The sequence below is a fragment of the Arvicanthis niloticus genome, chromosome X, assembly GCF_011762505.2.
Source record: "Arvicanthis niloticus isolate mArvNil1 chromosome X, mArvNil1.pat.X, whole genome shotgun sequence".
NCBI classification, from domain to species: Eukaryota; Metazoa; Chordata; class Mammalia; order Rodentia; family Muridae; genus Arvicanthis; species Arvicanthis niloticus.
This window is the reverse complement of record NC_047679.1, coordinates 108504029-108568561: the sequence shown is the minus strand read 5'-3', so window position 1 is coordinate 108568561 and position 64533 is coordinate 108504029. Positions and strand designations below refer to the sequence as shown.

The 64533-nt window shown below is 39.6% G+C and overlaps 2 protein-coding genes across 7 annotated transcripts; one reads left to right on the top strand and one right to left on the bottom strand.

The window, feature by feature from the left end:
* Positions 1 to 21240: 21240 nt before the first annotated feature.
* Gpr119 (G protein-coupled receptor 119) lies at positions 21241 to 22336 on the top strand. The gene has a single exon (XM_034486286.2). It carries the CDS (start codon positions 21329 to 21331, stop codon positions 22334 to 22336), a length of 1008 nt encoding a protein of 335 aa, XP_034342177.1. The 5' UTR covers positions 21241 to 21328.
* A 10375-nt stretch (positions 22337 to 32711) lies between these two features.
* Positions 32712 to 63826, bottom strand: Slc25a14 (solute carrier family 25 member 14). Of its 6 annotated transcripts, XM_076918834.1 has the most exons (12): positions 63680 to 63747; positions 62054 to 62098; positions 59530 to 59577; positions 58352 to 58445; positions 56647 to 56794; positions 53660 to 53754; positions 51361 to 51446; positions 48016 to 48111; positions 41177 to 41301; positions 39927 to 40062; positions 34292 to 34372; positions 32712 to 33138 (listed from the first exon to the last, which is right to left on the bottom strand). In XM_076918834.1, the coding sequence occupies exons 4-12, from the start codon at positions 58413 to 58415 to the stop codon at positions 33097 to 33099; spliced, it is 873 nt and encodes a 290-aa protein (XP_076774949.1). In that variant the 5' UTR covers positions 58416 to 58445; positions 59530 to 59577; positions 62054 to 62098; positions 63680 to 63747; the 3' UTR covers positions 32712 to 33096. The 6 variants fall into 6 exon arrangements, with proteins under 6 accessions (XP_076774949.1, XP_034342240.1, XP_034342242.1 ...); XM_034486349.2 differs by lacking the exons at positions 59530 to 59577; positions 62054 to 62098 and adding an exon at positions 63302 to 63547 and having other exon boundaries at positions 63680 to 63759; XM_034486351.2 differs by lacking the exons at positions 59530 to 59577; positions 62054 to 62098 and adding an exon at positions 63311 to 63547 and having other exon boundaries at positions 63680 to 63759.
* Positions 63827 to 64533: the final 707 nt, after the last annotated feature.

Here is a 64533-nt window from a genome sequence, read left to right as displayed (position 1 = left end):
TCAGATGCATGGAACTCTTTTTTCCCCTCCGACACATGGTCTCACTATAGAGCTCTGGCTCTCCTGGAATTCACTTTTAGAGTAGGCTGACTAGAAATTCACAGAGATTCACCTGCCTCTGCCTCCCAGATGTTGTGGTTAAAGGAACTCTTATGGTAAGGGACAACATGTAATGTTCTCATTTGAGGCTGATCAGAATAATATGTCTCCATCATTAGGGCCAGAGGTAGAACTCAGAATCCATTCTTTTAACAAGAGGAAGTAACTTTCTCTTAACGAGCTTTAACAAAGCTCTGATACCTCCACCTTTACATATGGCATTTTAGACCTTAAAGAAAAGCAAAGCTAATTATAATGGAGGGGCCCATCCTCAATGGCGACAAGCTTACTAATGTCTGTCTAGCTACCTAACAAAGAGAAAAATGATGACACATAATGTGTGATATAACCCATTCAGAAGATTTAATTCATCCTGCATGTGTCTCTATCAGCATTTGGTCATAAACCATAATGTTCTAAAAGTGAAGGTCCAGAGACGTCTAGTTAGTAGTCTGAGTGAGCCTTATTCAGAGCAGCAGATATTAGACCACCCATAATAGCATTTTGATGACGATAAGTGTCCCATCAAGTGGCTCAACTGTTAGACTCCCCCGCAAGGGGACCCTCTGTAAGACCCCCCCCCCCGCAAGGGGACCCTCACCCAAGTCCGGACCTGCACGCCCCAAGGACACACGAGAGACCTTGATGCAATTGCAGAGGAGGTTTAATGACGAGGGCCCTCGGGCTGGAACATATCTCACACAGGAGATAGAGGTTCCGCGCGCCCTGGACCCAGGGAACTTGGGATATTTATCGGTAGAGGTTGGGGAGAGCGGGAAAATTTGGCGCGGTTACATATGATTGGATATTTCAAACATCAGCAACTTGCAGAACTGGCAGAACTTGCAGAAACTCGGACCTCCCAGAAAAGGGAGGGAGAGAAAAGTAAACACCAGATAGCCCATTACTCACTTGGGCTTGTTTGGACTTGTCTGGGCATGCCCTTGTATGCCTTTATTTTTTTGTCACCCTGCCCCTGCAGGGGCTTAATATTTTTATTATGACTATATTTAACAAATTGTTGGTGGTCTTTGCTGACCATGAATTTTTGTTATTGTTACAATGCTGCTTTCAAATTTTGTTCTCACACAACCTACAACCAGTTTTCTGCAAGAAGCAAAGACTGCCCAGCAAGGACAATTTCTCCTCTTGTATTCTGTCTATGAACTGGGGACTGCCTTTGACTTCCTTGCTCCAGTGCAGCTGCCCCCTCTCCTCCCCCCAACCTCGCTATTCATTAACTTCATCAAATAATCTTGCCAGTGAAAACTAAACAGTGACAGATTGCATATGGGTTTTTATCTGTTCGTAGAAATCTCCATTTGCTTTGTTGGTACGGCTAAAGTAGCCACTTGCAAAGTGATAAGCTTGCAGACAGTACTATCTTGCTAGTGTCTTCTGGTAACTGTGATAACTGGGGCTCAGTCATCTGCATTTCAGAAGGAACCTGGAGCCTAAGAGAAAGTGAGACCAGAAAACGGAAGGATCATTTATGTTGAAAATGTGAGGAGTACTCCTAACTAACTTTTGGGTTTAGCAGAAGTGCTCATTGGTTTTGGATTTGGTTTGGTTTGGTTTGGTTTGGTTTGGTTTGGTTTGGTTTGGTTTGTCAGAGTCAGGGTCTCATAAAGCACACAGTTTGACCTTGAACTCCCCCATCCTCCTGTCTCTTGCTGCTACCATACCGAATCAGCTGGGATGCTCTGAAACTGAAGATGCTAAAAAAAAATCTAAGTCAGACTTAGAACTGTAAATTTGATCACTGAAGAAGAGTCAGGAGAAAAGAATAAAGAATAACCTTACCACTGGAGAGAAGAAAACTGATTTGCCACCCATGGTGATATCCATCAATAACACTCATTTAGTACTTGCTGTATGTAGCATGTAGTATTAGCTAAAGAATTCAAAGGTAGTCTCCATATTAACAAAACTGCTGAAATTTTTGGCTAATCAATGTCCTCTTCTTATCACCACAACACACCCCAAAACCATTTCCCTTCCTGATTTCTCTATTTCCAGTGAAAATGCTGTTTTCAGATTTCCTAGGCTCAAAAGCACGATTTTCACCTTTTGTTCTTATTTCTCACCCCCCACCCCCAGAATCTCCATTCAATCACCAAGAGCTACTTCGAGATACTTCAGTATCTTCGAGTCACAGCTCTTCAAATCACAATCTGATGGCAAATAATTATCATCTCCAGCTCTTTTAGTTCTTGTCGTAACTGCCCTAACTCCTATCTTCTCCTGGATCCTGTGCATAATGCTTTAAATTCATCTAGTCTCCATTTGCCTACATTCTCTTGAGTCCCAAATATCTTGAGTCCCAAATATTATGCAAAATACACACTTCTGAGAAAAGACACAGACCCTGGGCCACCATTCCCTCTCTGTTTGAAACCTGCTTAAACTCCAAAGCCCCATTCAGTCTTTTCTCTAAAAAAACAAAACCAAACCAAACCATCTCTCCATTCCTGCCAGTTCCTAGTGATGACTCCTACTTCCGAATTCTGTAGCACTTCAAAAATCCTTTACATTATCCTCAAGAAAGACTGTCAGATCCTGAGAGGCGAGGTTCTGCTCTGCACACTCTCAAAGTATAGAAGGTAAAAGATGTCTTTGTTTCACATTGGCCCCTATCTATATAATTATAATAGTCATATCTTTATCCAGATACTATTTCTGTTTTTATTGCTGTTATCATGGAAAAGCATTCCTGGCATTTCTTTCCTTTTGCCATTTATTCATTCACTCAACAAATATTTAACAAGCATCTATTAAATGTCAAATGCTACCCTAGATTCTGGAGATATAACAATGAACAAATCAAGCAGAGTTCCTGTCTCTGTGGAGCTTGTATTCTTATTGGAGAAGATGGAAAATTAATGTGTGCATATACATACAGTGTCGATGAATGCTATAAAGGAAGAATGAAACAGGCTAGGGGAACAAAGTGTGATGTGGTTTTGCTGTTCCATAAAGGGAAAGTGGTTGAACAAACTGAAAACTAATGGTCTCTTTAGCAATAGTATCTTACCTTCAAATTCTGACAGGCAACCAAAAGCAATGAGCACATGTGCATAAGCATGTGTGTGTGTGTGTGTGTGTGTGTGTGTGTGTGTGTGTGCTGCACATGCCTGTGTATGCTCAGTCATGTGTATGTGCTGTACATGTGCATGGAATGTGACATTGGACATCTTACTTGATCATTCTCCCTCTTTTATATTAAGGTAGGGTCATTCACTCGAACTCAAAGCTTACAGATTCACCTAATGTAGCAAGCCAGCTTGCCCCAGGAATCCCATGCCTCTGCCTCCTGAGAACTGACATTACAGACAGGCTGATATTTTCGTGGGTGCTGAGAATCTAAACTTAGGTTCTCACATTTGCCTGGCAAGTGCTGTACCCACTCAGCCATCTCCCCAGCCACTCCTTGCTGTTTCTTAAACAGAGACCTGACTCAAGACATCTGTATTAACATTCCCAGTTTTCTGAGTGCTCTGATTCCAAACCCAAAGCCATGGAAGCATTGCTTGCTCTTTATTTTCTTACAGGTCTCTCCCTCTATTTCACTTTTTTCCCTTTTTTAAATTGGTTATAATATTTACATTTCAAATTTTATCCCCTTATCCCATTCCCCCCACCATCCAGGAACCTCTTATCCCATCCTGTAGTGAACATGGAAGGCAGCTACTGACAGCCAGGCTAGGAGAAGCAGCTAGGAGAAGCAGCTAGGAGAAGCAGCTGACATCCAGGATAAAAGATAAGACCAGCCCAGCCAAGGCTGGAAGGAGATAACCAGCAGAGGAGCCCTGCGTATAGATTAAGAAGTGTGACGTTTGCAGTAAAGTGTTAAGGATGGATAAGGGTAGGATGGAGTATAAGAACCCTGACCAGAGAAGGAAAGTCGGCCCAAAATGACCTGCCTGTGAACTCCACGCCGGTCTGGACTCCACTCAGCCCGACGAGTGAATGAACGAGATACAGACCACCAACTGATCATCAGTGGGCCCAGAGAACTGACCCGAGCCATCGGAGCAAGACTCACTGAATGCAAAGAGGTGATCCCGAGACGTCGGAGCCCGAGCCTGAGACGCGCTGGTCAGGTCTTGTAATGACATGTTATCTATCCTTCTGTTAGGAATACTAGCCACAGCAGTTACATTCCTTTGTCTGTGTGTGATAGTGGAAAAGGAGGTCCACTCCTCAACCACAACAATTGTGTGTGACCCCGAGTGTGGAATTAAAGCATTAGAAAACCAGTCTGACGGCTGCTCGTTGCCTTATTGTCTACCCCAAGGGCACCTCCTGTCAGAACCAACTGGCAGTCTAGGGGAATAAGTGCTCACAACACATCCCTTCTCCTTGTGTTTCTATGAGGGTGTGATTTTCCTGTTTCCATGATGCTGTTTCCATTAACATAAACTGCCTCCTAAATTTCTAAATCCTTCCATTTGTGTTATTAAATCTCCTTTTTTTCTTTTCTTTTTCTTTCTTTTCTTTCTTTTTTCTTTTTTTGTCTTTTTTAAATTGAGTATTACATTAACATTTCACATTTTATCCCCTTACTTCACTTCCTCCCACCACCCAGAAACCTCCTATCCCATCCCCCTCCTCGTGCTTCTATGAGGCTGGGCCCCCACCTACTCCCCACCCCCCACTACCCCCTCCCCACCATCACATTCCCCCCCACTCTGTGTTCGTTTTTCATGGGACCAAGAATCTTCTCTCCCACCTATGCCCAACAAGGCCATCCTCCCCTACATATACAGCTGGAGTCATGGGTCCCTCCCTATGTGCTCCCAGGCTGGTGGTTTAGACCCTGGGGGGCTCTGGTTGGTTGGTATTGTTGCTCTCCTGATGGGGCCACCAACCCTTTCAGCTCCTTCAGTCTTCTCTCTAACTTCTCCATTGTGAAACACTTGATTATATCAGTGGTTAGCTGTGAGCATCGTCTTCTGAGTGTGTTAGTCTTTGGCAGACCTCTAAGGAGACAGCTATATCATGTTCCTGACAGCATGCACTTCCAGCCATCCACATCAGTGTCTAGCTTAGGTGACTGTACATGGGATGGATACCCAGGTGAAATGGTCTCCAGATGGCCCCTCCTTCAGTTTCTGTCCCATGTTTTGTTTCCATATTTGCTCCCTTGAGTATTTTTATTTCTCGTTCTAAGTAGAACTGAGGCATCCCCTCTTGGTCCTCCTTCTTCATGAGCTTCATGTGGTCTGTGGGTTGAGTCTTCACTATTCCAAGCTTTTGCACTAACATCCACTTAACAGTGAATAAATACCATGTGTGTTCTTTTGTGTTTGGGTTAACTCACTCAGGATGATAATTTCTAGATCCATCCATTTATCTAAAAATTTCTCAAATTCATTATTTTTAATAGCTGAGTAATACTCCATTGTGTAAATGTACCACATTTCTCTATTTCACTTTTAAAAGAATCAAGAATTTCACTCACAGGTAAAATGGCATTTTAATCATATCTACTACTTCTCCCTCCTTCCCTCACCTCTTCCCACCTCCCCTTTTAATCACTCCTCTCAATTTCTGTCATCTTCTATTACACACTAATACCACATGCACACACATGCACACACAGACACACACACTCACACACCCACTTTTGCCTTTGGTTGTGCATCTGCTGCAAATGCTCTTGGCATAGCATCCATCTACTGTAGTGACTGTCCTCAAGGCCTAGCTCAACTGTCAGCCACTTATCTGTATGAACTTTCCTTGACAATCTGTTTTCTACCCTCAGGTCTTTCTTACTGTAACAAAATTATTTCTTCTTCATCTGATCCTGATGCCAGTCACCCACACCATCCCTATGACATTAACCACTCTGTATTATGCTTATTCAATTTATAACTTTTAAATAATAGTCTTTTTCTGGTCACCGGATTCAGAAAACTCAAACTGTTACTGACCTGGAAGGCTCTTTGTGGTGGCTAGTTCTCATGAAGTCAAGTGCAAACTGCCAAGGGAGAAGAGTGATCAACAGTACTACCCAGCTATAAACCCTGCAATCTACAATGATTGACTCCACAAGATATGCCCAATAGTGAAATAGTATCACTAATATCTTGGGTGAAACAAAAAGCTGTCTGATTGGACATAAAGCCGGCTCTATCAGATAGAATGTAAGCTTGGCACTGTTGGCACTGAAAACCTAGCCAAGAACCCATGACTGGAGGTCTAGAGGAGAGTCTATTATTACCATTTTGCTAAATTAATAACTGCCTTTTAAATATTTATCTTCATACCCAAAGATTAATGTAGTTCTCAGCCCTTATCAAAAAAAGCGTCTTTTTGCAGAAGATGTAGGTTATTGCAGAGATCCATAACCAGTCAAAGTGCAGAGAATAAGGGACTCTCAAGTGCCCGCCCTCAAACATAACACCTATATCCACCCCTATTTGAAGAGACTTGTGAGCCCTCCCGCTTCAATACTGGTACACTGATTGATGTGAATTGTATAGGTCTCAGGAAAGCAAGCATAGTGTTTGAGCAACATCCCTGTCAAGTTCAGAAGATACTATTTTATAACAATTTTGCTGCTGCTCTGGCTCTTAAATGTTTCCATCCCCTCTTCTGGGATGTTCTCTAAATCTTTTTGTCAACTTGACACAAATCTAGACACATCTAAGAAGAGGAAATCTCAACTGAAGAACTGACTCCATCAGATTGTCCTGAGGACATGTCTGTGGGGGCATTTTCTTGAATAATAATGGATGTGGGAGGGCCCTGCCCACTGTGGGGGGTATCATCCTTGGGCATATGGTTCTGGGCTATATCAGAAAGTGAGCTAAACTTTTAGTTTGTTCCTGATGCCATCTCCACACCACAGACCTAGCCCCAGAGCCACAGATCAATGATCTGTTATTCGAAAGCCATCTTTACAGTCTAGCTGTGATAAAGACCATCACAGAAAATCCACAACTGGTTGAAACACAGAGAACAACTAATAACAGGGTGTCCAGCCCCAATTGATACAGCTACAACAGAACTCCTATATCTAATGCTCAAGGAACATCACAGGGAAGAGGATACAAAAAAATTATAAAAGCCAGAGGAAGTCTGCTATGAAATTGTGTCTCTGAAAAATGACAGGTAAGCTATACCCATGACATCACAACAGTATGCCTCCCTAACCAAGACCCAAACAAAAACAACACCAAGAGACATGAAAATACATCAAAATGACCCACACCTAGACTAATAACTACAGGTAAGTAATGACTGTCAAGAGAGGCAGAAGGAAGAGGGAGAGGAAACACGAGAGAGAAAGAATGAGAGAAAAAATGAGAGAGACACAGAGAGAAACAGAGAGACTGTTCATCCCCAAGGATGAGCTCCCTAGTAAGTTATACAATGACAAGCAGTCAGCCCAGAAATCTTGTTACATACAAGCTGAGTCATAGGCTAACTGTCCCAAATCAGTTAAAAAAGTTAAAGAAGGACTGGGTCTAAGCCTTGTATTCCTAAATGTGCTATATAGGCACAATGCCTATGAGAGTATCAATATTCATCTCACTTTTACATCAATAAGAAGCTCATAGCAATGAAAACCTTAAATTTGAAATCAAAGTAAATTTTGTACCATTTAAGAAATTATAACTTCATCTTAATAACAATGATACATATTTCTACTAATAGGTTATGGCTATGCAATAAATCCTAGCTAATCCTCCCTGTTCCAACAGAACCACTACTTTCCCCTAGAAAGACAGCCCAATATTAACCACCTCAGTCCCCAAGCCCAGGGCATAGGAGCGCCAACTCTTTATTAACTTCTTCAAGCTGATTATGGGTGTTGAGATATTAGAAGAGGGGTGGGGGGAAGAGTAAGTTGATAAGCCTCTGACGCTGTGTCTTCACTGCATCCAGCTGGAATTCCAGAACATCAGCAGTCTGAGCAGGTCTGCTCAGCTTGCTTGATGAGGCTCCTGGGAGTCTATGATGATCCTAAGTTTGTATGTGTGTATTCATATAAACAAGTACATTTTGAAAAGGTTTAGGATGCCCCTTAGATTCTAAGATATAGCTCCTTAGCTCAAAGACAACAGCTAATGATCACTGCTTTAGAGTATTAAGGATTACCTGTGAATACTGTCACCCAAAGTCAACCAAGAGCAGTTGCTACATTTTCAAGAAGGAGTTGCAAGAAATTAGCATAAGTTATGAGAATTAGCAGTATGATGTTTAAGTAGAACCTAGAGAAGATGAAAAAAGAACCCTAAATTCTCAAGAAGAGGCCAAGGTACCTCCAGGGTGAATATGCCTTTCAAAAGACATACAGCTGACTTGTGTTTTGTTTTATCTCCACCTGGCCGCCATTATTTACATTTACTTTGCTTCCACTGCCCAGGTCAAAGCAATAATTTTCCATGTCCCAATCAGCAAAGAGTTCAAAGCTGAAGCTGCCAAAGTTAATTAAAAAAACAGAACTCAGTTCCAGGGGGAAATGGAGAAAGAAAAAAAAATGCTTAAGAAACAGAGATGACTGTGACTAAGTAGAAGGCACCATTGCTCACAAATCACATTTACTTCACACTCTTGATGAGAAGACCACACTGGCATGCAAGTCTAAAAGGCGTGAAGGCCACATAAAGAGATAGGGATAACAAGATCAGGTATGATAAAATGTGTTACTGGGTCAATCTAAACTTGAGCTCAGTGGAAAAATTTTCAAGTGATAGCAGGAGCCTGCCAAGTTCCCAAATGTCTGTCACAATGACACTGACTAATGGCCACCTTCTGTTCTCCAAACAATTATTTGCAGGGGCAGTTTTTACACTTTTCTCAGTCACTCTCACTGTTTTCAACCCTGATTTTTCCAGGAGTGTTCTATTACTGAGACAGATCCCATGGTGGTATGTTATCCCAAAGTGACACCACTCAGCAGGAGTACCAGGCAGAACTTTGATACAGCAGGAGGCAATTTTTCAACTAGTGGAGGGAGAGAGTGGGCTAAGGAGTAGGAAAGCCAATTAAGACATGGCACTAGGAACATATTGATGACCAAAGAAAAGCCATAGTGCAATACCAAAACCTCAGAGACAAAACATGATATGGGCCTGTGTGATGGTTAATATTGTCATTGTGATATGCTCTAGAACCATGGTTCCCAACCTATTATGACCCTTTGTACAGTTCCTCATGTTGAAGTGACTCCCAACCATAAAATTATTTCGTTACCACTTCATAACTGTAATTTTGCTACTGCTATGAATCATAATGTAAATATATGATATGCAGGATATCTGATATGTGGTTCCCCAGGGGGGTCTCGACCCACCTGAGAAACGATGCACTAGAATTATCTAGGAGATAATCCTCCAGGCAGGTCTCTAAGGGAGTATTTATCTTCTAGGTATGCCCAGGAGGGCTTGCCAAGATGAGGTTGGTTGAGGTGACAAGAAACATCTTACCCATGGAGAGTGCCATTCCATGGGCTGGGGTTCTGAACTGAAGAGAAAAGAGAAAGCAAGCTAAGCAGCAGCCTTCATAGCTCTGAGCCTCCTGTGGCTAGATGCTTTGTACTCCTGCCATGACTCAGGAATTTCCCATCATGATGCACTAAACCTGTCCTTCATTACATTGCTTTTTGTTGTTGTTGCTTTGTTTTGTTTTTGAGAGAAGGTCAATACGGTCCAAATTGGTCCAGAACTCTCTGTATAGTCCAGGCTGAGGTTTTCACTATATAGACCAGGCTGGCCTAAAGTCTCATGAAGGTCAGCATGCCTCTCACTCATGTTAATCAGCTTTTTTTGTGAGAATATTTTATCACAGAAATAAGAACGTTGTTTAATGCAGCCTGCTGTGGCTCAAGTTGCAATGATTATTCATGAAAGCCAAAAGCCTAGGCCCAGGTTTTCAGAACCATAGAAAACGGTATTCATTCTATGTCTGGTCAGCATCTTACATTCTAGAAAGATGAAGGTATAGTTAAAACAGAGAATCTGAGGTTTGACAGACCTGGAATAAGCTATTTGTCAGCCATGAATGCCAAATTTACCATGGTGTTTCTCTCTCTCTCTCTCTCTCTCTCTCTCTCTCTCTCTCTCTCTGTGTGTGTGTGTGTGTGTGTGTGTGTGTGTGTGTGTGTGATTTGCTGTTACAGACACTAGCCTGAAATTCTATAGCCCAGGTTAGCCTCAAACTTGTCAATCTCCTGCCAGTCCCAAATCTTATTCTCTTAGATAAAAGTTGGAGTTTAGAGAGCTTCTATATAAACTTCAGGCTAGAATGCCATCTTTTGTAAAGACCTTATTAGGACACTCTTTCAACTGGAAAAAAACAAGAAGGATTAGCTAAATATATACTTTCTCCCCTGACTATACCTCATTCCAGTCATTAACTAAAACTGTGTGTGCCATATTGCTAGCTTTACTTTGGAGGGAAAGAGTTCAACTTATTTGTCCCAATGATACAAATAAGTGAATAGTTTTTTAAAATATATTTTATGTGGATGGATGGATGTGCACCGTGTATGTGCACCATGTATATGTACCATGTATGACAGAGAGACAGGCTCATGGAAGCCAAAAGATGACATTGAATCTCCTGAAGTTTGAATCACAAATAGTTGTGAGCTGCCATTTGGATACTGAAAAACAAACTTGGATCCTCTTAAAAAGCAGCAAGTGCTTTTAACCTCTGAGCCATCCCTTAACCCCAAAGATAAGTTTTAGAAGAAGAAGAAAAAAAGGAGACAGTTTAATGGGTAAAGTGTTTGCTTTACAAGCATGAGAACCTGAGCTCAGTCCCCAGAAGTATACATAAAATGCTGGGGCAAGGTAAGGTGGGCTTGTAATCCCACTGGGTACTGCTGAGGTAGAGATGGGAGGATCCCTGGGACTCACTGGCCAGCCAGTCAGGTAGCTTTAAGCCAATGAGAAACCTTGTCTCAAAGGAGGTAGAGGATGCTCCTGAGAGTGACACCAGCAAACACACACACACACACACACACAGAGAGAGAGAGAGAGAGAGAGAGAGAGAGAGAGAGAGAGAGACAGACAGACAGACAGACAGACAGACAGACAGAGACAGAGAGACAGAGAGACAGAGAGACAGAGAGACAGAGACAGACAGAGAGACAGACAGCAAAACATGAAAGCACACAAAACACAGGTACCAAAACCCAGGGACTAAGTTCTTAAGCATCAGAAATTGTTTATACTCACCATACTACAGCTCCTTTGGTCTGCATGAAAGCAAAAGCTAAGATGCAGCACAGACGGAGCAACTCAGAATTGCTGAACTGCATCCATTTCCTTTAGACACCTTTCCTATATTGCTTTATCCATGCCTAGTGCCCTCTGCTGGACATTCTAGTCACTGGCACCTTGGTGCCTCCTGCCAGCCGTGCTTCTGAGGACCTATTTGGTACTTTGGCAGCCAAATTCTTCATGGCGGTTGCCACTACTGAGAAGCAATATAAATGGGGCCTAGGGTTGGTTTGTTGTTGTTTGGGTTTTTTGTTTTGTTTTGTTTTTACATTTTCTCCTCATGTGAATCCTTTAACCTCGTGCCTAGCTTTCCTAGTGTTGCAATAACAACCTGCTGCAAACTTAGTGACTCAAAATGACAGACTTATTTTCATTCGGTTGTTTTTTGTCTTGGTATCTATTGATTGGTGTCTATTTATTTTGTATATGTGTTATGTATTAGTGTATATGTGTTCATGTGTGTGTGCACATGTGTGTGTGCCCACACACATGTGTGTGGAGACCAAAAGTTGATACTGGGTATCTCTAGGAATGGTTTTTCAAACACAATCTCTCCCTCAACCCAGAGCTTGCCCATTTGGCTAGATGACTGACCATTGGACTCCAGGGATCCTTCTACTTCTGTCTCCCCAGTGTTAGGATGGGGAGCATTCCCGCATCCTACACGCATGAACTGCCATGCCAGGCTTTTTATCATGGGCACTAGAAATCTAAACTCAAGCTCCCGTGCTTGCACAAGCTACTCTGTTGACTGAGCCATCTTCCTGGCCTCTGTTTATTTTTATTTAGCACACAAAGTAGCGAGACTAATTAATTGTGGCATTCTCATAATGCTTTGTTTGGGCTGATCCTCACTCACTTTCTTGTACAGTCAACAGTCCTCTTTCCACTTTCATCATTGATGAATTATTGCCCTCTGCACGCACCTCTTTAAAACCATTTCTTTCCATTCTTGAGGCCTGAATTCCAAAGTGAATTTGACTGAGCTAACATCAGTCAGAGTGTTGGCAGGTCTGCTTCTTTCTGCAAGCTCGGAAAGGGAAGATTGACTTGACTGCAGTTCTTGCTTGACGATCTGTTCCTCACACCACTCCACTGTCTGGCTCTTGTCACAGTGCCAATATTGTTCACTCTGATCACTTGACTCCCTCTTCTTATAAGGACACTTGCAATCATATTTTTGGGTGTACCTGGAAAATCTAGAATGATAGCCAAATCTCAAGAGCCTTAGTTTATTCATTTCTGCAAAGGAGCCGCGTCAAGTGGCACGTTTATAGATTCCAGGTATTACAACATGAACATCCACCAGACATGGTGATATGCACTCAGAAGATCATGAGTTTGAGGACAGCCTGGGCTTGTCTCAAAAAGAATGCCTGGTGATGTGCTCTTGCAGCCATCTGTTTGCTTATGCTAGTTTCTGGTTCTTAGGCTACAAGAGAGGCAGGGGAGAAGGCTTGGCAGTTAGGAGCACTGACTGCTCTTCCAGAGGTTGCAGGTTCGATCCCTAGCACCCACAACCATATGTAACTCCGGTTCTGGGGAATATGATGTCATCTTCTGGTCTACATGAGCATCAGGTTCTCAAGTAGTGCACAAACCAACATGCAGGCAAAACACCTATGTACATAATTGTTTTAATTAATAAAAATTAAAAATGAAGCAGCAGGATCATTTAACCAGGAGAAAAGAAGACTGTATTCTAGTTCCAAATCTACCATTCCTTCCTAGCTGAGTAACCTTAGGTAGGATCCTCCAAACATCACCTCCGTTATGTATTAGTAGGCATGCGAATAGTCCCTCACTCACGTGTTCTGACTGAATGTATGAAAAGCTCTTTACATAGCAAATTATCTTAGCCAAGTCACCTTTGAAAAGAACCCAAAGCATGAAAGTGATCCCTTAGCTTAAAAGTCAATTGCGGTAGAGTGTGCAAAGGCATAGAGGAACAAACTGCCAAGAAGAAGGGACAATACCCAAACTGTGTGGTTGATGTGAAAAAGAACAAATGCTAGATGCTTGCTGCTGGCCTGTCTGCAGTTGTGTAATACCTTTTGATTACAAACTTAATTATAGCCTTGAGTAAACAAGTTACGCTCTCCATGTGCCTCAATTCCTTCATAGCAGAGGTGTTAATGTTTGGTATTTAACTTTCAAACACATTTAAGGATAAAGTGAAACTTCTTATTCTGTATTTAGCACTATATCTGGCAATAAAGAACCCAAAAATGATACCAGGTATGTCATTACTATAAGTTATCTTAAATACCCCAGGAGCCTGGGGCTATTATTCAAAGTGCCTCCTACCCCAAGAAAGGACTAAAGCATGAAACATTCTCTCACCCTGTCTTGCTATACGATTGCCTCAATCTGCAAATATTTCTCTCTACAACTATAACACGGGTGGATAAGAAACAACAGAAACAAATAAATGCCATGTGTGTGAGCCTGTACCATATAGTGTATACACGTATAAATTGACTGTGTGTATTCTATATACTGTATATAGATTGACCTTGAGAGAAGTTTGGAGGAGGATTTCCTTTTGAAGTTGCACAAACAACCTCACTGTAAAAATATATAAAATGAGAAACAGTCAAAGTAAATCATGATAGCTCAGTGGGCAGTGAGATTGCTGCTAAGCCTGATGATACAGGTTCCATTCCCAAAGCCAATATGATAGAAAGAAAGAGGGATTTCCACAAAGTTGTCCTCTGACCTCCATAATAATTGTAAAGAGACTTTTGGAGGAGGACTGGCAAGATGGCTCAGCAGATAAAGGTACCTGATCCCCAAAACACATGGTGGAATAAAAGCTACCCCCATAAGTTGTAGATTGACCTCCATATGACACCCCCTCTCATACACAGTAAAATGAATGTAATAAAAATTTTAAATGTTTTTTTTCATTTCCCACCCATTCTACTTACCTCCTCCTCCTCCTCAAAGTTATCATACTCCATTTGTTGAGTCTTCTTTCTGTGCATTTTGTGCATTCATATGCATCAACATTTTGTGTTTTGGAGGGTTTTTTTTTCATAACTGGATCCAGGCTTTACATATTGATGTGACTTAATATGTCAAGTAATAATATGTCTTGGATGTCCATAGCAATACATACAAGCCTATCCAGTTTTTTTCACATTGCTGAATAGTATTTCATAGTAACATACATTTCAAAAAGAGTTACAAAAACATCACTACTACCTTTGTTCTTGAACAAGATGAAGCTAAATCATGAAAAGTAGATGGCTGGTTTAGGCATCATAGGAAGCTAAATGTAGCTTATTCTGACTACTACCATAGAGCTTTTCTTTTAGAGGCCTAGGCATGACAGCAAGCTCTCGTAAAACCTGCCTTCTCCTCCACTACCATTCATTTAAAATGTTCACCACTGGGCTGGAGAGATAGCTCAGGGGTTAAGAGCGCTGACTGTTCTTCCAGAGGTCCTGAGTTCAAATCCCAGCAACCACATGGTGGCTCCCAACCACCTGTAATGAGATCTGATGCCCCCTTCTGGTGTGTCTGAAGACAGCTACAGTGTACTTATATAAAATAAATAATTGTTAAAAAAAAATAAAAAAAATGTTTACCACCACCACAACTAATAATAATAATAAAAGTACTCTTGGGTGCTATGCCCTCAGAGTGAATGAGCTGCTATGTCACATCTGCCAACAATCACTACGATTTGATATCCTGGTTGTGAAATAGTTTGACCAAGGAATAATCCCTCTTACTCAACCTCACTATATTTGCTTTGTGGACACTCCACTAACCTCCAAGAGCCCTCAGCCTACTCCAGAGTGGAAAAATTGTTAAGGACTAATCACTGCCCTCAGGAATAAAGTGCCCTCATAGCATGAGTAAGTGGAGATGGCCCAGCTTGGAGTCTAGCTGCAGCTGCTGTCCCACTAACATGTCTCCTGCAAGCCAAATTGACATGAAAGATTATCTTAGTTTGTCTGGAGCAGTAGTTCTCAACCTTTTAAAGTTTTGACCCTTTAATACAGTTCCTCATGTTGTAATCACCCCAACCATAAAATTATTTTTTGTTGCTAATTCACAACTGTAATTTTGATACACATGTTATAAATTGTAAATATCTGATATGCAAGATATCTGATATGTGCAAGGGTCATGTGAACCTCCAAAGGGGTCGTGAGCCACAGATTGAGAACTACTGGTCTAGAGAGACCCAATATAGAAACAGTCAGTCTAAGGAAGACAAAGAAGGTCAAATGTCAGAAAAGATATGATTATGGAAGCAAAAGTCTGAGTGATGTGTCCTAGAGCAAAGGAAAAGGGGGAGCTTCTAGAAGCTAAATGGGCAAGGAAACAGATCCCTACTTGTCAGAACATAGTCTAAGAATAGATCATATGAGAACTTTGAGTGCCTGTGAGAAAACTTCAAGAAAACATGAGTCTTGTGACCTCAGTTTCTTCAAAATGTAGAATTGTTCTGAGAATGTGTTTTCATGCCCCTTCTGTGTATATCGGATGGGAGTGAGCTTACTTGTTATTCATAGGTCACTGTGGAAAAACACGGCTTGCTCTTGTGATTGCACTCTTTACTCACGTGATTCTTCTTAACCCTCAGAGTATAAGTTGTCTGATGCTCTGAATGAAATTGCCTTTTGCATGACACTTTAGTTCAGTTCATTTTTAGCCCCAATTCTTCAGGTTCACATAGCCAACTAAAGCAGTCAACAGCTACAGAAGGAACACATCTTGACACCTTGATTTTAGCCCTGTAAGACCCAAGCCAGACTTCTGGCCTTGAGAAAATAATAGATTTGTGAGTTGCTTTGCTGTTGTTATTTTGGAGATAGGATCTCATGTAGTCCAGGATGACCTTGAACTTCTGATCCTACTGTCTCTACTTCTCAAGTGATAGACTTAAAAGCAAGTACCACCACATCCAATTTTATGGAGTATGGGGATCTAATACAGGACTTAATACACAGTAGGCTAGAGTTATACAAACTGAGCTACATCTCCAGCCCATGAAAGGATAATAAATTGGGTTTGTTTTATTAAATATTCATTAGACTGTTTCCTTCCAGTCTGGGCCCAAGCATTGAGCAGATGCCGGCCGTAGCTCTGCCCCCAATCTCAAAGAACTCAGAGGAAACGGGGCTCCCTGGAGCTCTAACCCGGGCAGTATCTTAGGTCAGCAGACAGCAACACCTGCCCTAAACAGGGAGTAACTGGGACCCACTAGGACCCAGGAAGTCACTCCTGGCCAGGAGCACTGGTTCTTTCCTGTATGCACCTGAGCACTGAGAAGATTTTGGGACCCAGCTCTTACCCCAGTAGTAACACCCACCACACACAGTTCTGATACAACCAAGATAATAGGAAAGACAGGCTGCAGTCAGAGACAGGGCAGGTAGCACTAAGGAGATCCAGATGGCGAAAGGCAAGCGCAAGAATATAAGCATCAGCAACCCAGGGTACTTGGCATCATAAGAACCTAGTTCTCCCACACAAGAAAGTCCTGAATTCCCCATATTACTAGGAAAGCAAGATTGAGATTTAAAATCACTTCTAATGATGATGATAGAGGAATTTAAGAAGGACATAAGTAACACTCTCAAGAATTTGAGGAGAACACAGGTAAACAGATAGAAGCCCTTAAAGAGGAAACACAAAATTCCCTTAAAGAATTGCAAGAGAACACAACCAAACAGGTGAAGGAATTGAACAAAACCATCCATGACATAAAAATGGAAGTAGAAACAATAAAGAAATCACAAAGGGAGACTACCCTGGAGATAAAAAACCTAGGAAAGAAATCAGGAGTCATAGACAAAAGCATCACCAACAGAATACAAGAGATAGAAGAGAGAATCTCTGGTGCAGAAGATACTATAGAAAATATTAACACAACTGTCAAAGAAAACACAAAATGCAAAAAGTTCTTAACACAAAATATCCAGGAAATCCAGGACACAATGAGAAGACCAAACCTAAGGATAATAGGTATAGATGAGAGTGAAGATTCCCAACTTAAAGGGCCAATAAATATCTTCAACAAAATTATAGAAGAAAACTTCCCTAATCTAAAGAAGGAGATGCCCATAAACATACAAGAAGTCTATAGAACACCAAATAGGTTAGACCAGAAAAGAAATGCCTCCCATCACATAATTATCAAAACACCAAGTGCAGAAAACAAAGAGAATATTAAATGCAGTAAGGGAGAAAGGCCAAGTAACATACAAAGGCAGACCTATCAGAATTACACCAGACTTCTCACCAGATACTATAAAAGCCAGAAGATGCTGGACAGATGTCATACAGACCCTAAGAGAACACAAATGCCAGCCCAGGCTACTATACCCAGCAAAACTCTCAATTACCATAGATGGAGAAACCAAGATATTCCATGACAGAACCAAATTTATACAATATCTTTCCACAAACCCAGCATTACAAAGGATAATAGCAGGAAAGCTCCAATACAAGGAGGGAAATTGTACCCTAGAAAAAGCAAGAAAGTAATCCTCTAACAACAAATCCAAAAGAAGATAGCCACACAATGATAATTTCACCTCTAATAACAAAAATAACAGGAACCAACAATCACTGTTCCTTAATATCTCTTAACATCAATGGATTCAATTCCCCAATTAAAAGACATAGGCTAATGGACTGGATACATAAACAGGACCCCAGCATTTTGCTGCATACAGGAAACCCACCTCAGTGACAAAGACAGACGCTAACTTAGAGTAAAAGGCTGGAGAACAATTTTTCAAGCAAATGGTCCTAAGAAACAAGCTGGAGTAGCCATTCTAAATCTCCAGCCTGAGAACACAAAGGGGGGGGGACTCATAGCTCCACCTGTCTAGGTAGTTGAGGGTGGCCTTGCCAGGCATCAGTGGAAGTAAACAGCCTTGGTACCTGAAAGTTGGATTCCCTAGTGTTGGGGAATTTCAAGAGCAGGGGGGTGGGAATGGGAGGATGGTGGGAGCACACCCTCATAGTAATTGGAGGAGAGGGGATGGGGTAAGGGGTTAGGCATCAGTGGAAGTGGAGGGCCTTGTTGCCTGAAAGTTTGGATTCCCCAGTGTTGGGGGGAATTTGAGATCATGGAAGGCAGTAATGGGAGGATGGTGGGAGCACACTCTCATAGAAACTCCCAGAATTATATGGATTAGACATGACAGAGGCAGGCCGCCAGAAGACTAGATTCCAGAATTCAAACAAAAAATTATCTTGATACTAAAATTTGTTTTGAGAACTGTATATTGAAGAATACACAGCCTTGGTGTATCTACTCATCAAGCAAGCTGAACTCAGCAGGGTGATTGATATGTAGGAGGATCTAAGGTGGGAGGAGTACGGAGAGGAAGAGGAGAAAGAAAGGAGGAGCTAGGTGATGAGAGAGAGAAAGAGAGGGTAGGGCATGGAGGCAGATGTTCACATGTCTCCACCAGTCAAAGATAGTTGTTATATCTAGGTTGGGTATTGGGCTACACTTCTGATTGAGCATTACCAAACTTATAAAGCCTTTGATTAACATTTAAAAATTGTATAAGAGCAAAAAGGAAAAGGGGGCATGGGATAGGGGTTTTCTAGGGAGTGGAAATGGGGAAAGGGGATGACATCTGAAATGTAAATAAAATATCCAATAAAAAATAAATTAAAAAACTAAAAAAATATATTTATTTCATCTTCATTTATGTGTATGAATGCAAGTATAGGGATAGATGCCTAAGACAGTCAGAAAACAGTGTTCAGTCTCCTGGGGCTGGACTTACAGTTAGTTAGGAACTGCCCAAGACTGGTACTAGGAACCTAACTCCAGTCCCCTAAAAAAAGCAACAGTATATCTTAAAAGGCTGAGCTATCTCTCCAGCCCCAGATTTGCTTCATTATAAATTATTAACTGTGTGGTAATGTGTTACAATAGCAAAAAGAAAACAATATGAACAGTCACCTGAAACCAAAGGAAAACAAGAAAAAGTTTAGTATGTACACAGATCACCGGAAGATCCTCTTGAAGTGTAGACTCAGCTTCAGATCCTGTGTAAGGCCTGAAACAGTACATTTCTACCAATGTCTCAAGCCATGCAGATGCTTCTGATACACACTTGAATTGAAAATTTGACAACCACTGATGTGCACATTAGCTAGTATTTTCCATTGATTTGTTTCTATCAATAATGTTTTATATACAAAATAATGGGTTGCACTGTGACATTTTCAGACATGTACATTTGGTCCTCGAGACTGCACAGATTGTATTTGATGGCACATACCTACAATCTGAACATTTTAGAGGAGGTGGTGGGAGGGTTAAAAGTTCAAGGTCACCCACAGCTCCAAAGTGAGTTTGAGGACCAAGCTGGGAAAAATGTAATGCTGTCTCAAAAAAAAAAAAAATTTTTTTTACAGATTTGAAGGCTCATCCCAAGTTCCCGAATCAAGAATCTGATTCAGTAACAGAATCTTGTAACAAGCCTTCTGTGTCACTCTGATGTCCTCACCAGTTTGTACATGAGCTTGCAACGGTCCAAGTCAAAAGCTGTAGAAGCAAAAACCACAAATGAAGTTGAGGTAGAGGACTAGGGCAGATTCAAATCAGCCTCCTAAATGAAGGGAACAAACATGACAATTTTGTCTCCCCCTGACAGGTTTTTTTCTGAGCCTAGGAAAGACATCTGCCCAAAGCCCTCTCCAACTGTCAAAACATCCTGATATTTGCTCCTGCTGTGCACTCTCTCACTGAAAACACTAACCTTTCCCATTTGTGCTTCCACCTGGATTTGAGTAAATAGCTTCTAACCACGCTTCTTTTCACCCCTCTCTTCTTGGTATCCAAGATGAGAGCAGCGGGGAGGCAAAAGGTTAGTTATAATGTACCCGAGTAAATGGATATACAACCTGAAGTGCACCAACTTCCACAGCTGGCCTCTCTGTACTCATTTCATCTGCTTTGGCAACTGGCTCACCCTTTGACCTAACTCCCATGAGCTCCGTCCCTGGAAAATTCCACTGCCAAATGCTGAGCTCACCTCTTCTCCTCAGAGATAATCCTGGGTCTGCAGGATGAAAGTAACAAGCCTGCCAGCCATTCCTTATGGACCAGAGATATAGCCCACCCGTATGGAAACAGTTACCAACCACTGCACCCATGAAACAACAAAGATAGGAAATTGGCTCCCTTCTAAACCAAATGGTAGCTATTTAAGAATTCTTTGCCTTGTCTTTACTGTCCTTCTGAATCAGTAAATTGACAACCAAAGGAGAAGAAATGGGGAAGATGTACATCCTATTTGAGAGAATTGGCCTTTGATGTGCTGGGAATTTAAAAAAATATAAATGTGTGGGAACACCCCTGAAAGGATGCTGAGCCCCTCAGACAGCTTATCTGCCTCACTTCACTTCAACTGATTATGATCATTTTGCTTGATTAAAAGCAATCATAATAGTAACTGAGAATTATTTATTAAGCAAATGTTTAATTAAGCTGAGATTAGTTACTCATCAAGCACTTGACACGTAGGAAAAAATGAAAGTTTAATATGGAGCTATGGAGGGAGGAAAGTATGATTAGAGTCAATTAGATCATCTGTCAGACAGAAAGCCTGACGAAGGTCCCTCTCCCTTCATAGCCCTTGAAGCATCAATGAAGGGAGAGGGCTCCAATGGACAGTGTGTGCCAGGTACTTAGGAGTTGTCTAGTAACTTGGATGGTAGAGGGGAGGGACTAGCTCGGGGCCTGGGGACAGATTTGTTCTGAGATTGCTGCCTTCAGAAAGCTTGAAAAGCCAGAGGCTGAGGACTGAAAAGGAGAGGATGGGTAAGCTTTAATGACGTCAGGAAACCAAAGGTGGCACGCTGCCAAACTGGCCTGCCAGTAATGGCCAGAACTGTGCTGTGACTCTGAACCTACAGCACATCTAATCCTGTCCTGTGAGAATCTGAGCTTGAGATCCAGCATGCCCTTGTAAGTGGAAGTCCTGCTACCTCGAACCATGGAGTCATCTTTCTCATTTGGAGTGATCCTTGCTGTCCTAACCATCCTCATCATTGCTGTTAATGCACTCGTGGTTGTGGCTATGCTCCTATCAATCTACAAGAATGATGGTGTTGGCCTTTGCTTCACCTTGAATCTGGCCGTGGCTGATACCTTGATTGGCGTGGCTATTTCTGGGCTAGTTACAGACCAGCTCTCCAGCTCTGCTCAGCACACACAGAAGACCTTGTGTAGCCTTCGGATGGCATTTGTCACTTCTTCTGCAGCTGCCTCTGTCCTCACGGTCATGCTGATTGCCTTTGACCGATACCTTGCCATTAAGCAGCCCCTCCGTTACTTCCGGATCATGAATGGGCTTGTGGCCGGAGCATGCATTGCAGGACTGTGGTTAGTATCTTACCTTATCGGCTTCCTCCCACTCGGAGTCTCCATATTCCAGCAGACCACCTACCATGGGCCCTGCAGCTTCTTTGCTGTGTTTCACCCAAGGTTTGTACTTACCCTCTCCTGTGCTGGCTTCTTCCCAGCTGTGCTCCTCTTTGTCTTCTTCTACTGTGACATGCTCAAGATTGCCTCTGTGCACAGCCAGCAGATCCGGAAGATGGAACATGCAGGAGCCATGGCTGGAGCTTTCCGGCACCCACGACCTGTCAACGACTTCAAGGCTGTTCGTACTGTATCTGTTCTAATTGGGAGCTTCACTCTGTCCTGGTCTCCCTTTCTCATCACCAGCATTGTGCAGGTGGCCTGCCACAAGTGCTGCCTCTACCAAGTGCTGGAAAAGTACCTGTGGCTCCTTGGAGTTGCTAACTCCCTTCTCAACCCACTCATCTATGCCTATTGGCAGAGGGAGGTTCGGCAGCAGCTCTACCACATGGCTCTGGGAGTAAAGAAGTTCTTCACTTCAATCCTCCTCCTTCTCTCAGCCAGGAATCGTCGTCCAGAGAGGACCAGAGAAAGCTCCTATCACATCGTCACTATCAGCCATCCGGAGCTAGATGGCTAAGATGGTAAGGAAAAAATGTTTCAAAGTGCCTTTCCCATTCCCACTCTGGATCCCAGCTAGGCTATAACATATGACATCCTCCAAAACGTCAGAACTTCCCTCAACAAACTGACCACCAATCTCCTCCTACAACGACTTATGCCTTCAGAATGAGGCAAATGAGGCTGGATCCTGACTTTCATCTCTAACCACTTTCTGCACCTGCAAATCCCCAACCTTTCTTGTCCTTTGGAAATAGGCCTGTTTACTGTACAGGTATACTTGCTTCAAAAAGTGAAAGGGTATTTATATATCAGATTCTATTTTGGTTATACCAGGGCAATGCTTTCCAATAGAAATATAATGTAAGGTGCACACACAATTTTAATGTTCTAGTAATCATGTTAAAAAAGAGGCAAAATTAAGGGTTTTTCTGTCTCAGCTTTGATTTCTAAATTCTTATTTTACTTGTATATATTTATGGGGTACAATGTGATACTTCAAGTGCACAGTATATACTGATCAAGTCAGAGTTATATTTCTATCACCTTAAACATTAATATTGATGTTTTGTTTAACCCTGTGTGTTCAAAATACTAGACAGCACAACACTAGCAACCCAGTTCTCTTTAACTATTTATGTTGGTGATTGACTCCATCACTCTCATCAGAGTCCCTACTTTCCCTAATTTATATCACAGGTTACACATAGCAAGTTCACACTGAACACAGGATCCTAGATTATAGAACCCAATGTCTGTCTGTTATCATGGGGCTCAGAACAATGTTTCTTTTAGTAAATCCCTTCCTTAGTGATCATTTCTGGTAGCACAGCCCATCCACTGTCTACCATCGCTTTAAATCTCTGGCGCACCTTCCCCACTGTTGCCTCCTGTGTCACTTTACAGCTACTTGCTGATGACATTACACAACCCCAAATGGAGACACTGTAAGGGAAGGAAGAGTGAGCCTACCTTGCTCCTCAGAACTACAAGTTTTTGATTGAATTTGTTCTGGAATGTGTATTTTCCTAAGAAACTCCATTATGTAAGAAGCCACTAAAATTGCACAGGAAACTCATTTTTTTTCCTGGATAGTATAGACAATGACAGTGTTGAAGGCTGGGGATGTTTCGCCATGAAAGAACACTGGCCTAGCACATACCAGATCCTGGGTTCCATCCTCAGTGCCCCACCCCTAGCAAATGCCCATGCTTCTAGCTGGGGATGGCGCTAGAGCTCCCCCAGGACAATACTTAAGGGCAGAATTTTGGGGAGGGGGGGATGTCCAGGAACTCAGGAACCATGCATGCTCTGCCTTCCTCTGCTTTCCTCTCTTTCCTCATCCTCCTGTCCTCCACCACAGATTATTAGAGTATGACTCTCTGAACGCTGAGCTTAATAACCTCCCAGAAAGACAGTTGATAACAAAAAGTGGCAAGAAGAAAGTAAAACTGTGGGTTAATCCTTCTTTGATTTAGACTTTAAACACCCCAAAATGTTATTCCTTCTCTTTTAAGATGGTGGCTTCATGTGACCAATATGCAAAGGCTCATTCCAAGACACCATTGGGATTCTTTTGAATCTGAAATACTATTCAGAAGCCATCCTCCTCGACAGGGGATGTCAATCACAACCTGTTGCTTTTCAATTGATTCTTCTTAAGTCTCCTTTAGTCTTAACTCCTAGTTTACTTGCATCAGTCACTCAGAGGACAATGATGACTTCTTTGCAATTCTATGCCCTTTAAAACATCCTTTCTATCTTCATCCTCTAAGTAAGAGCCTGGTTCCTGCTGATTTATACCCTGCTTGGGTAAGATGCTCTGTGGCTGCACTGCCTCAGGAGGAGGATAGGGATTGCTTTCACCGCAGCAGATTTTATGTTCTTGCACCTGAGGAAGTTTTTGCTTCTTGGGTGGATTAAAAAACCCAATAAGACTCAAAATACAAAGCAACCATCAAGTAATGGTTAGTCTGAGTTACTGTGAACTAGATAACATGTAAATGAAAAGTGGATTTTGGTTAAAATTGACAACAGGCACAAAGCAATGTCTGTTGGTATTCACAGCTTCATTCCTGGCTTTGGTGGAAAGGACAGATCTTGCTAAGAGAATGTAAGTTACATAGAACAGAATTATTTAATTAGCCTGATTCAATCATTTCATACTATAGACATCAAAGCATTACATTGCACTTCATAAATATACACACTTATTTTTCAACTAGAAATTTAAAAAGAGAGAGAGAGAGAGAGAGAGAGAGAGAGAGAGAGAGAGAGAGAAAGAAAAGTGTTTTAAAGCCGCAAGGGAAAAGCAGGAGCTAAGGGGAAGCTAGGTGATGGGTGAGGAACCATCCAATGCGGTGGGTCAGTCAGCATATTGCAGCTGAGAAACCAGAGAAAAGTGTTCAAACTGTGATTCACTCAATAATTCTTTCTAAAATTATTTATCTTTACTTTTTAGATTTATTTTTATTATTTTGTATGTATGAGTGTTTTGCCTGTTTGTCTGTGCACCACATGAGTGTCTGGTGCCCAAGGAAGTGGTAACCCTCCAAAAAGGTGCTAGAAGTCGAACCTGAATCTTTAAGCAAGTACAAGTGCTCTTAACCACTGAGCCAACTCTCCAGCCCCCACTTGTTACAATTCTTAAAACAAAACTCCTATTCTGTTTAACTGGGGTAATCAGATCAACCCTATGCAACTATAATGAGTGTCAACTCAGATATGTTTGCAAAGATGTCTAGTAAACTATAAGACATGGTTAGTTTTCTTCTTCATTAAAGAAAATCCTAAAGAATGAAACATGTAGGTGAAATGTTTACAGGAGTCCATCATATTCAGATATTATGATCTATAAGACAAGGGCAGTTTGGCTCAGAACTGTGAAACCTTCACCAAATGAATAAGCTTTTTTTTAAAAGAGGGATAAGATTCCGTGTACAGGTCTAAAGGAATGGTTCAATGGTCAAGATCACTTGCTGCTCTTGCAGAGTTCTCATTTCATTTTCCAGCACCCACATGTTGTCTAACAAAGGCGTGTAACTGCAATCTGGGGGGATCTGACACCCTCTTCTGGCCTCTGTGAGCACATATACATGATTCCCAGCATACATGCAGGCTCACACAAATACATATAATGATTTTGAAATATATGCAGAAGTTCAAGGTCAGCCTGGTCTACATAGTGAATTTCAGGAAAACCAGGCCTATAGAGAGAGACTCTGTCTCAAAACAATCAAAAAATTAAAAGTAAAAAAGATTCAGGAAGCCAGGCAGTGGTGTCGCATGCCTTTAATCCCAGCACTTGGGAGGCAGAGGCCAGCCTGGTCTATAGAGTGAGTTCCAGGACAGCCAGGACACAGAGAAACCCAGTCTCAAAAAACAAACAAACAAAAGACTCAGGAAGAGGAGCTGGAGAGGTGGCTCAGTGCTGAAGAGAACTGGCTGCTCTTCCACAGGACCCAGCTTCCACACAGTAGCTCACAAATGTAACTCCAGGTCCACAGGATCTATCACCCTCTCCTGGCCTCCACAGACACTGCATACATGTGGTACACAGGCATACCTCCTGGCAAGCATTCACATAAATAAAATGAAGTAAATATAAATAAAATCCCCCCAAAATAAAAGACTCAAGGTGCAAAAAAAGCAGTACATCTAATATCTCAGCAGCCAGCAAGGCAGAACAAGACACCAACAAGGCTCTAGTATTATACACTTGAGTATAAAAATAACTGCAATTAAGAACACTGTTAATTAAATAAGCTTCCCAGACCAGAGACGCAGAATGCTATGCAAAAGTTAATGGCTTCCTTTGATGAAGGCTCATTCACAGAGAAGAGGAAACAGACTTTATTTGCACAGCCAATGTCAACCCATAGAGTTACAAAGAAGCCAGATTCTATTCAGCAATTGATCAAAACACCCAGAAGATATTAAGACACTGACCCAATCAATGTAGAGTTATCAGTTACATTCACAGTTTCCAAGAGCAGCTTGCTGTAAATTTGTTGTAAAAATTGTCTCATGATCAAGTTTCATATTAAATCCTTGGGAAACTAAACCAATGCATATCACATTTCTGTTTCAGCTTCATGACTTCTCTCAAGAAACGAAATCATGTACCCTTCTATATGATATGTTTTGAGTGTTTTACAATTGGGAAAGGCAGGTTGCCCTGACCTGCCAACACTCTTACATGACCATTCAGTTCATCTCTAGGAGTCAGCCAGCCAGAACCGCCCTTGGGATATCTTCTCCCTAGATGAAGTATTAACTGACTCAAAGGAGAATTAATGTTATGAGCTTGACTTCATTCTCAGCAAGTACTGGTAACTGGCAACCTGAAATGAGCAAGCATGAGAGATACTCCGAGGACAGGCATAGACTAAGAGGAAATAAGATGTCAACAGCTGGACAATAAGAACAGCAATGTACTCCAGGACAGACTACAACTCCTTGACTATCATGGGTCACTCGAAACTGAATGCTAACTTCAGAACCTTCCTTACTATTCCTTCAAAGCTGCTGAGCAGTCTGGAGTCACCTCCTTTTCTATGGATTCTCATTTGCTATTTCTTCAATCTTACCAACTCAGCGGTGGTACCTACCAATGTTAACTCTCATTCATTGATTGTAAATATCTGTCTACCTGTCTAGCCCCAAACCATTTAAGAGTGAAGTGTTATAAAATTGCATCTATGCTGGGATTCCTTTTCAAAGTGCACATTGATGTATGAAAGAGATTTATTAACCATTTCTTTGTATTAAAACTTTTACTCATTTTAGAAATTTTTGAAAATAATTCAGGTACTGATAATTACACCCTCCAGGGATGACCATTTTTATTCTCCACCGGTTTTTTTATACTTTATATTATATTATGCATATTTTCTATGTCACTGCATCTTCTTCAAAAGCATACCATAATGGCTGTATGTATGTTTTCAACAAATGAATGTGTAGTGTTTTAATCACTTCCTATAGTTGTGCTTTAATTTGGTATTTATCATTGTCATATCAGTATAAATAACCTGTGCATAAATCTCTAATGTGCCTCTGTTCAATTACTGAAGTATACAGTCTTCAAAGCAGCATTATTAAATCAACAAGTATTATGTCTTGATAAGAATTTGGATTTAGGCTGTGTGTGGTGATACACGTCTTTAATCCCAGCACTAGGGAGGCAGAGTATGAGGCCAGTCTAGCCTACATAGCAAATTCCAGGACAACTAAAGACCTTGTCTCAAAAACAACAAGAACAACAAGAACAAACTAGATTTAGGTTAAATTTCCCAGGGATAGCTACTAGGGGACATCATCTAGAAGCTGCACATGAACAGACAGTCCTGACACATCTCAAGGAAATAAAAGCCCACAAGTTGCTGAAACATGAGACATTCCAAGAAAACTTGGTTTACGTTAGGTCTGGTTTGTTTTAACAAAAGGAAGTCTTTTGATAAGTCCTGCTTATCAAAATGCTTAATCCTTCTCCTGAAATTTAGAAAGCTGGACTACAGAACACTGTAGTTTAAGAAAGCCCTTTACCATGTAATTCCATCAATACAGCACAGTGTGATATGCGGGTATCGATTTCAACATTGCCACTCGTTTTTCTGAAGCAATCTTTGTATGGAATCGCAAACCACTAAGCAAGAGTGAGAGCCAAGCATTTACGCACAGAGCAAGGAGGTGATTCTTGTGCAGATGAAGCAGATGAAGATGAGAAGCTGTAGTCCTCTGAAAGTCTTACTGAAAGGGAAGGGTGTGCTCTGGCCGCTGGGTCAGGCATGGCAGGCTAAGGTGCACGAGAGCTTAACACGCTGCCTAGCCATATGTTCCCTAGATTTACAAGCTCTCAGGATCACAAACGGTTGCTGGGCTCAAGCAGCCCTCTCATGAGGAAGCCTAGAAACCACCAATGCAGCTGCAAAGGGTCTAAGAGTCTGTTTTTACAAAGCACCCCCATTTCTTTAAACTCCACTCCTTTACACTGGGCCAGGCAGGATTCATTTGCTCCTGAGTACCAAAGGAAGTAAGATCACACAGGGTGGAAAGTGTAAGGAAACTCCACATACGTGTCCTTTTTTTAATATATGCTGCCTGACGATCGCATGATTTAACCCCATTTCCCATTCACCATAATAACTGTGCATTGGTCCCAGTTCTGTCTCAGCTTTGTTGACATTAAGGCACTACACGGCTGATAAATACAGGAGACAACGCTGTCTCAGGTCCTGTAAAAGGCTGTGCTGCCTTACAAAACTGTTCAATGCATTTTTATAAATTTGTTCACTGAGACAGTCAACAGATGTGAAAACACTTTACACAGAAAGGCAATTGAATGAATGTCCTATCAGCTTGCAACCACTTCCGGAAAGGGCGAGATGCAAAAACCAACAAATTATAGCTGAATAGCTATGAGGTTACTTCAAGTGTAAAAACTGATTCAGAATAAGTGGCTCTTTATACCTTAAAGTCTCAAGCACCAGGTCCCTTCATAATCATATATACAGTGACATTAAACTTTTTTTCTTACTAAGCAAGTGGTAGGGACATAGATGCATTATAAAGTGTTTAGAATGAATAAGACACAGCTCAACCAAGTGGAGTCTGGTGCTAAGATAGTGGATAGAGAGAAGCATCCTTTAGACTAAAACTAGAAATGATTATTACAGTTCTAATGAGGAAGTCACGAGTATCTTTTTTTAAAGGAAAGTAAACCTTTTAAAAGATTTGTTTTTATGTGTATGGGGTTTTTTTTGCCTGTGTGTATATATATGCATTGCATGTGTGCCTGGTACCTGCAGAGGTGAAAAGTGGGATCTGGATCTCTCAGAGCTGGAGTTAGTGTTGTGAGCTGACATGTAGGTACTAAGAACTGAATCTGGATCTTCTGTAAGGGCAGCAAGCAAGTAAATTCTGAGCTCCAGGAAGGCAATGTTTTGTTTGTTTGTAACAGGGTCTCACACTGTGTAGTCCTGGCTGTCCTCGAAGTCACGATGTAGATCAGGCTGGCCCTGAACTCAGATATGTCTGCCTCTGCCTCCTTGAATTAAAGATGTACACCACCACACCTGGCCTCAAGAAGGCAACTTTTTTACTCTAGCTTACATGTAACGCATTCCTAGAGGAGACTGGAGTGATTAAAATCTTAGTGAACAGAGATTATTTATAATCAGGTACTTAATAGCAGCTTAATCATTTGTCCTATGAATTTATGACAAAATATAACTTTACATTGGAAGAGAGGACTAGAAGTCTAGCCCCATGTTCAAATTAAAAAGTTTCAAACTTTCATCTATCCTAATAACTCCATGTTCTAAACATCTGAACCGTGCAGTGTTGTCCACTGTGAGTGGCGCTGGCTTAGACTGGAGGAAGAAGGGACAGGGTAACAATGGAGGTAATGGAAGAGAGACCAATCAAGGGAAAGTGTAGAAAGTGGAAAAATAGTGGGGGGGTATATGGACACAGTCACAGTCTCTGAGAAAGCAATCAAAATTCAGTACCACGTGTGTCAAAGAGTAACTAATCACAACAATCTACTGACCTCCTTCCCTCGAATGGTGCTGTATCAGAGAATTAATGGAATCAGACTTTTTATGTGCTCACCTGCTATAAACTTTCAGTGACTCCTAACAGGTAAGAAGTATATGGCTCACATAAGGATAATAAGCATAGGTTCATGAGCCAGACCTTACCATTCTTGCACTGCTACTTTTGATGGGCCAAGTACTTCACTTTCCTATACGTTAATTTCTATTCTGAAAAATGAGACTAGTGTTTGCCTCACAGGAGGGTTTTAAAGACTTGGTTTTATAAATACACTATTCTTATAACAGTATCTGGCAAGTAACCACTCAAGTCTCTCTCATCAGAGATATGGAATAGATAATGGCATACGTACACGAAACAAGTCCTCAGGTCAGAGGAAAGACATGGGCTGGAGATGTACATCTGGAAGTCATCAGTATTCAGGAAGTATTTAGAATCATGACAGTACTGCCCCTAGTATTGGCTAAAATTTAAAGGGATCCTTATCATAAATCATCAGGTAATTCAATTTTTAAATTAATATATACCATAGTATGTTCTGAACCTTTACCATATTTTGGGGTAGTCTATCTGATCCTTTTGGCTACAGATTAATTCATGTAATCATTAAACAAATATTTACTGTGTGTAACTTTGGTAGGCTTTAAGAATCCAGTAGTGAACAAAATCAGTATAATTCCTTTCTTTGAAGTGATTACTGCCTGAACAGAAATGTAGATACTAGTTGAATGGTCACAGAAATATAATGTAAAGTTATAAACTGTGATACATTGTAAAAAAAAAAAAAAATGTAACAGTGAAAGTTAATGGCATTAGGAGAAAGGAAATTACCTAAAGATTTCTATTAAGGAGTCTAATAACAAAGAGAACACAGATGTGAGGCACTGGAGGAGCCAGAGCGTACGGGAGGAGGAGTGGGAAGGGTATACACAGTGTTCCTGTTCCAAGTTTTCAAAAAAAACAAGCTTAAAAAAATGCCAAATGTGAATTGTTAAAATAACAGCAAAATAAACATAAACAAGGAGAAACTATTATATACCAACTAGGTGTGAAAACAATGACACCAACAAAGCCGGGAAGGATGTTGGCAACAGTAACTCCTGTTCATTGCTGCTGGTGGCAAAATTGTCGTCACTAAAGAAGACAGTTTGGCAACTTCTTGTACAATTAAACCTCATCGTACCATTCTACAATCATGTTCCATGATGTTTACATAAACAAACTGAGAAGTTACACCTATACAAAATCCTACATACAAACGTTTACCACTCCTTTATTATTGCCCAAACTTGAAAGCAACCAAATATCCTTTAGCGAGTAAATGGATAAACTGCTGTGCACAGAGGAAATGGAGTATTATTCAACACCATTTAGGTTTGCATCTTAAGGGTTTCCCCCCTTAAGAATTCTATGCTGAGGGATTGGTTCTTGGCTGATGATACTACTGAGATGTAGTGGAAAATGATGAGATAGGACCTAGCTGCCAGAAATAGGTCACTGAAGGTACATCCTTGAAGGCAATATTGGTACAAAGGTCCCTTCATTTCTTTCTCCTTGCTTCCTGGCTACTACAAAGTAGATAGCTTTCTTCTATGGTTTTATGCCACCGTGAGCTTCATCAAAGACCCCAAAGCATGGTCATTTCACCTAATAGAAATGAAACTTCTCAAAATATGGGCCAAAATAAACCTCTCCTTCTTTATGTTTCCCTACTATTCTGTCACAGTGCCAAAATGTTGTCTAAATATAGCACTAACCCAAAATGAAATATACAGCCATTAAGACATAGAACAGGAACAAAGAGATGGCTCGGTGGTTAAGAGCACTTGTTACTCTTGCAGAGGATGTACCTTCAGTTCCCAGCACCCACATGGCAGTTCACAATCTTCTGTAACTCCAGTTCCAGGGTATCCAACACCCTTTTTCTTGGCTTCCAGGAACACCCAGGCACACAGGTGGTCCACAGACATACAATGTAGGCAAACACCCATGTACACTAAATAGAAATAAAGAAATCTTAAAAAAAAAAACACAGAGGGCAGTTAGATGAGCATTACTAAGTGAGAGAAGCCCATGTGAAAGGCTACTATATGATTCCAACTATGTGGTACTCTGGAAAGGCACTACCGTTGAGACAGTAAAAGTCTTATTGGTTGCCAAGGGCTAGGAGGACTTTTAGGACAATAAAAGTATTCTTTATGATTCTGTGATGGCAGAAATATGTTGGTAAAACACTTGTCAAGATGTATACAGCCTTATCCACATAGTAACATCCACTCTTCCTTTCACTCAGCTTAAATGTCAACTCCACTATGAAGCTTTGACAAATCCTCTAAGGCTCTTTCTCCTCCATCCTCCTGCAGCTCGTTCCTCTCATAGTACTTAGAACCTCCTGTGATGACTTGACTCTCAAACCAATTCCTACTATAACGAGCTTAAAAAACAGACTCATTCTTTATATCCCTAGCATTGAGGAAATGATAGTCACACAATAAACATTTGAACAAATGCATGAGTGGATAATTACGAAGTTCTTCACTCTGAATGCAGGACTAATTGTGAACCTTGGTTAGCATTTTTACTGTAGAACCTTCCAAATGATCCACTTGACTGTTTCATCTTCTAGAAACAACCATAGGCCTGATATTTAAATGGGAGTGGCATTATGCTGACAAATGCCCTTGCAAAAAAAAAAAAAAAAAAAAAAAAAACAATACACCGGTTCTACTTTCATAAATGGGCTTTAAGAGTCCAGTCTCCATTTCAGAGTCATGGTCTAGAGAATGCAATTTAAGAGTTATGAAAGGAGAGAGTAAATGAAGACAAAGTCAAAATGGTTCAACCAATAAATACTTTAATGAGAACCAAGATCAAAAACATACATAGCAGTAACTGTGCTATAGCTTGCTGCTGTAGCCTGCCTAGGGAAAACCAACTACATTTAAGCCACAGTTGGAAAGGCCCTTTTGAATGTCACCCACCAGTATCCATCTTCACAGAAGACACCAATCTGGGGTCACACTCTCAAAGTCGATACTTCCTCTCAGGGAAGAGGTAACGCAAATGCATAAACAACCTTAAGTCACCCTACTACTCCTCAGTCAGGGGACCCTGTGAGACTGCTGGTTCTGTAAACACATACATCTTTGTCAAAAATACATCAGGAACACAAAGAGGAACGGTAGAAAGGGTGGCAGGGCTGGGCTGATGGATTTCCAGTTCTTAGATCTGAAGCCTCTTGAGCTGCTCATATGTAATAAAAAACTGAAGAATGAGTCATGGAAGATCATTGGGTTGATACTGAAAGCTAAGCCCATTTTGAAAATCGTGCATTTCATTCTCTTGATTTACTTAGTCTAAAGGAATTGGATTAAAAGACTTTTCTTGAGATAAAAATGTGTTGAGTGCGTACCATATACCCATTATGATCAGGAGCACTTAGCAATGAAAACACATTATAATAAAGTATTCAAAAACAAACAGAATAACACATGCACACATGCATGCATGCATACACACACACATACACACACACACACACACACACACACACACACACACACACACCTACCTCAGTGCTAGAAAAGCTCTTATACACAATTCCACATTAAGAGATATTCTGCCTGTTCAGCCTCCAGATTCCAGAAAGGCAGGGAATTATTTTTCAACCCTGCTAAGCTCACAGGACACACACAGCACCACACACAGTATCCAGCATATGGCTCTGTACATAGGAGGCACTCAACACATCAGAAAGAGAGAGATGCACCCATGGCAAAAGATTCCTACTTGGCTATGGATTCTTTCATTCTATGAATGCTTTGTGTCCTCTTAGTATTTTTCAGCTGTTTGGGTCTCACGGTTATAGGGTAAGAAATCTCAACCACAATAGCATGGATGATCCTGTGAGCATCTTCCATTGGCATTGCCAAAACTTTCATAGCCCTTTTAAGACTGGCTATGCTTGGCGTTTTGTTTTATTACATGTATTTGCTTGGTCACTTGCTTATTTACTTATTTTCTGGGGAGTGGGGAGGGCGTGTACCTGCCCCAGCTTGTGCGTGGAGTTCAGAGGACAACTTTACAGGAGTCAATGCTCTCCTTTCACCATGAGTCCCAGGGATTAAACTCAGGTCATCAGGTATAGAGGCGAGGTCCTTTACCCACTGAGCCATCTCATCAGATGTTTTTATTTAAAGAGGAACGTTCAGCACATCTTTTCTGTCCTTTTAAATGTGCATTTGCCTCCAGGGGAAAGTTGTTTCACTACTTGGTTCCATTCACAGTGATCTCCAATGGAGGCTTGTTTTCCTTACTTGCCTATAAAGGATTTAATAGTCAAATTTGTCTTCCCATAACCTAGAATTACCTGTCAGTTTGAAGCACTGTCTTCCATTCTCAATTTCTAAAAGGATACAATGATGTTCCAGGGTCCAAGTCGAAGCCAGTTTGGCCAAAATCCTTTATAGAGTGCAAAAAATCCCTCATGTTTCCACATCTGAGGTAAAAACATAAGCAAAAATAGTGAATTTCAGTTTCTTTTTTACATTTGACAACCATTTTCCACGCCCACCCCAGCAACTATTGCTATTATAGTCTCTTTTCTGAAGATGTATTTTGTAGTCTAAGAAATTTGTAGTCTAAATCCACCAAACCATTCATTATATTTATTCAACAATTATTTACTGAATACTAACCATTTATACAACACATACTTCTTACTGCTGGGAATATAACTGTAAATCAGAGTGGGGCATGGCACTCTAGAAACAGAGGAAGTAAAATCAGGAGTTCAAGGTTATTCTTAGCTACATAGTAAACTTAAGGCCAAGCTAGGCTATATGATACCCTCTCTCTCAAAACACAACACCAATTAAATGTAATGTGTCCTAAACAAACAAAAACGACAAATAGGAGGTGTTGGGGAGTACAAAGAAGTTTTGAGGGAGAGGAACAGGAATAAGAGAGAATAATGCAGGCTAAGTCATCCAAGCACATGATAGCACATGCTATGCATATGTGTAATGCCACTGTGAAGAACAGCTCAAAGGGACAATGTCTGCAGTAACAGAGATAGCTGCAGAAAGTGATGGCACACGTAAAGGCCTCTATCCCTAGTCATCCATACCCATGTGTAGTCCTCACACTATAGCATATCAGGCCTGTTCTGTGTCACCAAAAGAATGAAGCGTAACCTATCTTCTTTATTGAATTATTCACTCTGAAAGAAAGCAGCTGTCATGCCATGACGAGAGGGCTAAATCATAGGGAACTGAGGCATTTAACTAATACCCATATTAGTCATCTTTGAAGCAGATATGCTAGCTCTATTCAAGAATGACTGAAGCCCTAGCTGACATGGAATACAACCTCTTAGGGGGTCTTAATCTACAATCACTCAATGTAGCTGCTTCTCAATTCCTGATCCACAAAACCTGGAAAAGAATAACTGTACTTCTAAGACCACACAGCTATATACATAATTTATACAGTCTATGTCCTCATGAAATGTATATTCTAGTGAAGTTGACAAGCAAATGCATAATTATAGACAGATTTTGGTAGATGCTAATATATTGACACATATTATATCCAGAAGTTATAAAAGGATAAAGAAAACCAGGGAAGTGAATAAGAACTTGAGAAAGTCACTTTAGTTCTCCTTCTCTGACTCATGTTTTCTACTTTTAAATTAGTGTGATTCCATAGTATATTTCATGTGAATACTTTGAGGATGGTGTGTGGGGAATAACAAGAACTACTTTGCATTTTTGTGCTCTGATTTATACAGTAGGGATCTCTATATGCACCAAATGGTTTCAAGAACTAGATGACATAGGAAAGGTCAAAAGCCGATGTCATATGCTGAATATATCAAACCCATTTCAACTCAGGCCCTTTATAATCTGTTCTTTATGAAATTATTTTCACATGACCATTTCCTTCCCATCATCCAAATTATCCGGAATCTTTTGTTAAGCACCCTAGCTGAAGGAATTCAGACCACCAAGTTGCTATTTCAATATGCTGTTATTTTCTTCTTAGTATTTACTTCTTTCTAAAATTATGTGTCTATCTTTCTCAACTATAATACAACTTCCAATAGGGGACGAACAGTGTTTGCCTTATTCATCTTTATATCCCCAGCACCTCACAGATCTTAGAATGTTAAAGTTTTGTTGAATATAAATTTGTGGGCTGGAGAGATAGCTCAGTGGATAAGAGAACTAACTGTTCTTCTAGAGGTCCTGAGTTCAATTCCCAGCAACCACATGGTGGCTCACAACCATCTATAATGGGATCTGATGCCCTCTGAAGATAGCTACAGTGTACTCATATAAATAAAATGAATAAATCTTTAAAATAAATAAATAAATAACTTGTTTAATATAAAGACATACAAAAATAATATGGTGTTCTAACAGTTCTAAGACTTATCTGAATCCTTATAAGTCTCTGGGATATTTGATGAACCAGGTTGTGTGTAAACAAATAAGAACTTCTGCAGGTAAACACAGATAACAGGACTCTACATTAAATATATAAAAATATATGTGTCAATATGTTAATATCTACCAATACCTGTCTATATTAGTTTGTGCATTTGTTTGTCAACTTCACTAGAACGTAAATCTACAGGGGCATGGACTATATAAAGTTATCTATTGATGTGTAATAAATAAAGTGATTTAGTAAATAACTTGTCCTGGAAAAGTGATAAATGAAAACATTTGTATCTCTATTTTCATGAAACTTTACTGAGACAACCAGTAAAAGCAAATCCAATAAAATGTACTAAATATTAAAAGAATATGATATAGCTATGTAATATACTGCTTTACTCAGCAGTAAAAGGAAGCAAAGAGTTGATATATGCTACTAGGGATGAACCTTGAAAGCATGCTACTTGAAAGAAACCAATTAAAAAGGTCAGACACTATGATTCCATTTCTATGAAATATCTAGAGCAGATAGATATATTGCTAGAAATAGAAAGTAAGCTAGTATTTACTTAGGACTAAATGGATGGGAGAAACAGCCATGGCGTAAGGGGTATATAGGTCATTTTCAGGTGATAGAAATGTTCTAAAATTGATCAAGTAAGTGTTAGGCATATCTCATTGTTATTTACTACAATAGTGTCTACTACAACCCATTTTGAATAAATTATTTTGACAATATGTGAATTTATTCTCAGGGAAGATTTAAATATATATTGAGAGAGAGAAAGAAAGTATGTGTAGGGGTGGGCAATACTATGACAGGAACTATAAGAAACTTCTTGCACATTCAAAAGGCAGAGCATGGGGAATCACATATTTGGGACAGTGTGGGGTAAATAGTGAGTTTCACACTAGTCTCAGCTATATAGCAAGATACTTTTTCAATTCATTAATTTTTAGAAAGATAACAATAAATTAAAAAAGAAAAAACCCTGCATATATAACCTAGTGCAATGGTTAGTAAAGGCCTTTATGGGCAAAGACAGGAGATCTGGAGAGTGAAGAGTAGGAAAGGCAGAAGGCACATTTAAGGTGTTGGCACGGGTGTCTAAGAAAGTATATGGATGAGCACTTGGACGGAAAACATCGAGGGCTGAACAACTTTCAGTATATCTGGAATGTAGGAAAAGGGAGAAAATACAAAGTATAGGAATGAAAAGGATCCTACAGAACTATACATTTCCTTACAGAAGTAGTGACTGACTGGGGCACTGATTCTCTGGAGGATACAGTTTGGAACAAGACTTTACTGCAAACAATTGTATAGTACTTTAGCATCCTCAGAAAGTAAAAAGGCTCTGTTTCATTATATACCTTTCTGTCTGTGAATAATCCCACAGATGCTTACCTTCAACCACAAACTTCCCCCAAGTTACAACTATTGCCTCTGAATACCACTGGCTGTTCCCCATACACATCAAACTAACCATCAAAAACCATGTCTCCTACAAAATCTGTTCTTTAATTTTTTTATATTATTTTTATATGTATGGATGCTTTATCTGCATGTTTGTCTGTATACCATATACATGCCTGGTACCCACAGAGGCCAGAAGATGGTGTTGGGGTTCCCTGGGACTGGGGTTGAAATGGTCATAAATTGGCATGTGGCTACTGAAAACTGAACCCAGGTCCTCTTTAAAAGTACCCAATGCTCTTTTAACTTCTGAGCCCCATTCTTATGATTTGTCTATTATCTAATGCCATCATCTAGTCACCAAATCCAGATCCAGGAAGCCATCCTTGATACCACCCCTCTTCCTTGCATTTCTCTGTTATCATCTCAACAAAACTGTACTGACTAAATCAACTAAACTAGTCTCACTTCTGTCCCATCTTTCTGCCTCAGTCATATTGAGGCTCAGGCCTTCATCCTTCATCACTCAGATAACACAAGACTTTTAATCAACAACCTTACCTCTAGGTCAATGTCTCTTTAAGTCAATCAGATCAGCATCAGTACTACGTGGGACCTTTCTGGAAATAAAAATTCTCAGGTCCCATTTCTGACATGTTAAATTAATCAGGTAGTTCTGAAGCAAGTTAAACTTAGAAGACCCATTTACTGCCCCATCCGTATCCCCTCTTAGATTGCTTGTCTTCAACCTTGGAAATTCTAAAACTATTGACAAACCAGGTTCTGAGTTGACTGATCTAAGGCAAACAGGGGAGCTGTGAAATTAGTGATTCCAATGTGCACTCATGATGGAGACCCGCCATCTTAGATCCTATTCCCACACAGACAAAGTGATCTGCTTAAAATACAAATGGAGCCTGGTTAAAGCTTTCAGTATCTCCAACCATCGCAAGTAGTTAAGATGGCTTCCATAACCCAAAGGTCTGAGTTTATTGCAGCATTCCTACTTGCTAACCGTGAAATTCTAAGGGAGGTGATCCTTCAGTGCTTCAATATCTATCTCATAGGATAATGGGGAGAATTAAATGAATGAATACATGTAAGTCTCATTAGAACAGTTCCAGTAAAGAAATTTTTTATACAATAAAGTATACAACAGAAGTGAGCTATTATTCTTCAATTTATGAACATCCCCTGAGAGTTTATTTCAAACTTCTCAAGTGAGAGCTATCATTTTCTGCCATAGATTTTTTTTTTTAGTTTATCACTTATTAGGCTGTATTGATTATCTGTTTGTAACTGCCAGTGCTTTAGGAATAGGAGTAATTTCCTTGTAGCTGTTAAAATAGTGTCCCATAAATAATAAATAGCTGTTCAATAAAACTGATAACAGCAAAAAAATCATATGGCCCCTCCGTATTTTATCCCTGAATTTGTTTTTATAGCAGTAACATAACCAATACATCTGTATACTTTTATGATATTCAGCTCCCAACAGAAATACTAAAAACAAAATGTGATCAACAAAACAAACTGGAACTTAAATCAAGGACTGGGTTTGAGGTTTGTTAACTACCAGGCTTTCTACTAGAGTCTCTCTCTTATTTGAGGTTGGCAAATATGGGCTACAGTAAATCTTACTAAATGTTTTTATTTCATGTGTATAGATGTTTTTGCCTGCATGTGTATCATATGCCATGTGATACGTCATGTGCATGCAGTGCCTATGAAGGCCAGAAGAGGACATGGGATCCTCTGGAGTTAAAGTACCATGTGGGTGCTAGAAATTGAACACAAGGCCTTTGGAACGTAACTGCTGGGCTATCTCTCCAATCTCTTAATTAAAAAATTAACAGTTCACAGATAAGTATCATTTACATCTCCATTCCTCCTGCCCTCTTTTAACGCCCCCTTCCATGTCCTCAGATACATTAAATCTTGGTATCAATAATTCTTCATAATGCTAATATATGTATCCTGTATTTCCAAGCACTCAAATTGGCATAATATTAAGAAGCAATACGCATTAACAATTTTCCTAAGAGATGGGTTATTTGCCTTGGAATGATTCTCAGAGACTACTAAAAAAATACATATAATGGCTGTTTGATGTAGCAAGAAGAATAAGGCCTGGAAAAGGTCTCAAACATCAAAGAAAACAGAATTTGTAATGAACTACACAGCGTCCGTACCTTTAAAATACCATCCAAAGTCCCCTTGTAGAGGTCCACATGTCCCACGATCGCCCTCTGATTCATCATCCGAGTTCTCACCACATCCACAGGGTTAGATGCCAGAGCCCCAGCCAAACCACAGGTAAAGCTGGAACTAACGGTGAGAACTTCTTTAAGATCACAGGTTACACCCACTCCCACCACTGGCCCACTTAAAAAGAATGTAGGCCAAATGCAAAAAGCATAAATAACTCAGATCCATCAGATAAAATCTGGCCTCCCATCAATTATAATCTAAAGAGAAAGAAAACCTTTTCTAATGAAGGATCATTCAAAGGTTGTTATCCCTTTTATTTCCTTCTGAAACTCAGCCTCAGATTTAAAGGAGACAGTCCATAAACCTAACAACATCCCTAAGCGGGACATGTCCTATAACACTGATCAGTTATATCAAACTGTCAGACCACAGCATATAGCAAACGCATTTAAGTAGCAAAATATCAGAGGCTACGTGACAAAGAAAATGCAGTATGAGCAGAAATAGTCTTCAGTCGAAAACTGTTTAGCTTCAGACACTCTAAATTTTCTTTGGTTCCACTGAGAGGAAATTTGCCTTCTGGTAAAGAAAAAAAAATAGCAGGTTGATGGGGCTGGGGCTGTAGCTCATTCAGTGTTTGACTAGCAAGCACGAGCCCTGGCTTTAATCCCAGTACCACATCCACGTGTCGTGGTGGTGCACACTGCATAGCTGTAATCCTAGCACTCTGTAAGACACGATCAGTCTGAGGCCAGTCTGATATATATGAGACCTTTCCTCTAAAGTCAGTAAATAAAGTACAAAGTGTTTAAAAATATCCAAAAGCATCTAGTAGGGTTCTATGCTATACCCAGCTGCCAAGTAGCCAGGTATCCCCAGGATCTGAGGATAAATGTGGGTAATGGTTGAGGGGAAATACAATCAGAGTGCTTTATATGCAGGTCATGAATATGAACATAATATGTGATACTAACATAAGAAAAGGTCAGACTGAACCACATAATCTTCTATAATGAATAATGAACTAATAGTGAGAAAAGTAAAATAGGAAATTCCACAATTTTATAGAAAACACCCACTGTTTTATATAATTAGTATATAGCAACAAGTTAAAAATTATAAAATATTCAGAGAGCTTGAAGTATTGGCCATAGGAGACAAGTGTTAGTAAAAGATGCTTTTTACAATCAAACTGCTAAACACAGAGAATGAATCAAAATAATTCACTTACACAAAGTGTGTTAAAATTGTGTCCCCCAGCATTCCTGAAACTATCAGGTGCTTCTTGGTGATATCATAAACGGGCAACTCTACTCCCACAACGATGGCAGCACGCTGAGCCGTTGGGACCACACCCTATAAAACCAAAGTGATATCAGAGAACTACTGAGAGTAACATATATCTTAAAGTGAAAAAAAAAGTCAATAGTGGAAACTGCCAGAAAAAAAAAAAAAACCTCTGAAATGTACATAGTTCATTCTTTCATACTCAGAACCTCAGTATTGAGGAGGCAGAGAAGGCTCCTTCCAGTGAGAGACCTTATCTCAAAACAACAAAGTAGACAGTTCTTGAGGAATGCTACCCAAGGTTATTCTCTGTCACCCACACAAATGTACGCACGTGTGCATACACACACACAACATCAAAGCAGAAAGAGGATACTCTGTGAAGATGAAAGTACTGAGAGGGTAAATGTATACAATAAGGGACAGATACCAAAGTATGTTATATACATATATGAAAATAGCATGCTAGGCCTTGGTGGCGCACGCCTTTAATTCCAGCACTTGGGAGGCAGAGGCAGGCGGATTTCTGAGTTCGAGGTCAGCGTGGTCTACAGAGTGAGTTCCAGGACAGCCAGGACTATACAGGAAACCCTGTCTCAAAAAAAAACAAAACAAAAAAAGAAAACAGCATGAAACACATTTCTATAATATACACTGATAAAAAGTTTTTTTTTAAAAAAAAAAAAAACTATGATAGGTCTGATGATATAGTCCTGTAATTAATCTCAGCTGCTCATGTCGCTAGGCAGAAGAATCCTAACTTTAGGGCCAGAGTGGACTAAAAAATGAGTTCATGGCATTACTGAGTAAGACCCTAATCTCTCAATATACAGAGTAGAAAGAGGGCTGCTGATACAGTTCAGTGGGAATGTGCTTATATAGGACCCATGAGGCCAAGTCCAATCTGCAGTACTAGAAGAAGAATTTCTTTAAACAAGATGAGACATGAATATTGTCTCATGTCTCAAAGGACAAAATAATGAAAACATTGGAAGCCGGGCAGTGGTGGTGCACACCTTCAATCCCAGCACTTGGGAGGCAGAAGCAGGTAGGTCTCAGAGTTCAAGTATATATACCTAACAAGTTCCAGGCCAGCCAGAGATACACAGTGAGCTTTTTGTCTCTAAAATAAAACAAAAAAAATGTCAGTGAGGAGGAGTAAACTTCCCTGTTTGATTCCTGAAACCAAAGATGAGAGTAGGTGAAAGCAGAAGTCTGAGGCCGAAGGGAAAGAGCAAGGAGGAAATGGTGCTCCCCTGAAGGCCTCCTGTGCTGAGGCAGCAATGACCTAGCATGATAGCCCTAGCCCAACTCACAGGACCACAGAGGGCTGGCAGTGCACCCCAAGGCAAATTTGCTCATTATCCCAGAACAAAGACAAGCGGATCCCCTGGGGCTTTCTGGACACCCACTCTAGCCTAATGAGTGAGTACCAGGCCAATGTGAAACCCTGTCTCAAAAAACAAAAAGGATGATGTTTGAAGTTGTCCTCTGGCCTCCACGTACAGTACATGCAAGTGCAGCCGCATGCACATAGGCAACTACACATACAAAGCACAGTAAGGGAGGGGTGGATCTTTGAATAATATTATACAAAACAATCATCCTAATGCATTGTTCAAAAAATCCATGATTTGAAATGTCTGCCATTCTAAGTTCAGAGAAAAAGGAATATACATAGTCAGAAAGGATTAAAAGGAAATATATTAAAAGTTTATGTTTGTAGGATTAGAGATAAGATGATTTCATTTTTATACCTTCCCTTTTTCTTACTTGCATGTGTGCGTGTATATGTATGTTATATGTGTGGTACACATATCATGTTACACATGTGGCTGTCAAGGGACACCTTGCAAGAGTTAGTTCTCTCCTTGCACCGTGTGAGTCCCAGAGACTGAACTCAAGCTCGCAATCTTTCAGAGGGCATTGTCATCACCCAATGAACCATCTCGCCAGCCCTATGATTTTTATGTATTCACAACAGATTTTTTACCTTCATGAGTTTAACTGAACATTACTCATTTTGTGTAGGGGCAGGTACATGGAAGCAAGCCCCTGGAGTGGTGTACCTTGTTTCTTGAGACTGAAACTTTCGCCAAGACCTGGGCTTCACATATTAGGCTATGCTGGCTGGCCAGAGAGGCTCAGAGACTCATCTATCTCTGCCTCCCCAGTGCTGCAGTTAAAGTAAACACTGCTATGCCCAGCTTTTGATACTTTTATGGGGGTTATGGGAATCAAACTCGGGTCCCTCACATTTGTACATCAAACATTTTACCATTAGAAATATCCCCCAAGTCAGCTGACCCTGCTGATCTCACCTAATAATAGCTTCCTCTAGAACTCTTCCACCTGCTTCATTCTGCTAAACAGTGTGACCACGCCCATGAGACCATGTTGATGAACAATAAGGCCCAAAACTAATGGAAGATTTCAGCCCACAGATGCATTTATATATGTGGCCTATTGAATATTCTTAAGATTCAATTAGCTGTCTAGTGAAGGTGGTTTCACAAAGAAATGCAAGTTTTTAGCTTCTCTTGAAAAGTCAGACTTTAGGGGCTGGAGTGACAGCTCAGAGTAAAGAGCCCTTGCTGCTCTTGCAGAGGACTCAAATTCACTTGCCAGCACCCACATAGTGCTTCACAACTTTTTCTAACTCCAGTTCCAAGGTACTCAGTGCCCTCTTCTGGCCTCTGCTGGCACTGCATGCATGTGGTACACTTACATAACATTCAGACAAAATACTCATATAAATAAAATGAGCATAAAAATCTGAAAAAGAGTAAAAATTTAACAATATCTGGTTTCCTATTAATGTGTGCCGGCATCAGGCGACAACTAAGGAGCAGGTATCCTCTTGAGCAGAGGTGTGTTCCAGCTCACCAGACAAGCCTCACCACACAACTATTTCTCCTAATGTCACGTAAGTTCTATTTTGTTGCCGTTTCTGTGTATAGTGGAGTCAGGAGCAACATGAAAACTTCCCAGGAGCAACTGCTACAACCAAGACAAGAATATTAAGCAGACTAAAAAGATCACATATCTGCAGGGGGAAAAATATTTCGTTGTTGAAATTTTTAGATTTTTTTGAAACAAATTGGAGGTAAGAAAAAGTTTTAATATAAATTGATGTGCAGGCATACTAGGGATTGGACCTAAGGATTCATGCGTGCTAGGCAAAATATCCACCACTGAGCTCTATTTTCTCAGAACCATTTATATTTACATAAAATATGCCTATCTCAAGGCAACACATAACAAAATATACTTTTCTTTTCATTATGCACCTGGATGATGTTAAGTAGTCTGGAAAAATAAAGGGAACTGTTAAGCTCCTCAAAAAATTAAACATAGAATTACCAGATGATCCAGCTATTCTACTTCTAGATATATACCCCAAAATATTAAATACAGCATCCCCAAAAGGATATTTCCATACCCATGTTCATTGCAATATCATTCATGATACCCAAAAAGTGAAAGACACCCAAACACTCATCAATGGTTGAATAGATAAAGTGTGTGTGTGTGTGTGTGTGTGTGTGTGCATGTATACACATGAATGTGTGAAATGTATAAACAATATTTTTTCAATCTTTAACAGGAAAGAAATTCAAAAACATTCTTGTGCATGGATGAACACTTGCTAGAAGGGAGGGGCTCCTAAGGCCCCACCCCTGCCCAAGGATCTATAGACAGCTAACTGTTGCTGGGGGAGGAAAAGACAGTTTATTTCAGTGGTGTACATACTGGTAAGGTGTCTATGTTCCTATAAGTAAAATTAATGAAACACATCAGTTCACAACTAAAAACAGGGAAGTAGAGGAGACAAACGGGAAAGAGGAGAGGGAGGGAAGCAAGAGAGGGTAATGAGGAGTGACTATGATAAAAAGACATCAGATACATGGATTAAAATATAATTGAACTAATTAGCAAATACTAATTTTTTTTTAAATTCTGGATCCTGGTAGCAAACAATGTGAATAGATCCAATATCATTGAAATTTTGTGTGTACTTTATAACAATTACCAATGGATAAAAATAAAAATGACTTAGTTCTCCTATCTAATTTATAATCTTGCTGTTTGGTCTTTGTATCTTGGCATCAATTCATAAAAATGTTCTAGTTAGTTCTAGTCTGGTTTTAAATGAGATTAGTATACCAGACTGTTAGCAAAAACCAAACCTCAAGGATGATTACTGGGTGCTATGAACACTAAGCAAAAGTTATGTCTATTATCAAAAGAATATATAACATAATATACTTTGTTTCTGTAATATTGTGTGCTAGGATCATACAAGTAATATGACCATAAAAGTAGCTACACTTGATTATTAGGTATTGACACATATGCATGTTATCAGAATTTCACTTGATAAATTACTTGTTAATTGCAAAAAGAAAAGTTTACCTTTTACAACAGCAAGACATGCCGGATATCATATGACTAAGTAGGCAATCTCTGCACCGTTTAATGTGGTGTTTTCAAACATGCACATCTTGCCTTGATGCAAAAGGTTTAGAATGACTATAATAAAGCCAGTGGTCTCAAGTTTCAGGCAATAGAGGAACATCCCAAAGACCACATGAAAACACTATAAAACACTATATATATATATATATATATATATATATATATATATATATATGTATATGTATATATGTGTATATGTATGTACATATACGTATATATACATACACATGTGTGTATATATATACATAAATATGTATGTATATGCATACACATATACACACTATATCCTGAGCTCACAAATAGGTGAATTTTTAATATAGTCTAGGTTTTAGAGTTATTTATTACACATACACACACACGTTTTTCCTACATGTATGTCTATGTACCACATGTGTGCCTGGTACCTTCAAAAAGTCAGAAGAGAGCTTTGATTCCCCTGGAACTGGAGCCATTAATAGTTGTTAGCTGCCATATGGGGACTGGCAACCCAACTCTGTCCACTATAAGAGCAGCAAGTAGTTTTTGTTTGTTTGGTTGGTTGGTTGGTTTGATTTGGTTTTCTCAAGACAGAGTTTCTCTGTGTAACAATAACTCTCTTCTATAGACCAGGCTGGCCTCAAACAGGTCCATCTGCATAAAAGTGTGCATAGCAAGTGTTCTTAAGCACTAAGCCATCTCTCCATCTCCTTAAATATTATTAACTTTCATTCCCTCGACAACAGTATTGTTAACACAGAGAATCTTGCTCTTTTTCTAAATTTTAATTTATTTTTTTATTTTTAATTATGTGTATCTCGGAAAGGATTTGTAGACATGAACACAGGTGCATGCATTCTGTGCCACCCAAACATGGGTCCTCTGCCAGAGCAGTCTTGATCTTAATGGCACAGACATCTCTCCATCTTCTTATGAGACACATCACAGACAGTTTAGGGAACTTTTATAAGGTCTACAATATACAATTATATTGTTTTTGCAAAATAACGTATGAGTTTATGTAATCAGAGACAGATCAAGTAATTATGCCAAAACTTTGTCAGTTGTCTAATATAGATATGTGTTTATACTTCAATTCTTTCTGCTCTATTTTGTTTGAAGTTTTAAAGTAAAATTAGCTGTAATAAAAGTATAAAGAAAATAACAAAACTTTATTTCAAACTATCAATTGGCCGGGCAGTGGTGACACACGCCTTTAATCCCAGCACTTGGGAGGCAGAGGCAGGTGGATTTCTGAGTTCGAGGCCAGCCTGGTCTACAGAGTGAGTTCCAGGACAACCAGGACTACACAGAGAAACCCTGTCTCAAAAAAACAAACAAACAAACAAACAAAAAAAACAAAAAGAAAAACAAACTATCAATTGGCTTTCCATCCTATTCTGTGCTCTCACGTGTTCTCTCTCTCTCTCTCTCTCTCTCTCTCTCTCTCTCTCTCTCTCTCTCTTCCCCTCCCCCCGTCTGTTCGCATATTCTAATAATACTCTTATTTGCTGTTAGAATAATTCAGTGATCACAACAGATTAAAATGCTGTCCAATAACAAGGTCTGGTGTCACAAGTCTTTAATTCTAGCACTCAGAAGGTAGAGGCAGGGGGAAGCTTGGTTGAGTTTGAAGCCAGCCTGGTCTATAGAGTGAGGTCTAGGACAGCAAGAACTACACAGTAAGCTCCAGTCTGAAAAAGAAAAGTTACTACAGCAGAAGACGTGTATAGTGGAACAGACTTGACTTCTCAGCACTAAGGAGACAGAAGCAGGAGGATCACAAGTTCAAGATCAGCCTGGGCTACTTAGAAAACCCTGTCTCAAGATAAAAACAAAAAATACTATAATAATACAACAAAAGAAAAATATAAATAAAGATTAGAAGATACTGATAAAATGTTCACAGTGATTATCTCTAAGTGGTGAGACTACTGGAATTATTCCTCATATTTTTATAAACTTAATATTTTATCATATATCTTTCACTTTATAAGGTTAAAAATACTGTTATACTCTTTGAACATACATACTACAGAGACCATCATAGACAAATATTAATGAATTTAATCCAAAACTGACAAAACTATATTGAAACAAATTCACTGTAAAGTTTAAGAAAGCAAAATGACTATTTCGAATTATACATGTTTCTCACACATACAACCCTACACCATATGTATCAATATAGGAATCAGTGGTAAATTTTGGTCCTTTCATGGGTAGCAGGAGCTTCTTGCCTTGCTTGGAGTTATAAGTCACAATCTCCCAGCTTAACATGAAGACTCCAGTATAGAGTGTAATGTAACACCAGTAAAAGGTACTCACTCTCCACAGACCCCTGGTGCCTTCCTGCTGGTATATATCAATGAAGCTGCCAATCATGCTCCCTTGGAACAAACTTCCTTGAGCCTGCATTCGAATCTAAAACAAGATGGGAATATTTTATTTTCACAGAGATTTTACATCACTCCTTTAAGATTAAGAAAAATGGTTTTTCAAATTGTTTTTAAAACTATTATGGTGAAATCAATGAATTAAATTGTACACAGATATAATTTGTGTCAAAGTATATCTATAAAGATTTCCACTAGACCTCATATTCCCCATACTAAATCTATAATTTCTGGAGTTGGACAATAACAAGTATTCAGTGAGATATAACTAGTTTGAGGCAGGCATGGTTGCACATGCCTTTAATCCATTACAGCACTCAGGAGGCAGAGATAGATGGATCTCTGTGAGTTCAAAGCCAGCCTAATTAACAAAATGAGTTCCAGGACACTCACAACTAACTACATAGTTAGAACCTGTTTAAATAAAAACATATGTATTAGCCAAGCAGTGGTGGAACACACATTTAATCCCAGCACTCTGGAGGCAGAGGCAGGCAGTTCTCAGTGAGTTTGAGGCCAGTCTGATCTACAAAGCAAGTCCCAGGACAGCCAGCGCTGTTATTCAGAGAAACTCTGTCTGAAATAAAACAAACAAACAAATAAATAAATAAATAAATATGTAATTAGTTCAGTAAAAATTAGGGGCGATTCCAATGTCAAAAACTAATAGCAACAACACACTGGTTACATGAATGATGACATGTTCATTTAACAGAATACAGTGGAATCATAACATTTTCCCTTAAAATACATGTAGAGTTTAGAAAGTGTTAAAAATTGATTGCTAAACAGAAAAGTGCTGCAAAGCAGTATATATAATTCTTATCAAAACATGTGAAAATTTTAAAAGCTACAAACATAGTGAGAAAACTAGATGAGCATACATACCCAAATATTAACAAAGGTTTGCATATGAATGGGAGTCTCAGAAGATTAAACTCTTCTGAGTTTAATCCCTTCAAACAATGATTGAAAGAGAACTGATTTCAAAAGGTTTCCTCTGACTTCTACATGTACATACATGTGCCCCTCCCAAAATAAAATAATGATGATGGATAATAATAATAATAACAATAATAATAATCTTAATTTGGGGGCTAGAGAAAAGGCTCAGTGATTTAGAGAACTGGCTGTTACTCCAGAGGACCTGGGACCAACATGGCGGCTCACAGCCCTCCTTAACTCCAATTCCATGGGATTCAGTGCTCTCTTCAGGGTCTATTGGCATCTGACCCATGTGGTACACATGCATACATGCAGGCAAAACACACATATACAAAACATATTTAAATTTTTAATTTTTAAAAGAATGATAATTTATATCAATCAAACAATGATCAAAATAGCGGTCTTATATTTGTGGATTCAACCAATCACCAATCAAAAATATTTCCCAAAAAATTGTATTTGTAATGAACACATGTCGATTTTTTCCTTATCATTATATCTGGAATAATATAGCAAGTATTTATATACATTTACGTTAAACACAAGTAATCTAAAGAGGATTTAAAATATATAAGGGAATACACCCAGATTATGCACAAACAGCGTTTGGGTCTATTTAAAGGACTTGAACATCCAAGGATTTTGTTACCAGCATAAAGCCCTGGAAGCAAAACCCTTATAGATTCTGAAGGATACATATTTTTTTTTTTTAATGCCGGATAAGCTCTGCTGTTAACTGCTGAGTCTCCTACACTTGCTGTGAATTATCCTCCATCCTGATTTGTACTTTCTCTTATAAATAACGAACTTGATTTTTTTTCTCCTAACTCATGGCTCGAGATCAGACTCAGCAACAAAGAGTGTTTGCTGGTCTTCCAGAGGACCCAGGTCGGATTCTAGCACCTACGAGGTAGCGCACAACAGTCTGTAACTTCAATACTAGGGACTACCTCTCCTGGCTTCCATGAACACTGCATGCACATGGCACACAGGCATACATATAGGCAAAAGCCCACACACAAAAAATAATACGTTTTAAACCTGAGACTCGTGGCTGTAAAATAGCACTATTCCGAGTAAGACAGGAGGACCAGGAATTCAAGATCATTCCTCGCTACTTAGTGAGCACAAAGCTAGAATGGGCTATATAAGATTCTGTCTCAGAAAAACAAACAAAAATCCTAATTTGTGGTTCCCTCGCAGTTTAATCATACATTTAGTGCTTTATTAATTAATGAGAAAAATTTACCATTAGTCACATAAAGCTGAAGGCTAGCATTAAAATAAGTGTTGCATTCTGTGATCGATAAAACACTATAGAAGTACAGATAAATTCTTATCAAATCAGCACAAGCCAAAGCTCATCCTTAATAAAAATTTGGACAACATAAGGAAAGACAGGAATAATATGAATTTAGAGTAAAGCAGTTATAAAAGAAACTACTGTAAAGATCTCGACCTTAATTTATCCCTTTGACGTCCCAAATTACACAACAGGTCAACATAGCATCTGAAGACTCGGAATAGATGAGAGATGTGCCTTTGTTTTGTAAAATGGGAAAGGGGCTATTGGAAACATAGTCACTCTTACACCACTTGAAGGCAAGAATACAGAGTAAGGAATCTCAAAAACGATTCCCTTAAACTACACAGGCTCTGTGGTGTTTTGACTAGGGATGGCCCCCATAAGACTCATGTGTTTGAATGCTTGGCCCATAGTGAGTAGCACTATTAGGATATGTGACCTCATTGGAGTGGGTGTGGCCTTGTTGGAGGAAGTATGGCACTGTGGAGGCTGGCTTTGAGTTCCAATATGTGCTCAGGCTCCACCCAGTGTGACATGCAGTCTCCTCTTGCTGCCTGTGGATCAAGACAGAACTCTGAGCTCCTTCTCCAGCACTATATCTCCCTGCACACTGCCTTGCTCCCACCATGATCATAATGGACTGAACCTCTGAACCTGGAAGTCAGCCCCAATTAAATATTAAATATTGTCCTTTATAAGAGCTGCATTGGTCATGGTGTCTCTTCACAGCAGTGAAACCCTAAGACCTACCCTTGAACCTAACCTATAGGATTACAAATCCTAGTATGAAAACTAATGGATTAATGCACATCACATTAAACTAGTTTTGAACATCTACTATGAAGCATAATGTTAATAAACACTGCGTTATCTTCACTTCAAAACAAAGAATGAATGAGACACCACATAGGTAAGAGATTTGCCCAAGATTTTAGAACTAACAATAGACAGTGTAAGAATGTCAATTTGAATCTGAGTTAAAGCTTGTGGCCTTTCAACTTCCATGACAGGCGTATCTCTTACCTTTAGAACATCAGTAGGATTGGCAATAGTAGATGAAATCACTCCTGACACTACCCCACAGATCATATTAATTAGGAGAGTCTCATCTGTAACAATATAAAAGAAATACATAAAGGAAGGCTCATTTTATTAAGTATTGATTTCTGGAGTACCTGAGATATTGTATGAAGAGAATCCTTTCTGGACAGATGACTTAAAAATAAACTTCAAGGTTTATCAAAGTAAAACCTCTCAAATATTTATAGACAATCCCAAATCAATACAAAATGCGTACAAATTATACAATATAGACCATTATTTCCATAAAAACATTATTTTGAAGATAAAATATATAATATTGTTCTACTTAACTGTCAATATACTACATAAATTAGAATATGGTATTTCCATTTCAACCACTTCATTAATGCACGTGATTTTTGTCTTTTAAATTCTTTTGAGATTATAAGTTAATTATAACATCTCTCCCTTCCCTTTCTTTCCTCTAAACTGCCCCATATACCCCTCCTCATTCTCCTTCAAATTCATGCCCTCTTTTCACATATTGTTATTACATACATATATGGATCCATATATACATATATATCCCTAAATATAATGTTTACCCCACATAACATTACTTGTATATATGTTTTCAGGGCTGCCTATTTGGCATTGGACAACCAAGTGGTATGCTCTTCCCTGGGGAAGACCACCTCCTCTGCTCCCAGTTTTCTGTGGTTGCCTATGGTTGAAGCCTTGTGGACTTTTCCCTGTCTACTTTGGCATATCAGTTGGTAACATCCTTATTCAGTCTTTTTATGGATAGTCAACTTTAAAGACTTAATAACCAGATGTTAAAAAAAATATAATCTTATGTATAACAAAGTTATCTAAATATTAACTTTGAATGGCATTATACATCTCCCAGCCTCCACTTGTGTACAGAAGGCTTCTATAGTCAAATATAAAAAAGCAGTAGTAAAATCCCTGGCATTGGGGGGGATGAATGAAAAGATTTAGACACGCTAGGACAGCACTCTGCTACCCAGTAATACCCTCAGGTCCAGAAGAAATTACTTAGAAGTAAATTCCCTCAACTATGAACGAGAAGAGAGGAACAACAGAACATAGTGTTCTACAGAGAAAATCCCATCTTCACCATTCCTTCTCCTCACAAGAGTCTAGAAATAGAAAATTAGTAATGAGTAATCTATGAAAGAAAAATATTTTCAGGAAAGATGAAAGTGAATCCTTGAGGAGTCCTACAGAAGAGGCTCCAGAAAATAGTGATTTAGAATAATGAAGTGTCTCAAGAAATATTGCTAAGAGGAAGTTTCTCCAGCTTCCCCAACTGCCCAGGAAACACAGACCTCTGATAAAATAGCCATCACACAAATATCAGGTTGAAATGGAAAAACATAAAACAACTCTGCATGTGGGTAAGGTGGCCATAGGTGTATCAGAATCCAGACTATAACAGACTAAAATTTATCTACCTGCCCAAAGCTTACCAAAATTGACATCTAGAAAGTGTCTTTAAGTCCACTAACTGATGAAGAGTGTATCCATTCTTCAAGGACATGGCTGATCTAGGCTTCTTCAGGAATGACAATATGGGTTTTTTCTTTTAGTTTTTTTATTATTATTTTATCCAGGTGGTGATAGTATACACATTTTGTTCCATCACTTGAGAGGCAGAGGCAGGCAGATCCCTAGGAGTTTGAGGCCAGCCTGGTCTACAACGCAAGTTCCAGGATAGCCAGGGATACACAGAGAAACCCTGTCTCAAAAAACAATCAACAAACAAAAAAAAAAAAAGAATTTTTATTTTAAGCCAAGTGGTGTGACGCACACCTTTAATCCCAGCATTTGGGAATCAGAGGCAGGTGGATCTCTTGAGTTTGAGGCCAGCCTGGTCTACAGAGAAAGTTGCAGGATAGCCAGCACTGCACAGAGAAATCCTTCTGGAAAAAAACAAACGAACCAACAACAAAAAATGGATTATTATTTTGGGGGAGGACATATATGGCACATGTATGGAGGTCAGGGGTCACACTTGCATGGAATTTACTATCAAGCCATCTTGCTAGCCTAGAAGTTTTTTAGTTGATAGTAAAAGACAAATGTGAAGAGCAGGTGCCTCTAACACATGTATCCCCTCTGTAGGGATTTGGCCCAAATCAACACAAGCTCACCTTTATCCATGCAGTAAGTATCTTTCATTGACTGCCAGCATAAGATGGTAAACATTTCACACTAAGCATGACTTCAACAATCCCTTTGAGGATAACCTCAAAAGAAAGTTGAGCATACTGACCTTCCAGACGTTCTACAAATAATCGCTTCAAGCTTTGATAAATACCAATTTTGATGGTGCCATATGATGCCTGTCTTAGTAAAGCAGGGGCAATTCTGCCCAAAAAAAGAGAAAAATAAAGAAAAGTTAATTTTACTTAACACACATTTGTAGATTTTATAATTTTTATATCTGTATCTTTCCAAGCAATAACAAGCATTTTTTTAATCACCCATGAAAAAAACTGCCAAAGAAAGCTCACATCCCAGATCATAAGACAAATGTCAACAAAGTTAAAAGAACTGAAATTATGCAGAATGTATAGTGGAAGCAAATCAGAAACTGATAAGAAGTATGCTCAAACACTTAGAAATCAAATAACATGCATGTAAACAGCATGTGGGTTATAGAAAGTTGTAAAAAAAAAATTCATGTATAGGCCTGAGTAAAATTTCAAATATATCCTATAAAATACATGGGATGATAATAATAACTAAAGAAAATGATGCTGTGAATATGAGAGAGAGAGAGAGAAACAGATACATGGGAGTGGGTCGAGGAAGAAAGAGAAGGAGGAAATTATGTAATTATAATTTTAAAATTAAAAATATTATAAAAAAAAATTAAAAACATGGGACACAGCCAGGCTTAGCAATCCAGGTCTGCAATCCCAGCTGCTACTTGCAGGCTAAGGTAGGAGAATGAGGAGTTCCTGTTTGAACTAGGGTGAGTAAAAGGCCAGCCTGAACAGCTTAGTGTGGCCCTCTCTTACTATAAAAAGTAAACTAAGACTAGGTAGCTCACTGACAGAGTACTTGCATACCATGTGTTAGGCCCTGTATTCAATCACCAATATTAGGAAACAATGGGGAGAGGAAAGATACACAGCCAAAGCGTAGCTGACAATAATTTATAGTCAAATGCTTACAACTACAAGAGTAAACTCCCCAGTATCTAACCTCCAGAACTGTGAAAAATTACTTCCTGCTATTTATAAGCTACCAAGTATATGGAACTTTCTTACAGTAGCCCAAACTAACAGTACTAAAATTTTAAAAAAATATAATTAAACTTACAGTTTTTTAAGTTTCCAGATTTTATTTACTTTTACTTTTTATACAAGGGTCTTTTGCCTACTAGTATGTCTATGTATCATATGTATGCAGTGCCCATGGAAGCCAGAGAAGGGCATAAGATTTACTAAGAACTGGAGTTACAGACAGCTGTGAGTTGCCATGTAGGTGCTGGGATTCAAACTCAGATCCTCTGGAAGAGCAGACCTACTGAGCCATCACTCTAGCCCCAAGGAATTCATTGTATTATTAAAGCTAAAAAAAAAATTAGTAATTCCCAGTCCAGAAAAGTTTACTGAAGAACACCACAAAACTGTTGAAGAATTAACATTAATCTTACAAAAAAAAAAATCTCTCCAAAAATAGAAGAGGGGATGTTTCCTAAATCATTTTAGCTATTATTATCTTGTTAGCATAAATCAGACAAAAATAGTACAAATAGCCGGGCAGTGGTGGCGCACGCCTTTGATTCTAGTACCTGGGAGGCAGAGGCAGGCGGATTTCTGAGTTCGAGGCCAGCCTGGTCTACAGAGTGAGTTCCAGGACAGGCAGGGCTATACAGAGAAACCCTGTCTCAAAAAACAAAACAACAAAAAAAAAATAGTACAAATAAAAACCATAGACCCAGGCCTGGAGAGATGGCTCAGAGGTTAAGAGCACTGGCTGCTCTTCCAGAGGTCCTGAGTTCAATTCCCAGCAACTACATGGTGGCTCACAACCATCTGTAATGGGATCCAATACCCTCTTCTAGCATGCATGCACACATGTGAACAGAAAACTCATATATTAAAAAAAAACATAAATAAAAATTTTTTTAAAGGAACATAAAAAAAACACATGCACCCATATTGCTCATGAACTTAGATACAAAAAGTCCTTTAGAAAAGATGAACAAATTGAATGTAGCAATAAAAAAGAGTCAGACATTACCCATACTACATAGATTTAAAAAAATAAAATCAGCCTTTATTTCCTAACAACTGCAGATACATCTTTAACCCAATGAAAAAGGAAGCAATAATGCCAAGATCTCAACCTACTTAAATTCTGCTCATAAACTGAAGATGTTCTCACTCATGCCTCCTTTGAGATGCCTCCAAATTGCAAAACTATACTTTAGGAGATATAAATAGAACTAAAGCAACAGCTCAAATGGTTAGGATTGAAGAAGAAAAAAGAAACAGATGACTAAATATGCATATTTCTCACTCTATAACTTGTATCAGGAAAAGAAAATCTTGAGGCTATCTATGCTAATGAAAGAACAAGGTAAAAAATGATCCAGGAATCACTCACTTCTGCATGGGGATCTGGCTTAGGTTGTTGCTATTGTTGTTTTTCTCCAACAAAATTATATTTTAAATAAGTCCAACATGGCTACTGGCAAATTTTATTTCAATCCTCTCAGCAATACTGGTAGCCTAGACTTAGGATGGCCTAGGAAATCTGCAGCAGGTGAACGACAAACTGAACACTAAATCATAAACTGATGGGTAATCAAAGAGTGATGGAAAAAGATGATTCTCCCTTTCTTTTATTCTTCACTACTATTTAAGCTGCCAGAATAACATTTCCTTCATATAAGAAATCTTAAATGCTTAAAGAATGTTGGCATTTGCCAAATCAGAAAAAAAATGCTCCCAAGAATATATACAGCCACCAAAGAGTGTCAGGAAACCAGGAAAAAAAGCTTTTGCTGCAATGATATTATCCATTTTCACATGTATTATGTACAGCTAGATTAACACAAAATCCAACGCTCAAGACTTACAAGCAGATGAAATGTACAAAAGCCAATCGATACAGAATTATAAGGTGAAATGGTGGACGTGAAGGGTGTAAACTATCATGCAGATGAAATCCATGGTTTCTTTAAAAAAACAAAAAACAAAAAACTGTTCTGTTCATGACATTAAAAAAAGAAGCCAGCCTTACCCTGAATATAGAGCCAAGATCCCTTCTTCCTTATAAATTCTGAACAAGGCATGAAACATCCCTCGATATTTTATTTCTTTGAAACGGACATCGATACTCTGGCCTTGAACTTGCAGCCGTGTTTTAGTAAGATCCACAGGGAAAGTGCCTATGAAGGAACATACTCCTAAGTATTTACAAATAACAGTTATGTTACAGTTAAATATAAGGGCAATGAAAATACTGGAAATATAGGACAGTCATTTTGATAACACCTGGATATCTATTCCACTGTCACTGCCAGAGGACAAAGGCTATAAGTGAAACGTACTAGCCTCTCCAGGAAAATACAACTTGCCACACAGTGTACCTGACACTGTGACACAGAAAATGCTTGAAGATAATATGCTATAAATGCAAAGGAGTTTAGACATGTCTTTGACTCTGTCTCTAACATACCAATGTCAATGGCATTTATCACTCTTTTCGTCCCACCCTCTCCCACCTCAAGTCTCCCTACCTACTCACCTCACGTTATCACAAGCATAGGAAAGCATTAGATGTTCTTACATGCCATTACAACAGAGTGTGTGTATGCTTACAACTCCCTAATATTATAAGAGGAAATGGTAAAGTCTCACGTGGGTCTACTCACCATGGTGCCTTAGATGACTGAAGACTAATACCAGCAGAGTATTTGGACCATTCTGTTTTTTAATTGTGTTTATTTACTTGTGTGCATGTATGTATGCGTGTGGGTACAGCTCATGTGTAGAGGACAATCTACAGGAGTCAGTTCTGCCCTATAATCACATGGTTTATATGGAGCAAACTCCAGTCTATCAAGCTTGGCAGCATGCATCTACCTTACCTGCTGAGCCATCTTGTCTTCCCTAGCATGATCCTTCAATAAAGTTCCCTTTTCGTATAGCAGCACATATAGGTAGGTTTTGCATGAATAAAATGGGATTTAAGAAAGATTTAAAGATCTAAAACTAATAAGCTCTTTATGTATGTAGTCCTGGACTTTTGTGACCTGGATTGTATAAGACCAGAGCATATAACAAGAAAATCAATGCGCTGGGCAGTAGTGGCTCATGCCTTTAATCCCAGCACTTGGGGAGGCAGAGGCAGGTAGATCTCTGTGAGTTTAAGGCCAGCCTGGTCTACAAAGTGAGTTACAGAACAGCCAGGGCTACACCGAAACCCTGTTTTGGAAAACCAAAAAGAAAAAAGTCAACAAACACTGCTGGATTGTAGACATGGAGGAATCATTTAGGAAAAAGAAGAATCTGGAAAATGAAGTCACAATCTAATGATCTTGTTTGCTTCTAAAATAGAAGAGAGGTTTGCAAAAAAAAAAAAAAAAAAGAAGCCTGCATAAGAAGAAATTATAACCTTAGCATAAATGAAAGACCATTAGCACAGAAATACACAGAAACCACCATCAAATATAGTCCTTTACAATCATGCATATTTGACTTGAAAAAAATTAATAAATCACTGTTATCAAAAAAGTTCAAAATCTGACTTCTTAACTTCATTCCCCATATCATCACTAGAACCTCCTCAGGAATATTATTTCATAACTGTGCAACAGCAATTTTTAAAACAAAGATGCCAATATTCCCCCCCCCCCCCCGCTGGTTTTCGCCAAAAACAATCAGTACCATACGTGACTCTCTGTGGCATGAAACTCAGATTTGTCATTCTTCTCAATTCTTACCGAACTCGGCAACAATAGAGGCAAGGCCGCCATACACAAAAGGTTTCCAGTTCAGACCAGACATCTCATGGCTTAAAGTGGAACTTTTCTGATGCTAAAAATAAACACGAATCAGAACAGAGCACAAGAACGAAGAGAGCATTTGTTAATACTTTATTATATGATTTAAACAAATAAAACTGGCAAATCAAACAAATGTAGAGGAAAAAAAAATAAAACCACAAAGTGGAATGAGACAACATGGAGGGTCCTGTTTTATGTGCTGGATGATCATGAGTTTGTTCTTTAATGTCATTCTATAGGGGAGGCGTGCAATCACTCAAAAAAAATTAACATGTATCCTTCATTCTCTCTAATTTTACACTCTTCCCCACCCGAAGAAGCTTCAGCCCACCCAGCACACCCATCTCTGACATTCAACTAGACAATCACGAGTCAAGGAAACTGGAACTCAAGTTACACAGGCTGAGGCATCTTATAAAAGCAGTTCGTGGTATTCAGTTAGCTTGATTTAGGCACAAAGCACAAGCTCCCAACACTACCCAGTCATGTTCTCAGTCCTCTCAGCTCTCCACTAAAATTTAACATCTCAGTTCTAGGAACTAAGCTAGCTATACACCAAACCCACTACTCAGTGAGACCCAGGCTGAGCTAAGCAGAAATTCACCTTGCTTCTGCCTCTATGGACTATGGCATACCTCCCGAGTTAACCAAAAAAATAAATAAATAAATAAATTTGAAATCAGATGTAGTGGCACAGGCCTGTAATTCCAGCACTTGGGAAGTAAGAGTCAGGAAGATCACCCTTTGCTACATGCCTCATGTAACAAAATCATCTAAAAGGTAGATTAAAACATGGACTGCTAAGCCTCTCCCCATAGTTTCTGATTAGTGGTTTAAGACTTGCCCTGAGAATCAGAGAGTTCTCAAAGAATACCAATGCTTCCTCCTTTAAAAATTACTGCTGTAGGCATCACTTCCTAAATCCAGGTCCACTTGGAAATACTTTTTCTTATACAATCTCCAGTTTTTCTTTAGATATTTCTCTCTTTGTTAGAGTTTTAAAGTATGTAAACTACCCATTTTCAAAAGAATTTACAGTCAAAAAGGAACACTCTGAAATTAGATCATCTAAAGTTGAATCATGGCTCCAGATTCAATGCTTGTCTATCACTTACTAGTTGTGGCTCTGGGAAAGTTATTCAATCTTTCTCTGCCTCCATTTTCTGAAAATAATAATAATAAAAACTTATGTCATAGGGTTGTTGTTTTATATATAAGTATATATCTAACACCTAGAAATATCTGCTCAATAAGTTAATTATCATTACCACATAGTAGTAATTATCATTACTACTACATGAATTTATATCTTAATAGATAGCATTTGCTGTCAATGTTCCCCTTTGCCAGTTTGGGTTAGTACCTTGGAGTCACAGTTTGCTCCTAGAGGAAACAGGGTTTGGATTGATTTTTATTTTTTTTTTTACAAAAGTGATTCTCTGAAACAAAGCAAAGAGAGGCCCATGAGCATGCAGAGAAATGTCTTAGGTACACACTACAAAAAGGACTGTTGAAACTTCCTTTCAAATATAGTACATATTGCATATGTGAGAGATAACCCCTATCAGAGGAGAGTTCATTAAAACTCTAAAGAGCAAATTAGGAATTGACAGGAAAACTAGGACTATGGCATACCTCCTGAGTTTACAAGAAAAAGAAATTTGAAATCAGACGTAGTGGTACAGGCCTGTAAGTCCAGCACTTGGGAAGAGTCAGGAGGATCAGTAGTTCAAAGTCACCCTTTGTTACAAAGGGAATTTGAGACCAGCCTGGGCCACAGAAGACTGTCTCCAAAAGAACACGTGACAAAAAAAGAAGGGAAAAACTTTCTCTCTGGTCTCAAATTTCAAGATTCCCCGTAAGCAGCCTTTGATGTGTCAGATGTCTGATGTGCTGCTCCCCAATTTTTTCCCTTTACAACTTCGTGCATCCTTTGTGAGTACAGGAGAAAACAGAAGAACTCTACCACAACTTTACTACCTACTACTCAACATTTTCAAAGATAGTTAGTGTTTTGTCATTGCTTTTTTATGTGTTTGAGTGTTTGCTTACATGTATGTCTCTGCACTGCATGAATGCCTCCTAGCCACAGAAGAGGCTGTTTGAGTCCCTGGAACTGGTTACAGATGGTTGTGAGCTGCCATGTGAATGTGGGGACTTAAAGCTGGATCCTTGACATCTCTCCAGCCCCTACCCAAACTTTTAATTAAGAAAAATGTGCCTAGGGTGCAGAAGCAATAATGAATTGCTGAAAGTTGGAGATAGTCACACTAGGAAGCAGAAAGATCAGTCACTGGATCCTAGGTCCCATAGCTCAAGGGGTTCCCCAGTGAAGCTTTCACAATTCAGGGATTATAAAAAAACATCTAGAGGTTTTTTTTGGCTAAATATATGTCACTTAAGTGGCTATTACATCATTATCCCTGGGATACTGACAAATCACCCCATGTAAAATAATGGTAGTGAGTAGGTGATAATATTTAGTGCCTTTATTTTATAAAATAAGCATAGTGATCTTTATCAGTATCCCCTCCAACATACTTTGATTTAAATTTCATTAGGCCATAAAATTATACAACCCTATAGACAACTGACCAAAATCAAGACTGTCCCTTATAGCACCTCCCCAGTCACACTGGATAGTAAAATCTTTCACTCCAATGTTAGAAATGAAAGTCATGAAAAAAAATTCTGTATCCCTTTTGATTAGACTTTATACCACCCTTCTTCACACTAGAACAATTTAGAGGCACACTGAACAAATTAATTTTCCCCCAAAGGAGCCCTTCAAGTATATAAAGTCAGTTTCCATGGTTCTATATTTTCTCTTCCTCAGGCTAAACAATCCTGATCATTTTCTTCATCCTATGTATTTTAATTGAGTTACTTTAGCTGAAAACTTGAGTTTCTTTTAAGAGAGGGAGACATATCACACAACTGAAACATTAATGTCCCGGCAAACACCAGAGTCACATAAGGCTATATCCTGTATGCAAGTTATGTCCCACCTGTTCTACAGCTATGCAATTATTTTTTTTGAGAAATTTGTTTCTTTTACATCTTAAATTCGGGCATAAAATGATGAGTAGGTTGAGGTTCATTCTCTAGGTGTCCTGTCTCTTCCCCTCTTAAATAGATAAGATTCCTGAAAAGATGACACCACATTTCACAAAACTTCTTATAAACCTCATAGGAGCTATCATAGAATGAGTACAAACAAGCCAGTCATTGACATGCAACTGTACATAAACAATTACAGAGGAAGCCACAAAAGGAATTTGCTGGGCCTGGACAATACTATATACCCTGTTCAACACTCTCATTTCCAGATTCTATACCTACAAACCCTTGCCTCTTGGTTTTGTTGCAGAGAATTGCTTTGTAAAGTATACCAAACTCCTTGTGAAGTTATTTTGACTCACAGAGGCTAACTTCAGTTTTGGTGAAAGTACAGAAGTCATATCTATGAAACAATATAAATACCGTACCTTAAATATTTTTATTACATAAAGATGCCAGTAAAATTTGGCTTCAGGATTTGTACATCTCTTCATAAGATCTGATTGTGGTGATCTTGATAGCCTAACAAGTAATAATAAAAGTATCCTAGAATCCATATTATATAGCCCCTACACTTACTTCAAAGTCTGGTCAGGAAATTCTGGGTAACCTTCTTGGTTTCTCCTTTAAGAAAGAGTAGGTATTAGAGATTCTCATGTTTGGAAGATAGCAATTGGGAGCCTAAAACTATGTGTTGAAGGCATACTTGATACTCAATCCAGCAATGTGTTATGAATCTAATTGGTCTTTTAAAAAAAAATCACAGCCCGGTGTGGTTATGCCTGTCCTTGAATCCAGCACCTAAGAGATAAAACAGGTAGATCTCAGTGAGTGAGGCCGGCCTGATCTATATAGTGAGACCCTGTTGCAAAAACACAAAAATAAATTCACAACTATAATCTAACATAAGACAGCATTTGCCATTCTTCCTATCTTTCCTGCACAATCATCTGATGGATGAAATTAAATACTTTCTTAGAGAAAAATGAAGTGTTTAAAATGTATAGCAATCTATAAGAGCAAGAGAAACATAGAAAACAATTGTATGTGTGTAAACAATTTGTAAAAGCTGTTGGAAGTGAGAGAACTGAAGTTGGGTTTCCACAGAGTAGACTGAATCTGGATAGGAGCAGGTAAGGAAGACACTTAGGAGGGGTAAATAGAACGTATAAAGACAAATGTGCAAACACACACAATCACGTATTATGTATCATATATATGCATGTATCATATATATGCATGCATCAATATAGTTTGTACTGAGACAGAAATGGAGGACCCAAGCAGAGTATGCAATAAACTTGTTCGATGAAACAAGTAAAGGCTTCTACTAAAAGGCTTGGAAACAAGGAGGAAGACTAGTTCTATTAATAGGCAAGTGAATTAAGGTAATAGCCTATTGTAATTAGCTACGAGGGACTCCAAGCACGGTGCATTGCAAACAGAAGAGGTAGGGAACGAGCTTAAGAGTGGGAAGTAGGCAGAAAACAATGCTAGTTCTTTAACAATGAGGTTAAAGTGTTGAAATGGAGAGAAAAGGTACTTCATGATATAAATGAAGAGGAGGAAAGAGTTAATGTCTAGTCTAAGTATCTCTAAAGTTGGGCAAGGAAACACTGGTAGAAAACTATAAATGTCCCTGCCACTACTTCATCTGAGAAACAAAATTCATGTTGATAATAGCTGTGATCCCAATCAAGTAACTGAACTGCGTTTTAATAGATGCCTTCAGTGCCTCAACCTCAGGAGTGACAGGGGGATAGAAAGTGATAGGGAGCATCTTTCAACAGCATCCCTCACACTGATACAATGGAGGTGTTTGCTTACTCCGCTTACAATCACTGCCGCCGCTGCAAACTTCACCCTTAGAAAAATTAGGATTATTCCGGGAAAGATACCCATTCACCCTCTGGGTGCAGGATCTTGCCAGTTCCTCGGCTGTCAGAGCGAATTCGTAGAGAGAAGGGAGGCGCCTGAAGGAGGCAGCCTCCCAGGGGGGTCGAGGAAGCAGAGCTCAATCGAAGAAGTAAAGCCACCGATGCCAGAAGAGTGAAAGACAGGGAGGGGACTCAGCTGAGGGGGAGAGAGAGATCAAAGGACCGTTAAGCCCCTCCCAGGCCGGGAACCAAGCCAGCCCGGCCCCGCGCGGCCTGGCGCGGCCCAGCCCCGCTCCCCAACCTGGAAGTCCAGGAGCTTCCCCCTCACCTGCTCGAGCTCAGCAGACGACTGGGAAGCGGAGGCTACCACAGTAGGAAACGCCACCGCAGCGCCAACCCGGAAGCATTGAAACCAGCGGAAGTAACCAAGGCGTCGCCTCGGCAACAGTGGCGCAGCCATCCTAACTCCGCCCACTCCTAGCCTGAAAAAGCAAGGCGCGAATGAATGGAAACCATTAGGTTCTAAAGGCCAGAGTCCAGAAGCCTTTGCAAAAAGGACGGCAGCCAGCCACCTGCCTTCCGGGAGACTTCGGGAGAGGGAGCTAAGGCGCATAGGTATAGTAGCTTCTGCAGCTAAGGTGCTCACCAGTGAGGGCAGAGGAGGTACCTTGTCACCCACCCACCGGTGTTTACCAGCCAGACCGGAGCCTACGCTTTGCCTTTTTAAAAAAAAAAAAAAAAAAAAAAAAAAATGAGGGACGGTGGGCGGGGCGTCACGTGGACGGAGGTGGAGCAAAGGATTTAAGATAAATGTGGGAGAAGCTCTTTTGCATGCTTCTAGAACCCTTTTTCCCACTAGTGTGTTGCCTCATTCAGCCTTGATATGAGGGGGTTTGTGCCTAGTCTTATTGATATCTTCATATGCCGTGTTTGGTTGATATCCCAGGGAGGTCTGTTCTTTTCTGAAGGGGAGGGGGGAGGGGAGAGGGGAAGTCGGGGAGGGGACTGGGATGAGAAGTGGGAGGGGAAACTGTGGTTAAGATGTTAATGTATGAGAGAAGAATAAATATTGTTTAAGTGGGAGATTTTAAGATGAAACTGAGGACTGGAAGCTGAGCGGAATTTAGAGACTGAACCTAGGCTCAGAAAGGAAAATAAAAATAGGGGAAGCAAATAACTCTC

What these genes read in the sequence shown, in the direction of transcription:
- Slc25a14 (XM_034486348.2), bottom strand. Translation starts at nt 63,811, where the DNA reads ATGGCTGCGCCACTGTTGCCGAGGCGACGCCTTGGTTACTTCCGCTGG. An exon ending in CGTCTGCTGAGCTCGAGCAG is followed by an intron (nt 58,446 to 63,679) that starts GTGAGGGGGAAG and finishes GTTTATTTTTAG; the next exon opens with CATCAGAAAAGTTCCACTTT. An exon ending in ACAATTTTAACACACTTTGT is followed by an intron (nt 40,063 to 41,176) that starts GTAAGTGAATTA and finishes TCTCACCGTTAG; the next exon opens with TTCCAGCTTTACCTGTGGTT.
- Gpr119 (XM_034486286.2), top strand. Translation starts at nt 21,329, where the DNA reads ATGGAGTCATCTTTCTCATTTGGAGTGATCCTTGCTGTCCTAACCATC.